The 72,089-nt window shown below is 44.7% G+C and overlaps 1 protein-coding gene across 1 annotated transcript; it reads right to left on the reverse strand.

Moving 5' to 3' along the window:
• Positions 1-25,702: 25,702 nt before the first annotated feature.
• LOC115144961 (mucin-2-like) lies at positions 25,703-35,579 on the reverse strand. Its single transcript, XM_065023712.1, has 15 exons — positions 35,380-35,579; positions 32,093-34,792; positions 31,867-31,976; positions 31,153-31,296; positions 30,948-31,033; positions 30,705-30,838; positions 30,405-30,518; positions 29,787-29,956; positions 29,099-29,251; positions 28,842-28,954; positions 27,743-28,074; positions 27,440-27,521; positions 26,793-26,951; positions 26,388-26,547; positions 25,703-26,142 (listed from the first exon to the last, which is right to left on the reverse strand). Exons 1-15 carry the CDS (start codon positions 35,414-35,416, stop codon positions 25,930-25,932), a joined length of 4,707 nt encoding a protein of 1,568 aa, XP_064879784.1. The 5' UTR covers positions 35,417-35,579; the 3' UTR covers positions 25,703-25,929.
• Positions 35,580-72,089: the final 36,510 nt, after the last annotated feature.

The following is a 72,089-nucleotide window of genomic DNA, read 5'->3' on the forward strand; positions in this document are numbered from 1 at the left end:
TTTAAACAAAAGTTCTTAGTTACAATATGCGCTGATCTGAAGTTAGGACGCTAATGGAATTATGATCATCTTTTGTAACGCAACCTGCTTTATCCACCTCCTAGTGGAAAGGTGTAGGAGTACCAATATCACATGGCAGACCTCGCCAGACCAATTCTTGCCAAAGATCAGTTTAGAGCTCACGGTCAATAAATCTCACCGCAGCCTAGAGCTGCAGGGCCAAACACCAGGGGGATCGATGTCTTCTGAACCTCTCCATTAGGAAATACTTGGATTTCTCTCCCTCTAAAATCAGTCATTCTCACAGTCATGGATCTGGGTCAGTTTCCTTCACCCCGTGGATAGCATCTCCATTTCACCACCTCCTCTCTCTTTACCTGGCTGTTCATAACTGCTCTTACATAACCTGCACTTTAAGGTTATGAAAACATAACAGCTAAAAGAAGGCAGAGAAGTGCGTCATACTGTAAGTTCCACGTTTATAGACCCGTCATCACACTAGGGGCTCTGGACCGGGAAGTGCCGCCTGCGCGGAGGAGAGCTGGGGTGTTTTTCCACCTGAGGGGGATTGGGGTCTATTTTAAAAACACTAGTTTCCCACACGGCTCTGTAAATGAAAGGTGAAGTGCAGTGGGTTGGAGAGCGTAGATCGAAGAAAGCACTGGAAGGTGTCCATGGAGAAGGTTTCATCTGTGAACCTTTGCCACTTAGCAGTAAACTCTCCAGGTGACTGACTGGGTTTAAGTCTCAGAGAGTGAACCAAAGGCCTGTAGAGTGAAGCAAAAGCCTGAAGGTTAGCAGTCTGCTAACACCTACTTGGTCAAAATGGAGTGACTGATAGAGGGGGCGAATAGGGCCTGTGGTCAATCAACATGGACAACCTGCTCAAACTTCTGGGTGTCCAAAAAACATACATATTCACATGGTATCGACATAGCAACAGTGTTATTACAGTGCAGGTACGCAATGTTACATAATACCTCTTTGTGCCAAGCACAATAAACAGATCACTTCCTCCTACAGTGCCTGGGGTGACATAAAACCATCAGGTAGGTGATTAGTAGCCATTTTAACAGTAACTACAACTGGGCACTTAGTCTGCTGAGTAATTTACAAGGAGTAAGTATTGAGAGCTCATTTCAGGTGCATAGTTACTAAGTATTTACATGGTTAAAAAAGGTATTGCAAAAAGATGCAATACCAAAAAAAACGTTGACTTTAACAGGCTTTTCAATGTCCGTTCAGCAATGATGATGTTGCCTAGCTCTAGCTTATACTGCAATGAAGCTTTTACATAATTCCCTCATAAGTGGAAGATGTGTTTGCAGCAAGCTGAATAGTCTTCTTCTGATGAGCAATTTGTCATGTTTAAATGTGCTTTTTATACATGATACAGGGCACTTGAGAAAGACCCTTTTTCTCATCTAAAACTGTCCTCCTAAGGGAGTATTAGACTAGACAAAGCCAGCCCATGGCCTCACTACATTTTCCTCTCCTCATTCCCACTTTACTCCAGCTGCCAAGCCCTCCTCTTCCTTCTCTTCTTCACGTCTTCGGTGAAGAGGAGACAGTAGACGTAACCAATCTGTGACTTTCAGTAAATGGATTAAAGTCAGAGACAGACATGGTGTCTTCAATCTGACACACGTTGTTGATTGATGTCCGTCTAAGACGATTGGTTAATGATTTTTGTGGTTTGCATGTTGCAACACAATACATCTGTTTGTCACGCCCGGATCTGTTTCACTTGTTCCTGTGATTGTCTCCACCCCCTCCAGGTGTGGCTTATTTTCCAGTGTATTTATCCCCGTGTTTCCTGTCTCTCTGTGCCAGTTCCTCTTGTATGTTTAAGTCAAGTTCACCAGCGTGTTTTTTTCCATACTTCTTTTGCTATTCTCCTTTTTCTAGTCCTCCCAGTTTTTGACCCATGCCTGTTTCTGGACTTTGTACCCGCCTGCCTGACCATTCTGCCTGCCTTGACCACGAGCCTGTCTGCCACTCTGTACCTCCTGGACTCTGATCTGGTTTTGACCTTTTGCCTGTCCACAACCATTTTCTTGCCTAACCCTTTGGGTAAACACTGAAAACCTGAATGACCCTAGAAAGTTTTGGAAGGCTATTAAGTCTATGTCTGGTAACAGTAATGTTAATGAATTACCGTCATGTGTTTTGAAGGACTCTGTTGCTGTATATGACAAAACTGAAATGCTGAATTGTTTCAATGAGCACTTTGTATCAAACGTTTAGCTTTTTGCCATTCTCAGTGCAGGTGGTACATAAAGCCCTGAAATCCTTAGATCAGAGAAAGCCTGCAGGTCCTGATCTTTTGGATCCCTGCTTTTTAAATCTGGAAGCTGATTTCATAGCTGAACCACTTACATATCTGTCCAATCTAACCCTGGAATGTAATGAAATTCCAAAGATCTGGTAATCCGCATTTGTCCTACCACTTTTAAAAGGGGGAGATCCAACTCTTTTAAATAATTATAAGCCAATCTCAAAGCTGTCAGCTGAGACTAAAGCGGACAAAGACTATGGTGTAGTGGGGTCGTCCTGCGCCAGAGCCGCCACCGCGGACAGATGCCCACCCAGACCCTCCCCTATAGGTTCAGGTTTCGCGGCCGGAGTCCGCACCTTGGGGGGGGGGGGGGGGTACTGTCACGTTCTGACCATAGTTCTTTTGTGTTTTCTTTGTTTTAGTGTTGGTCAGGACGTGAGCTGAGTGGACATTCTATGTTAGTCAGGTGTTAGTCATTGTCTCGGATTGGGAACCATATTTAGGTAGCCTGTTTTGTGTTGGATTTTGTGGGTGGTTGTCTTTGTGTCTATGCACCAGATAGGACTGTTTCGGTTTTTCACTTTTGTTGTTTTGGTATTTTATAGTGTTCACGTTTATGGTCTTTATTAAACATGTTGAACACTATAAACGCTGCGCTTTGGTCCGATCCTTCGTCCACAGAAGAAAACTGTTACACCTTCTGGAAACAGAAGATACTCTACAGGAATGACAGAGTCCATCCAAATCATCTTGGCGCCTGGACTCTGTCCACGCATTTCAAGGCTGCGTTGAAACAATGACTGGTAAATTAATCAAGACTAGCTCAGTTAATCCCTACCATTGTGACAATGAGTCGTCTTAATGCTGCACACAATGTAAGTCATTTAATTGATGTACCCCTAATTGCACCAAATACATCTGTTTATCCTACAGCTATTGTAAGCAGTAATCATGAGCTTATAAACCAGAGTTACACTGTTAGCACTGAGGCGGTGTGCAATAGTAGGAAGACAACGTGCAGGTCGCCCTGCACTATCAGCTCCAATGTAAATAACATCAGTACGTCTACCTCTGTTAAGCTTCCCAGTAAAGCATTAAAAACAACTGATATTGCTAACTACTTTAATTAATTTTTCATTGGCAAGATAAGCAAACTTAGAGATGACATGCCAGCAACAAACACGGACACTACACATCCAAGTATATTGGACCAAATTTATGAAATACAAGAATTGTACATTTGAATTCAGAAAGTTAGTGTGGAAGAGGTGAAGAAGTTATTGTTGCCTATCAACAATGACAAGCCACCGGGGTCCGGCAATCTGGATGGAAAATTACTGAGGATAATATCAGACGATATTTCCACATCTTCAATTTAAGCCTACTAGAGAGCGTGTGCCCTCAGGCCTGGAGGGAAGCTAAAGTCATTCTACCCAAGAATAGTAAAGCCTGGAGGGAAGCTAAAGTCATTCTACCCAAGAATAGTAAAGCCCCCTTTACTGGCTCAAATAGCCGACCAATCAGCCTGTTACCAACCCGTAGTAAATTTCTGGAAAAAATGGTGTTTGACCAGATACAATGCTATTTCACAGTAAACAAATTGACAACAGAATTTCAGCTTATAGGGAAGGACACTCAACAAGCACTTACACAAATGACTGATGATAGGCTGAGAGAAATTGATGATACAATTATTGTGGATTATAATGAATGGACATTTTTATAGGGGTTGATATATTGTTGTAACGGGGGAAAAAAAAATCAGGCATGAAATTTCAACGTGGAAATTACAAATGTCAGAAACCTTTTTAAACCTCAAATAAACTACAAGTTCTCCGCCGAAAGGGTGATCAAATTAAGATCCTACTTCTGTATAAAACAGTAGGCCCCAGACTACAGGGGGATGCCGGCGGCTGTAACCATTGTGGACACACTTTGGTGAAACCACTGTTCTCAAACAATTACAGTAGAACCAAACAGAGGGCAGAGACAACTTTGCTGAGAAAAGAAAAGGTCTGGCTTCTATCAGTCAACAAGTGAAAATACTTTATCGCTCAATTAACATCTCCTGGTTTATTCATTCACTCACTGAGCCAGGAACAGAATAGGCCTGAACAGCATCAAAGTAGTCACAACCTCCCTCTAATCTGGAGTCATTGATCAACGTGAGGGGATTGTTACCCTTAGAAAAACCTTTACTGACCATCTGGCCCTGATATGTTTCCTCAGAAAAGACCCAAGTCCTCCACCTGTCATCTGAAAGGCTCTGCATAGAGGAAGGTGGTACATCTGTTCCAGAACCTTGACAGGATGCTCCATCATCTTGACTTGAAGTTCAGCATGTAAAGTAGCTACATGTACAGTGGGACATAAGAGAGACCTTACCAAGGTCTGCTCCTAGTTAAAGCTGAAATTTGTAACTTTTGGGGCTACCTGACCAAATTCACATAGAAATGTGGGTTATAGATCTGTTATTCTCATTGAAAGCAAGTCTAAGAAGTGGTAGATCTGCTCTATGTGCGTTATTTATATTCTTCCCATTCTTAAGTTTAGTTTTTGCATTTTACTTTCAGCTGAAAATACTATATTTTTGGTTATGGAAAATATATTTCACAGCAGTTTAGATAATCATTGTACCTACACTATACTTGCTTGTTTTGTCACATAAACTGAAGTTAGGCGAACTAATAGAATTTTATCAACCTGTAAATGGCAGAAAGAGATTTCTGCATAGTGCATCTTTAACATTTCAGAATATGGATTAATGATGAAAATAACTGATTGAATCAACGTTGTCATTTCAACCAAAAAAATGAAATGTGATGACGTTGAATCAACGTGGAAAACTGATTGGATTTGAAAAAAGTAATTTCATATTTTTTCACCCAACTTTTAACCTTAATCCAATGACATGGTTAAATGTTTTGTTGATTTCACATTGAATTCACATTAGTTGACAACTCAACCAAATGTAAATCAAAATTAGACGTTGAACTGACGTTTGTGCCTAGTAGGAAGGGTTTCAATCATAAGTGAAAACATTTATTTGAAAATACACACTGGTACGACATAATTTATTTAAATACCAGACAAAACTGTAAATAAAGTGTGGTAGCCCTAACCATAATATAACCATTGTCTCATAACTGTCTGAAGATGACAACACACCAAGACAAATTCCCGCCCTCCCAGGAGTTCCTTGGCTAGGACAGTCCCTCCTCCGGGGTTAGGAGAGACAGACTCAGTCCTGGTGCCAAACCACAGGTTGCCGGCACACAGTCTTGCCAGAGAGCATGGTGATTGATCCTGGAGGGTTGAGCTAGCATTCTAATTGGTGGATAGTACCGCGCCAGGCCAGACAGCAGCAACGATGGGGGACGGACACACATGAAGTATTTAGGACCACACGGTGACAAACAGACTGGAAAGTAATAATGGTAGCAGCACAACACCTTGGTCTGCACTGGGCTGCATCTCCGTGGAAAGATGACTTCAGAGGGCTGAGTTCCACTAAGCCAGCCAGCACAGGAAATACAGCTAAGTACTTCTATATGAGGATAGCTCTCCCTGAAAAGTCATCAGGATTAAACCTCCAACTGGGTGTCATTGGCATAGTCTCTGCTACAGTTCTGCTCTCTCATCCTTAAGAAAATACTGTAGATCAGGCCTGGGCAATTATTTTCCATGGAGGGCCACATTAGAATATATTTTGTGCCATCGCAGGACAGAATCATATTACAGGATTATACATCATGTGTATGACTGTGTTGACAGATATATCTTCTGTAAATCACATCCAGATATGCTACTTATTTTACTGGTTTAACATGCACAGAAATAAACCACGTCCATGTTCTCCTTTTGGTAGGTATTTTCATTATTAAACATGCAATGAACTACATGGAGGGAAAAGTACACTGTGCAGTCAGCACCACGGACAGAACTCTTAACGGGTATGCACAAAAACACAAGAAAAGAGAGAGAGTGCAACATTACATTTAAATGACTGAAATCAGTGTGAGGAGTGAAGTCTCTGAGGGGCATTGACTAGAGCAGTGAAGTCAGGTATAGTTTCTGACGTCGCTATGTGCAGGATTGCTGAGAGGTGAGAGTCAGTAAGAGATGATCTGTGCCTTGACTTGTTATATTTCATCACTGAAAATGTCTGTTCACATACATAGGTTGACCCAAACAGGACAAACATCTTCTGAGAAGGACTCCTAATCTTTGGAAAGTTTTGTTCATGGAGAGATGCATAGAACCTTGTCAGTGACATTGTTTTGAATGGTTCTCCAATCATTGCATCCGACTGAATATCGATAAGCTCAAGTTGGAGGTCAGTGGGAGAGTTATCCACATTGAAGGTGAAAGGAGAGGAAACTAACAGCATGTCATTTTCCAACACTTTGAAATCCTCAAAACGATGAGAAAACTCACTGTTCAAAGCACGCAGCAGCGATGTATACTTCTCCTGCTGGTCATCTGATAGGGAACAGACTAGCAGTGTCATCTGATAGGGAACAGACTAGTAGTGTCATCTGATAGGGAACAGACTAGTAGTGTCATCTGATAGGGAACAGACTAGTAGTGTCATCTGATAGGGAACAGACTAGTAGTGTAGGAAGGTGGGTGAGATTGTTGTCATCTGATAGGGAACAGACTAGTAGTGTAGGAAGGTGGGTGAGATTGTTGTCATCTGATAGGGAACAGACTAGTAGTGTAGGAAGGTGGGTGAGATTGTTGTCATCTGATAGGGAACAGACTAGTAGTGTAGGAAGGTGGGTGAGATTGTTGTCATCTGATAGGGAACAGACTAGTAGTGTAGGAAGGTGGGTGAGATTGTTGTCATCTGATAGGGAACAGACTAGTAGTGTAGGAAGGTGGGTGAGATTGTTGTCATCTGATAGGGAACAGACTAGTAGTGTAGGAAGGTGGGTGAGATTGTTGTCATCTGATAGGGAACAGACTAGTAGTGTCATCTGATAGGGAACAGACTAGTAGTGTAGGAAGGTGGGTGAGATTGTTGTCATCTGATAGGGAACAGACTAGTAGTGTAGGAAGGTGGGTGAGATTGTTGTCATCTGATAGGGAACAGACTAGTAGTGTAGGAAGGTGGGTGAGATTGTTGTCATCTGATAGGGAACAGACTAGTAGTGTAGGAAGGTGGGTGAGATTGTTGTCATCTGATAGGGAACAGACTAGTAGTGTCATCTGATAGGGAACAGACTAGTAGTGTAGGAAGGTGGGTGAGATTGTTGTCATCTGATAGGGAACAGACTAGTAGTGTAGGAAGTTGGGTGAGATTGTTGTCATCTGATAGGGAACAGACTAGTAGTGTAGGAAGGTGGGTGAGATTGTTGTCATCTGATAGGGAACAGACTAGTAGTGTAGGAAGGTGGGTGAGATTGTTGTCATCTGATAGGGAACAGACTAGTAGTGTAGGAAGGTGGGTGAGATTGTTGTCATCTGATAGGGAACAGACTAGTAGTGTAGGAAGGTGGGTGAGATTGTTGTCATCTGATAGGGAACAGACTAGTAGTGTAGGAAGGTGGGTGAGATTGTTGTCATCTGATAGGGAACAGACTAGTAGTGTCATCTGATAGGGAACAGACTAGTAGTGTAGGAAGGTGGGTGAGATTGTTGTCATCTGATAGGGAACAGACTAGTAGTGTAGGAAGGTGGGTGAGATTGTTGTCATCTGATAGGGAACAGACTAGTAGTGTAGGAAGGTGGGTGAGATTGTTGTCATCTGATAGGGAACAGACTAGTAGTGTAGGAAGGTGGGTGAGATTGTTGTCATCTGATAGGGAACAGACTAGTAGTGTAGGAAGGTGGGTGAGATTGTTGTCATCTGATAGGGAACAGACTAGTAGTGTAGGAAGGTGGGTGAGATTGTTGTCATCTGATAGGGAACAGACTAGTAGTGTAGGAAGTCATTTTCTCTTGAAGGCTTTGACAAAGCTGTACATCTGATGGGCAAAAAGGCCCTTCCCTTGTAGTTTGGAATTCAGTTCATTCATGAGGTCCATGATGTCCACGTTGAAGGCACAAACAGCCAACCATTCTGTATCTTGCAGTTGAGGGAAATCCACATATGTTCCTTTAATTTGCAAAAACTCAGCAATCTCCAACTCCAGGTCCCACACCTTTTTAAGCACCTTCCCCAAACTCAGCCATCTCACGTTTGTGTGGTAGGGGAGATCTGCATGACCCGAATGTCTCTTCCAACAGTGAGACAAACTGGTTTAAAGATTTTGCTCTTATGAAGTGTACCACTTTAGTGACTGTATCCACAACATGGCTCATTTTCAGAACACATTGACAGAGCACCTCCTGGTGAATAATGCAATGCAGGAAAAAAAAATTCTGATCTGGGTTCAGCTCAGCTACTTGATCTTGTCTCCTTTTCAAAAGGGGGTGCACCCGTCAGCAGTCACACTGGATAACTTTCAAAACTCAGTCCCAACTTTTGACAAAAATTTATCATGGTTTATATGGGTGCCGAATTCCTCCAGAAGGGGCAGTATTCTTGGGTAGATAAATAACTTCTTTATCTTTCATTTGAGCCATTTTTCAAGCGATTCTGTGGGGGTTAAATATTTTTAGGATTATTTCTTGCGTTCCCTGCGCCACATTACAGCTCAGGGGGGGTGGGGGGAGTTCCCAAAGGGGAACTAGTAGCTCTAACAGGTTATTAACCTCCTCCAATAAATCTTTCCCTGTGGTTGTGCTCTTCACATGCATCACTGCTCTCATCCAGGGCCAAGGAGAACTAGGTGAAATCCTGTACCTTGTCTTTCAACTGTTGTTCCATATTTTCTGCGATGTCCTCAACATGGCGTGTCACTCTTCGTCTTGACAGGGAAACATTTTCAAACAGCTCTTTCTTGTCGGGGCAAAGTATTGCTGCAGTGTCAATAAAAAATTATTTAATGAATTCACGCTCAGCGAATGGGGTGAGTACATAGCAATTTAGCAATTTTGTGGGACAGTAAATAGCTAGCTCTTGCAATCTCGTTGTTTGCTGAATGCAGTTTTGTGAAAAGTCCTTGCTGCTTTTGCAACTAAGAAAGCAACTCTTTCGATGCACTTGCCCTCTGCCCAGAAGACATATTCCTACATTTCTCTGCATGCTTCATCTAGAGTGTAGGGACAAGTTGTAGTCTTTCAAGACAACGATGCTCTCTTTGCACACTAAACACACAGCTTTCCCTGATACCTCAATAAAGACATATTATATGTCCACTCTTGCTGGAACACCCTACATTCATTGTCTACTTTCCTTTTCTTTGAAATCTTTAAAGAACTCATTTTTGCGCAATTTCTAGCTAGCTACTATTTGTAACTGTGACGTGTGTGTCCGTCACTGTCTGTCCTCGGCACGTATAAATAACAACTGCACTTCAAAATAAATGTCCCCCAAGCGGTGGGAGTTAAATCGTTACACAAAGGCGAGTATTCATTGGGCTTTTAATTTGTGTAACAAATACTTTTTTCAAAACTTTACTATCACAAAATCTTTGTGATCTGAGCATGATTCTGCTGGCCGTATTGAATCAGGTCGAGGGCTCTTTGCCCAGGCCTGCTGTAAAATCATTACCGTGTCACGGTGCTGACTTTTGCCCAATACCTGCAGCAAAAGCCTCATTTAGTTACTTCGTTGTAACAACCCTTCTATTTATTCGTAATGGCCCTTCGCGTGAGTTGGGTTTGTTCCTTCGTTCACGTTGTCACTCCCTTATTTTCCGATCTAGTATGAGGTCTTAGATAGATATACTCCTATTTAAATATTCTAAGTGTTATGCATTCCTCCTATATTGCCTTACTTTCAAGTTTCTTTACCTATGTATATATCAATACCTAATAACTTCTTCTATGAGTTATTATGCTCGTCAGCTAGTAGTCACTTGGAAACTAGTATTGGTATATGTTTTGACTCTCCTAAAAATATATTATTGTCCACACAATGAAACATTCTTTAGTGCAATCACTTTAACCTATAACCAGGGTCACTTTCTGTTCAGTGAGAGTGTCAAAGGCATTTGCTCTCCAGATCGTTAATCTGGCCTAGTTGTCAAAGTTTCAAGCTTTCATTAAGTCACTGTTTTTTGTCTTATACACATTATTACAATTCAATGGTTATACAGTCTCTTAACACAACAATAATGCTTAATCAATCCTCAAAGCTTTAAGCTATGCCAGATAATATTGCAAAACTTTAAATGCGTTAACACTTCTAACAATACTGACTAAATAGCAAAAATAGTTAAATTACCTTAAATGCTCAGCCCCTTGGTCACTTTCCTGTAATCGGTATTCTCACAGCACTAACGCTAGATTCCGAATTCCAATATCTTAATACACTTCCAACTCTGTGTATAGACTCAATATATTGTAACTGGTATTTGGCTGTTTCCTTGTATTGCTAATCACTTCTGGTCCTGATGTCTCACTGTGTGAATGCCACTTTGTCTGTGATCAAGAGGTGTTTAGACCTCTGTGTTTCAGAGACTCAGTTTCGGGTTCACAAAGTTCAACCAGGTCGCTTCAGATAGTGATCCAATAAGTACTTAGGCAAAATTATCCAGTTCTCAAATATTGTTCTAGTCTAACAAAAAGCGTATAGTGCAATAGTAAATGTACCTATGATGATTCTCCATATGAAGTCTGTCTCATATGTCAGTGAGGATCATGCCTCTCTTATGATCTCTGTTCTCTTTATATACCTTTTTACAGGGGAAGTTCGCAAGTTTCTGGAGCTGTGTCTAAACCACACTGGCACACTGACACTGCTTACACCGGCTGCTTACACCGGCACTGTAGATTGCTTACACCGGCACTGTAGACTGCTTACACCGGCACTGTAGACTGCTTACACCGGCTGCTTACACCGGCACTGTAGACTGCTTACACCGGCACTGTAGATTGCTTACACCGGCACTGTAGACTGCTTACACCGGCACTGTAGACTGCTTACACCGGCACTGTAGACTGCTTACACCGGCACTGTAGACTGCTTACACCGGCACTGTAGACTGCTTACACCGGCACTGTAGACTGCTTACACCGGCACTGTAGACTGCTTACACCGGCACTGTAGACTGCTTACACCGGCACTGTAGACTGCTTACACCGGCCCTGTAGACTGCTTACACCGGCACAGTAGACTGCTTACACCGGCACTATAGGTCGCTTATTACGTAATCTTAGACCTGTGTCTAAACGGAAGCTTCCTATTCTAAATCTAGGTCATGCACTACTAACTCCCACATTGCTGCTTCTGTGTTACTGTTGGCTGATTCTACTTGATGATACCAGCTGGTTGTTTCTACCACTGGAGGTGGCGTAGGTGGCATGTCAAGTGTCAGCTGGGAGAAGTCTATGATAGGTATCTCCTCTGCTTCCCCCTGTTGTCCAGTTTCTGCAGGTGTGGTCCATGGCTCCATGAGGTCCCGTGGATGCCCTGTGTTGTTGTCCCCATTGCTTGATGGAGTGGGAAGATTCTTTTTGGCTCTTGTCACAACCGATTTCCACTCTGTCGCCAATAAGACTTAAATACATTACAACACTGCATGGCAAATAATTGCGCAGAAGTACCAGAGAGAGCCCAAAATAGAAATGACAGAAAGAAATGACAGAAATATTCCTATATGTCATTGATAGGGTTGATCATTCTGCCTCAGACTGTAAACAAACCAATTGGACAACTCAACAGTATCTTCATTTGTGGGAAAAGGGACATTTGGTGTATTCTCTTCCCCTGTATGGTGAGTTCACCCATTTCACCGGCAGTAAGGGCTAACTGCCTCTACCACAAGGATTACCACAGCAACCCATCTTTGGTATAACTGTAGCATAACATTGATGGGCCTCACCACATCAATGTGTCTTTGGGATAACTGTAGCATAACATTGATGGGCCTCACCACATCAATGTGTCTTTGAGTGTATCAAACTCCAGTAGCAGAGCAGCTGAGGATCAACAAGATGAAAGACGGTACCACAGAATCACCACTGGAACATCCTAAAATGGTTCTGTATCTGACAGAGACTACTGTGGCTGTGTTTGGGTTCGTGGTTGAGATGGGCGATGATCTAATGTTGTGAGCTCAGAGAGAGAGAGACTGGCATGGACTTACTGCTGTCTCAGCCTCTCTCCTCTGCTCTCTCCTCTGTCTCCTCTCAGTCACCTCTTTCCTCTCCTCCCCTTGCAGTCTTCTCTCAGTCTTCTCTCCTCTCCTCTCCGCTGTCCTTTCTCCTCTCCCTCCCTCCTTTCATTTCCTCTCCCCTCAGTCTCCTCTGTCTCCTCTTTTCTCTTCTCCTGTCCGGTCCTCTGCTTTGCTCTCTTTACTTCTCTTCTTTTCTCCTCCTCTCCTCCCCACGGTCGGCCTCGATAAAATTCCCTGCAGCCTCCCGTGAGGCCTACTCAAAGTCATCGGGAGAAGTTTGACGACCAGACCGCGCTTTAAAACCCAGCAGACGAAGGGAGGATGATGCTCCTGTTGCAATTGAGGAGTGAAATACCACCCTCTTCAGCGAACGTCCTGATAAACGATCTGTCGACACACTGGGATCCTGGAAGCGTGCGGTGGACTGCTTGCCCGGGGGACTATTCCTAAAAACAAACGCATCCTTCCAGATCCCTCCACCGCCCTCGTAAAATAGGTCTCCTTCTTTCAGACACTCATTGGTGGAGAGGTAGCTAGGCCAGTTGCCAGGTAACAGGAAGCCAGTTGCCAGGTAACAGGAAGCCAGTTTCCTGGTAAAGAGTACAAGTGTAACCCAAGAGCCATTGGGACCCCTGGCATAAAAATAAGATAATATAGGCCCTATTCAAATGTCTAGAAACGGAGAGGTAGAAATGGAACCCGCTCGTAAATCTCCTGAACAGCCTGGAAAATGGCGCAGAACCTCACAGAGAAAGACCTGGAGCAGCGGGGGGAGAGAGTGGTTGAATCAGTCCAAACCACCTGTAAACAAGTTTTCTCCAACCCTCGAGTCACAACAATGGACCGGTCCGCTGCCAAACCAGATCTTAAATGAGCCACACATAAACAAGAGTTATTAGCAAGAGCCTTGGGGAGGTAGAAACAGTGATTCCAAACAGTACTGAAATCATTAAGACTACTCTTGTTCCAAAAGGGTTCATTGGCTGACCCCATAGAAGAACCCTTTTTGGTTCCAGGTAGAACTCTTTACACAGAGGGTTCTAGATGGAACCCAAAAGTGTTCTACCTGGAACCAAAAAGGGTTCTTCAAAGGGTTCTCTATGGGGACAGCCGAATTATACTTTCTTTCCCTAAGAGCGTATATTAAACCTCTGAGACATGGTAGGGTCTGTAGTCCAAGTTCTGTAGTCCCAGGTCTGTAGGCCTAGGTCTGTAGTCCAAGAGAGGAATACATACAGTACATTCCAGGAACTCTACTTGTACAGTATATCTTAAAGGTTGAGTATATCCTGTGAATATGCCTTAAAGACCCTAAAGATCGATAAAGCTCAAGCTGTAAAACTTTAGAGACTCAATCGCTACTCTGCTCTGAGACTCCAATAAAAATGGATTTTGACATGACTGTCTTACACACTGATAAGAATATATATATATATATAATTGTGAGTTGAAGCAATTCCTTGTGAGAGCATAACTTGGCTGGGGTTGAGGACCCCGGAGGACGCCAGGAAATTAAACACCATCACTTGTCAGAATGTTTTCTATTTCTTCGAGGAGAAGGAATCCGTTTCCACAGTCATGTGTGCTGAAGAGGGCTTAACTTCTTGGATATAGGGGGCGCTCTTTTAATTTATGGATAAAAAAACGTACCCGTTTTAAACAAGATATTTTGTCACGAAAAGATGCTTGACTATGCATATAATTGACAGCTTTGGAAAGAAAACACTCTGACGTTTCCAAAACTGCAAAGATATTATCTGTGAGTGCCACAGAACTGATGCTACAGGCGAAACCAAGATGAAATTTCAAACAGGAAATGCCCCAGATTTTGAAAGCGCTGTGTTCCAATGTCTCCTTATATGGCTGTGAATGCGCAAGGAATGAGCCTACACTTTGTCGTTTCCCCAAGGTGTCTGCAGCATTGTGACGTATTTGTAGGCATATCATTGGAAGTTTGACCATAAGAGACTACATTTACCAGGTGCTCGCTTGGTGTCCTCCGTTGCAATTATTGCGTAATCTCCAGCTGCGTGTATTTTTCCATTTGCATCAGAGGAGAAACCCAAATGCCACGAATGACTTATCATCGAATAGATATGTGAAAAACACCTTGAGGATTGATTCTAAACAACGTTTGCCATGTTTCTGTCGATATTATGATATTATGTTCATTTGGAAAAAAGTTTGGCATTGTAATGACTGAATTTTCGGGGGGTTTTCTTAGCCAAACGTGATGAACAAAACGGAGCGATTTCTCCTACACAAATAATCTTTTTGGAAAAACTGAACATTTGCTATCTAACTGAGAGTCTCCTCATTGAAAACATCCGAAGTTCTTCAAAGGTAAATGATTTTATTTGAATGCTTTTCTTGTTTTGGGGAAATGTTGCCTGCTGAATGCTAGGCTTAATGCTATGCTAGCTATCAATACTCTTACACAAATGCTTGTGTAGCTATGGTTGAAAAGCATATTTTGAAAATCTGAGATGACAGTGTTGTTAACAAAAAGTTAAGCTTGTGAGCCAATATATTTATTTCATTTGCGATTTTCATGAATAGTTAACTTTGCATTATGGTAATGAGCTTGAGGCTATGATTACGCTCCCGGATACGGGATTGCTCGACGCAAGAAGTTAAGCTCAATGTGATGGACAATCATGGGAATGGCGCATTTCAGGAAACAAACCCACTCAAAGGTTTAATTCACCCAGAGTGAGTAGCAATAGTAAATTACTTAGTAGACACAGGAAGTCACCTAAGTGGAGCGTTTGAACAACAAAAAAGTTAACTTAATTACTGCACACTAAGTGCATGGATTGTAGCAAATTCTTAAATCCATATTTTTTAAAATGTTTGTTCAACTTCAATGGCAGTGATAGAGAGTATAATTGAGTGCAACACCTTTCAGTCTATCTGCTGTTGTTCGAAAAATGAGTGTGGAAAACCCTTATCCCCTCTCAGCTAGAATGTTCCTTCTGAGCCGGATATCATACAAATAACAGCCTTGTTCGAATTTGATCATTGAGACACTCTGGACCCCTCATGTGTCTCGTCTGAACACAAGACCTAAACCAGTTCAGACAGAAAACCAAAGAGCAGAGGAGTAAAACAGAAACCGGACATAATCCAACCTGTTGTATAATTACAATGATTCTCTGAACGCATCAGAGAGAGACGTCTGTCTGCCGTTATCATGTCACGATGCAGTAACCCCTCAACTATTTCAACCATCGCAGCTGTGAGCAATTATGAAAATGATATTTGATGTTTAGATTATTTCTACAGACAGAGCACTGCTAATCCTCTCCTGACTGTTCCAAGAACTGCTGCTCCAGTGGTCCGTCACAAGCAAAACATGTTTGCTCCAAGAAAAGTCCCCGACCTCTCGACTCCCACGCTAAACGGGTGTATAAACGAACCTCTGCGGACGGAGTAACCTCCTGTTCAACCCAGCGGGGGAAGCACAGGCTGGTGCTGACCGCATCTCCAAGAGGAAAAACTGAAGAAAAGATACAGTGGGTCTTAGGTTGATAGAGTAGTAAATGAACAACTTGATTCCCACTGTCAAAGAAGACCACCGCATCTGACATCTGACGTTTACAAGGCATCTGAAAGTCTTTACATGGTCTGAAAACAGAGTCAGCAGCAGTAATTGCAGTGTTACAGTACCTCAAAACTAGTGTAATATCATTTTGCAGTTACCCCGATGTAACGGCTTTCTTCTGTGGACGAAGGAGAGGACCAAAGCGCAGCATGGTTAGTGTTCATCATGTTTAATATAGACGATAAACGTGAACACTACAAAATAGCAAATGTGGAAAAACCGAAACAGTTCTGTCTGGTGCAGACACATGAAGACAGACAACCACCCACAAAAACCCAACACAAAACAGGCTACCTAAATTTGGTTCCCAATAAGAGACAATGACTAACACCTGCCTCTGATTGAGAACCATATCAGGCCAAACATAGAAACGGGAAAACTAGACTCACAACATAGAATGCCCACTCAGCTCACATCCTGACCAACACTAAAACAAAGAAAACACAAAATAACTATGGACACCCGGAATAATGTCTATGTAATATGGTTGCATATCTATATGGTTGCATACGGTTCTATGTAATATGGTTGCATACCTTTGCACCCCAGTATCTCTACTTGCACATTCATCTTCTGCACTTCTATCACTCCAGTGTTTAATTGCTATATTGTCATCATTTCGCCACTACGGCCTATTTATTGCCGTACCTCCCTTATCCTACCTCATTTGCACACACTGTATATAGACTTTTCTATTGTGTTATTGAATGTATGTTTGGTTACTCCATGTGTAACTCTGTGTTGTTGTTTGTGTCACACTGCTTTGCTTTATCTTGGCCAGGTCGCAGTTGTAAATGAGAACTTGTTCTCAACTGGCCTACCTGGTTAAATAAAGGTGTTCTCAACTGGCCTACCTGGTTAAATAAAGGTGTTCTCAACTGGCCTACCTGGTTAAATAAAGGTGTTCTCAACTGGCCTACTTGGTTAAATAAAGGTGTTCTCAACTGGCCTACCTGGTTAAATAAAGGTGTTCTCAACTGGCCTACCTGGTTAAATAAAGGTGTTCTCAACTGGCCTACCTGGTTAAATAAAGGTGTTCTCAACTGGCCTACCTGGTTAAATAAAGGTGTTCTCAACTGGCCTACCTGGTTAAATAAAGGTGTTCTCAACTGGCCTACCTGGTTAAATAAAGGTGTTCTCAACTGGCCTACCTGGTTAAATAAAGGTGTTCTCAACTGGCCTACCTGGTTAAATAAAGGTGTTCTCAACTGGCCTACCTGGTTAAATAAAGGTGTTCTCAACTGGCCTACCTGGTTAAATAAAGGTGTTCTCAACTGGCCTACCTGGTTAAATAAAGGTGTTCTCAACTGGCCTACCTGGTTAAATAAAGGTGTTCTCAACTGGCCTACCTGGTTAAATAAAGGTGATATAAAAAATAAAATAAAAATAAATCTATGAGCGCTTGGCGTCTACATCACAACTATTATAGAGATACTCTAAGACCACATCAGCAGTATAAAGGCTATAAAACAAGTCTCAGTTCCAGGCACCATAAACATGGTTATTGGAACCACCAGTGAGGTGTGGCAGAGACCTTACATATGGCTCATGGCTGTTAAATACATTATGCTCTTGATCATGAGTTTAAGGCATTAGACACACAGGGGATTAATAACTAGCAAAAATGCCATAAAGAGTAATTCCACCTGTTGTCTGTCTTTTGGATGGTGGCCAACGACAGACGTTGTGCTTTCAGTGTACATGATCTAAAGCAACAGTTCTCAATGCCAGTCCTGAAGCGTCTGCAGGTTTTGTTGAAGAAATGCGTTCAAATCTGTAGTGCAACAACAATGCTTGTGACTTTGATGGCATCACCCGTAAACCTGGTTACTGTGCAACTGCATAGGCTTCCAGGTTGGATGGGCATTGTGTCAAGAAGCAGTGCGGCTTGGTTGGGCCTCTCCCGAGTCCGTACGGGAGTTGCACCGATGAGACAAGACTGTAACTACCAATTGGATACCACGAAATTGGGTAGAAAAAAATGGGGTAAACAAACATATTTAAAAAATCTGTATAAGACCCTAAAAGGTTGTCAACAGTGTATGTTTGTGATGACTCGCACCCCTAAAGGCCTTATCAATGTGTGTGTTTGTGATGATGTCATAGAAATATAGAATTCTGAGAATCAAAGGCATGGATAGTCAGTTCACACTCCCCTAATCACACATGATCACTGCCTTTTCATTCCTCTTCTCACAGTGAAACATTCTAGAGACTCGACACATCACCTGACATTCAGCTGTATTTAAGGAGAACAAAGCTGAGGGAACCTCCCTCCCCACTCTAAACAAACACCATATGTGTCTGTGGTGCTCACTGCTTTATCCAGCCCTGTAGCATAATGCAGTACCACCACTCACTCACTCACTCACTCACTCACTCACTCACTCACTCACTCACACAACCAGGCCTCTTAAAGAAAAAGTGTTTCATTTTCCAGAACAGGAAAACACATGTTTTGACATCAACACTGTGGAGTAGGGCTATGGTGTATTTTGGAGTGATATTTTGGTGACAACTTAATTATGAGGAATCAATCATCAATGTTCTCCTTAAAATCACACACACAACATTCTGTAAATGTAATCACTATTCCAGCTGTCTCACTTCAGAGGTGATTTCTCTACTCTATTGAGGTGGCTGAAAAAGCTGTCGTGTGTCTGCCCCATGTTTGACTGACAGAAATCCTATACCAGGGAAGCATTCTCATAAAATCCTTTGAATACTAGAGTCCTATGAAACTTGATTACCTTAGACTCTGGAAAGAGAAACACTTCTATTTCAGTTTTATCAGAATGGAGAACTCACCTGTCCACTCAAGCAGTTCCAGCTCCACCACATTCACTAGCTAACTCAAGATATCCTCACTATAGCCCATGCCCTGCTGTAGGAGTGGTTATTGTTGTTAGATCACGCACATACTGTATAGTTCAGACCATATCACAGGTCCACCAGTTGAGTGTTTATATGGCTCTGAGGTCAACATGGAGAGATGGCTGTAGCTGAAAAGGAAAGTCATTAAAGCACAAACCAGTTGTAGAGACCAAAAGTGGTTAACTAACTGAAATGAAGTGTGTCGATGAAACACAAAGATACTGTGTATAGTTTAATGCCGTAGTTCCCAGCCACCTGATACAGAATGTATAGATAACAGGAGGCTGCTGAGGGGAGAACGACTCATAATAATGACCGGAACAGAGCAAATGGAATGACATCAAACACATGGAAACCATGGAAACCGTGTGTTTGATGTATTTCATACCATTCCACCTATTCCGCTCCCACCATTACCACAAGCCCGTTCTCCCAATTAAGGTGCCACCAACCTCCTGTGGTATAGATTATACTGCTATGTGACAATAGCCTCAGATACTCCCACGATCTACTATCGCTATGGCAACACACTGCTTGCCAGCCTCCCGAATCAAAGGGAAGTCTTTTGCATTGCTGCTTTTGTTGACACATGCCTGAAGTGAAAACACAGGCAAGGAAAAATCAGACTGGCCAGGCAGTCATCCATCTTTGTGATTTAACGCTAGCTGCTTGTTCGCCAAATACCCAGGAATTCCTCTCTTTAAAAGACACAGAGAAGAGAGGAGACCAAATTCACGGGGAGAGAGCTAATTTACGAGTTGAGTCTTCATCCGCACAATATCAATCACTTCACAAGGGCTTTTTCTTAAACCCAGTTCAGCTCAGCTCAGCATGAGTCCTGCAGGACAATAAAAGGGAGGCATCTTTTCAATTAGCCTCTTCACAGGTAGTTGATGTTGACAGCCGCCAGAGTGGTGACCTGACATCACAGAGGGTGTGGATGAGAAGAGAACACCTTCCAGAAAGGTACTTGAGTATGCAGCAGAGTCAAATATAATTTTAGTCATTCAGCATATGCTCTTCTCCAGAGCAACGTACAGTAGTGAGTGCATACATTTTCATACTTTTCTGTGTACTGGTCCCCTATGGGAATCGAACCCACAACCCTGGCACTGAAAGCACCACACTCTACCAACTGAGTTACACAGGAGGGCAGAGTGAGACGCAGACCCTCACTGAGTGTTCCGATTCTTTACCAAGAGCCAGTGATGGGAGAGGAGGGGAGGTGGAGGGGACATGTTTATGAGCTTCAGTTCCTCTGTGAGATTCCACAGGTCTGACTGCTGTTTCCGGGTCTCTCTCTCTCCCCTCAGCAGCATAGCGTGGTCGGGTAACAGGACGGGGGACAGCTTCAATATAGCAGTAAGGATCAGGGGCACATCTGTGGTAAGCCCCACACCACTTCCAACACAGCAGGGTCTTCATAGGGGAGAAATCTTATAGAATGCACTCAGACGTATTAAAATGACTATGGCCACTTTGATGGTAAACCCCAGTTCAGACTGAAAACAGGACATGCCTCCATATGGTCCATAACACCACAGGAATATTCTATCAGCCATTCCGCTGTTCTTTCACATGCTAACTAACACTCAAGTTCTTCCATGTTCGCAAAGAAGACACCAGACCAGACTATTCATGTGTCCTCTCCCTTCCCTTTTATTGCCAACTGGTGATGTTGTATGTTAATAAATGGTTGGAAATAGCTGTACACTTTAACCATAAAAGTGTGCACAGGTGCTTGATGAAATATCAATGTATCTCTTGGTACAAACGAGATTTCCAAACCACAACAACAGCAATTAATAATGGCTTAGCTAACACTTAGCATTTTATTGCTTAGCATTTCTTCTTTATTTCTTCAACTTCATGAAACCATGTGTGATGTCATTTCTACTGCTCCTTTCCCAGTCCTTGGCATCTTCAGGTATGAACTGGGAAAGGATTACTGATGCAGCACCCATCAATCCTCCTCAATGGCTCACAATTAAACCCCACAATGGCTTTAAATAAAAGCTGACATATGAAAACAGGCAGAGGCCGGGATCCTCATCATCAGAAGCATTATTCTCTAATGTTTCCACCCTGGGCTGGTTTTAAATCATCACAGACCATTTTGTAATGGAGATGATTCTCTTTATTGAGAAGGGCAAGAGCAGAACCCCTGTGGCTCTGTTCAGAGGAGTCACCTTTTCCATTAAAGAAAGAGATAGACGTTGCTGATGGGCAGTGGGTCTGGAGCTCAGCGAGAGAGGAGGAGAGAGTGAGAGAGAGAGCGAGAGGGGGAGCTAGAGAGACAGAGAGAGAAGCTACAAGCTCAGAACTACAGTAAGAAACAAGTTGGCATGGTAGATATCACTAATCACATGATCTCTCTTTCTCTACCCTTAAAGCCAGTCATATTTCTTCCACAGATGCTATTCGTCACTGGTCTTGGGATATGTCCAATAGGAACAAATTGACAAAGGCCTGCAACAACTACCTTATACACACAAGTGTAAAGGGATGAAGAATATGTACATACAAATATATGAATGAGTGTGGTACAGAACGGCATAGGCAAGATGCAGTAGATGGTATCGAGTACAGTATATACATATGAGATGAATAATGTAGGGTATGTAAACATTATATTAAGTGGCATTGTTTAAAGTGGCTAGTGATACATTTTTACATAAATTTTCCATTATTAAAGTGGCTGGAGTTGAGGTAGTATGTTGGCAGCAGCCACTCAATGTTGGTGGTGGCTGTTAAACAGTCTGATGGCCTTGCGATAGAAGTTTTTCAGTCTCTCTGTCTCTGCTTTGATGCACCTGTACTGACCTCGCCTTCTGGATGATAGTGGGGTGAACAGGCAGTGGCTCGGGTGGTTGTTGTCCTTGATGATCTTTATGGCCTTCCTGTGACATCGGGTGGTGTAGGTGTCCTGGAGGGCAGGTAGTTTGCCCCCGGTGATGCATTGTGCAGACCTCACTACCCTCTGGAGAGCCTTATGGTTGTGGGCGGAGCAGTTGCCGTATCTGGCGGTGATACAGGGTTTCTAGCTTGATGATGAGTTTGGAGGGTACTATGGTGTTAAATGCTGAGCTATCGTCGATGAACAGCATTCTCACATAGGTATTCCTCTTGTCCAGATGGGTTAGGGCAGTGTGCAGTGTGGTTGCGATTGCGTTGTCTGTGAACCTATTGGGGCGGTAAGCAAATTGGAGTGGGTCTAGGGTGTCAGGTAGGGTGGAGGTGATATGGTCCTTGAATAGTCTCTTAAAGCACTTCATGATGACGGAAGTGAGTAATACGGGGCGGTAGTCGTTTAGCTCAGTTACCTTAGCTTTCTTGGGAACAGGAACAATGGTGGCCCTCTTGAAGCATGTGCGGACAGCAGACTGGGATAAGGATTGATTGAATATGTCCGTAAACACAACAGCCAGCTGGTCTGCACATGCTCTGAGGACGCGGCTGGGGATGCTGTCTGGGCCTGCAGCCTTGCGAGGGTTAACACGTTTAAATGTTTTACTCACGTCGGCTGTAGTGAAGGAGAGTCCGCAGGTTTTGGTAGTGGGCCGTGTCAGTGGCACTGTATTGTCCTCAAAGCGAGCAAAGAAGTTGTTTAGTCTGTCTGGGATCAAGCCATCCTGGTCCGCGACGGGGCTGGTTTTCTTTTTGTAATCCGTGATTGACTGACGACCCTGCAACATACCTCTTGTGTCTGAGTCATTGAATTGCGACTCTACTTTGTCTCTATACTGACACTTAGCTTGTTTGATTGCCTTGCGGTGGGAATAGCTACACAGTTTGTATTCGGTCATGTTTCAAGTCACCTTGCCCTGGTTAATTAAACCTAGAGAACTGATTTGTTATAAATAATAGTCCAGACACGACATCCCACATATGCTGAGCACTTGTCGGTTGCTTTTCCTTCACTCTGCAGTCCAACTCATCCCAAATCATCTCAATCGGGTTGAGGTCGGGAGGCCAGATCATCTAATGCAGCACTCCATCACTCTCCTTAGTCAAATAGCCCTTACAAAGGCTGGAGGTGTGTTGCGTCATTGTCCTGTTGAAAAACAAATGATAATCCCACTAAGCGGAAATCAGATGGGATGGCGTATCGCTGCAGAATGCTGTGGTAGCCATGATGGATAACTGTCTGATAGGTGAGAATTGTCTGTTAATTGAATGATTAGAATATTCCACCCTGAAACATTTAATTGTATGGAATTAATTAGAATGTATGAAATCATAATCAATAAATGTGTAGTCAGAGTCAGAATTAGGGTAAAACAATATGCCTTTATGGTATTTTAAACACAGACTGTCTGAGCTTGGTGCCGACCTGACTGGAGATTTGGGAGAGAACGTCTTGTGGAGTACGTCTTAAGGACAAAGTCACTATCTCTGTCGGCTGGGAAGTGAGACAGACAGTGTTTGCGTAGCAGGACATGTGTGTGCGTATGTTTGTGTGTGTGTGCGTATGTTTGTGTGTATGTGTGGGCGTGAGAAGTCAGTATAAAATGAATTCTATTCTTGACTTCAGAACTTTTTGACCATTTAGCTGGGCCTCCGTCTGTTTCATTCGACCAGGATCTTACAAATTCTGGTTTGCAGACTGAGAGTAAAATAATTAAATTGGGTGATGTACCTGGAGAACATAATTCTCTTATGAATTGAATTATAAGTAAATCACAGACAGTGTCACCAGCAAAGTACGCAAACACCATCACACCGTTCCCCCAACATGTCCAGCATGTCCCCCAGCATGTCCCCCAGCATGTCCCCCAGCATGTCCAGCATGTCCCCCAGCATGTCCCCCAGCATGTCCCCCAGCATGTCCAGCATGTCCCCCAGCATGTCCAGCATGTCCAGTATGTCCCCCAGCATGTCCAGCATGTCCAGCATGTCCAGCATGTCCCCCAGCATGTCCAGCATGTCCCCCAGCATGTCCAGCATGTCCAGTATGTCCCCCAGCATGTCCAGCATGTCCAACATGTCCCCCAGCATGTCCAGCATGTCCAACATGTCCCCCAGCATGTCCAGCATGTCCAACATGTCCCCCAGCATGTCCAGCATGTCCAGCATGTCCCCCAGCATGTCCAACATGTCCCCCAGCATGTCCAGCATGTCCCCCAGCATGTCCAACATGTCCCCCAGCATGTCCAGCATGTCCCCCAGCATGTCCAGCATGTCCCCCAGCATGTCCCCCAGCATGTCCAGAATGTACCCCAGCATGTCCAGCATGTCCCCCAGCATGTCCAGCATGTCCCCCAGCATGTCCAGCATATCCCCCAGCATGTCCAGCATGTCCCCGAGCATGTCCAGCATGTCCAGCATGTCCAGTATGTCCCCCAGCATGTCCAGCATGTCCAACATGTCCCCCAGCATGTCCAGCATGTCCAGCATGTCCAGCATGTCCCCCAGCATGTCCAGCATGTCCCCCAGAATGTCCCTCAGCATGTCCAGCATGTCCCCCAGCATGTCCCCCAGCATGTCCAGCATGTCCCCCAGCATGTCCAGTATGTCCAGCATGTCCCCCAGCATGTCCAGCATGTCCAGCATGTCCAGCATGTCCCCCAGCATGTCCAGCATGTCCCCCAGCATGTCCAGCATGTCCAGCATGTCCCCCAGCATGTCCAGCATGTCCACCAGCATGTCCCCCAGCATGTCCAGCATGTCCCCCAGCATGTCCAGCATATCCCCCAGCATGTCCAGCATGTCCCCGAGCATGTCCCCCAGCATGTCCAGCATGTCCCCCAGCATGTCCCCCAGCATGTCCAGCATGTCCCCCAGCATGTCCAGCATATCCCCCAGCATGTCCAGCATGTCCCCGAGCATGTCCCCCAGCATGTCCAGCATGTCCAGCATGTCCCCCAGCATGTCCCCCAGCATGTCCCCCAGCATGTCCAGCATGTCCCCCAGCATGTCCAGCATGTCCCCCAGCATGTCCAGCATGTCCCCCAGCATGTCCAGCATGTCCCCCAGCATGTCCCCCAGCATGTCCAGCATGTCCCCCAGCATGTCCAGCATGTCCCCCAGCATGTCCAGCATGTCCCTCAGCATGTCCCCCAGCATGTCCAGCATGTCCCCCAGCATGTCCAGCTGCTGTGTTCTTTCACGACTCTGACATGCCTGCTTTCTTCCTCAACCTTTCATATCTCCCTCTGACAAGCCTGCTTTCTTCCTCAGTCTTTCAGACCTTCCTCTGACATGCTTGCTTTCTTCCTCAGTGTTTCATACCTCCCTGCTTTCTTCCTCAGTGTTTCATACCTCCCTGCTTTCTTCCTCAGTGTTTCATACCTCCCTGCTTTCTTCCTCAGCCTTTCATATATCCCTCTGCACCACAGCACTCCTTTGGATCTGCTTTCTTCCAGCTTGACCAGGTTGTGCATCCCAGAACCAGTCTATATTGGTTTGCTGTTCCTCCACCCTCCTGAGTGCTCCGCTGGTTTATCACTTGCGACCACCGACCACAATCTCTGCCTGTCGAACCCTCTCATCCTTGCTGTCCCGCAGCATCATAGGCTGACGTGCTTTTGTTGCCTTGTAGTCCTCTACCACAGATGTAACTGGCAGCTGCAGCTTGCTTCCTGTGCTGTACAGGCCGATGGAGTAGAAGCTTCTTAATCAATTTTAAGTGCGTCCCATCTGACCTCGGTAATGACCAAATGTGGCCTGAGGGGAACATTTGTTTGACACCCCTGGGCTACACTGTCTAAATCTATTTTCGGAGATATTGTGTAAAATAGTGTTTTTTTCTCACTATGAATAACTACAAACATCCGCTTAAAAGAGAATGATTAAAGATTTATTTAAAACAGTAACATTTTATAAAGAACAAATGTTCAGGATATACGGTATTCATGCAAAAAATCATTGGACAACACAACTTCTGAGGGAATTCGCAGTGAATATACATTGATACAAAATGTTGTGTGTATTATACTGTATATTATAGGAAAATAGTGGAGGTATATGAGATATTTTACAACAGAGGTTGAACTTACAGCCCATCAGCTAGATGTCTGTGAGGACCAAGGTGGAAATGACAGGTCAGTGTCCAGATGTGTGTATGATTCTACTTTATCACTGTGCTCGCCTCGCCATAGACTGAACTTCCTAGTGTGAAGAGGGATCCCAGCGCCAGAGACAGTTTTCAAAGCACTTGACATCTTTTTCTTGAAAATTGCTGTTCTCGCTGTGAACAAAAAGAAAATCTGCAAGCCCTGTGGAGACAAAGCAAAAACACAAAGACGTTATCAAGTAATTTCAGAAACACACAAGGACAAACAAAAGGTAGTGTTTCCATAAAGACCAGCTCAATTTATTTATGTTTAGTTTGTGTCTAATTGTAAATCAAGCCTGGATTCTGTGGTACAATAGACACTAGTATTTCTAGTTTACATTTGAGTCATTTAGCAGACGCTCTTATCCAGAGGGACTTACAGTAGTGAGTGCATACATTTACTACCTGAGTGGTGGTGAGTACACAGAAGGAGATGTTGAGTATGGTGTACATGGTCTGGTTCTGTGGAATGAGCAACAGATAGCCCAGGATCCAGGAGAGACCGAGCACCACAGCCAGAGAAAAGCTACTGAGGAACTTCTTCTTCATCGATGTGTGTCTTGTACTGGGAAACATAACCAACATACTTAGATTGCTGTAATAGACTGCTGTAATAGACTGCTGTGGTAGAAGAACATTTGACTTCCAGTGGGTGAGTGGGTTAGAGCACAGTGCTAATTCAATTTGATGATTTGATTACTAATAACTAATAATAAATAAATAATATATAATAGGCTTGTTAGTAGGCATTTAAATCAAGACGGATCTTTGTGACTCCAACTTTCTACCTCATGCCCCCATTAATGTTACCTGGTTAAATGTGGGTTGGTCTTGCACGTTGTAACCGCAAAATATACCAACATCACTGTGTTGAACATAAGCATGAATGCCACAGGTATCAGGAACCCCCAAAACATTGGCAGCTTGAAATCAAAGTTCCCCTTTGGATCGAGGGCTGCAAGCCAGCAACTGAGAGGTCAAATGAATGAGTTAGACAGACAAAACATAATGCCTGTTATTTGAAGAAGGTGGTTTTAATCAAACCTGGTGGGTAGCATAAGTAAACAAGAAACTATGAAGAAAAATGTATCATTCATAATATACTATATATATATATATATATATAGTATATATCTATACTATATCTATATTTTTTACTTTTAATATTGCCAATTATTAACATGCATAGTAAACATGTATACAAAAACTGACAGGGATAATCAATTACCCCACTTTAATTCAAAATGAACCTATTATGTAATAACCACAGAGAAAGAAATTTGCTGTACAGCACAAAGCAGTACTCAGGTGTAGTTGTGGTAGTATAGTACAGTACAGTGAAGTAATACAGAAGTAGTATAGTACAGTTCAGTATAGTATAGTATAATACAGTATAGGATAGTACAATCCAGTACAGAGAAGTAGTACAGTAGTAGTGTAGTACACTATTGACTCACAATTCCTCCTGCCTGTAACCCAGTGGATCATCCACTCTGTAACTAATTCCTAAGGTGATGGCCACCACAACTGCAGGCAGTCCTAAAAGACAGAGAATGATGTTGTTTTTCCTGGTAGATTTGCATGCAGAAATATACACTACACATACATCCTCTGTACAAGTTGTTTTTAAGTTCTATTTCAGGCTAACTAGAGCCTGAAAATATCACCTAACATTAGTTTTGGTTCAAGGAGCCCAGGTATAATGTCAGCCAAAGCTTCTGAAACAACAAAATAATGTATTTTTCTCCATGCTGTCCTACCCCATCCGATGGCCACGGTATAGGCTGTGAAGTGTGACGGGCTGGTGGCCAGGCTGTTTCTGATCATCAGGAAGACGTGTGTGGCGTACAGCGTGTTCCAGGTGAACGTCCCCAACAGGAAGTACTGCAGCAGGACTGCCACTGCAGTACAGGGCCCTCTGTCCTGCTCCGTGTGTGTGTCGGACGGGGGGAGAATGTTGTCCTCCTGTATTTCAGGTTTGTCCAGCTGTTTATGAGGGTTGTCCACTCCCAACATGAAGAGGAGGGTGAAGATCAGGAGACACACGCAGACGCTCACTAAGAGGACTGTTGGGTTGGTTTTGCGTGATTTCCTGGGGACAGGTGATAGACAACACTATGTTAGGGAAGTTATATGTGTAGCTATGGATGTGTTGGTTCATAAATAGTGGGTTTTAAAATGGTTTCACCTATCAAGTCCTGTTGGATCAGACAAAGGGCTTCTTTACACTGTTGAGAAGCACCGAATATTTTGAATTGGTTCTGGAACCCTGTAGGATCTTACCTGGTTTCGATCTGGAATGTTACTGTATATTTTGAATTGGTTCTGGAACCCTGTAGGATCTTACCTGGTTTCGATCTGGAATGTTACTGTATATTTTTAATTGGTTCTGGAACCCTGTAGGATCTTACCTGTTTGCGATCTGGAATGTTACTGTATATTTTTAATTGGTTCTGGAACCCTGTAGGATCTTACCTGGTTGCGATCTGGAATGTTACTGTATATTTTTAATTGGTTCTGGAACCCTGTAGGATCTTACCTGGTTGCGATCTGGAATGTTACTGTATATTTTGAATTGGTTCTGGAACCCTGTAGGATCTCACCTGGTTGCGATCTGGAATGTTACTGTATATTTTGAATTGGTTCTGGAACCCTGTAGGATCTTACCTGGTTGCGATCTGGAATGTTACTGTATATTTTGAATTGGTTCTGGAACCCTGTAGGATCTCACCTGGTTGCGATCTGGAATGTTACTGTATATTTTTAATTGGTTCTGGAACCCTGTAGGATCTCACCTGGTTGCGATCTGGAATGTTACTGTATATTTTGAATTGGTTCTGGAACCCTGTAGGATCTTACCTGGTCACCATCTGGAATGTTATTGTTAAACTCAACCCTATGATGGACATGGAACATCCCAATATGGTGATCCAGTTTAGCGCTTCAGCGTATTTAAAATCCCTCCTGAACGACTGTAGAAAGAACATAAAAAAATATGTTTCTGTCACAGTCATATAGAAAGTCATTGCCCTCATGTGTCTGGATCCTGCTTATGATGTATAAGATATGTCAGAGTGTGGTTAGTAAAAGGGAGATGAAGGCAGCTAGCTACTCACCATCAGCACAGCAAAGTTAGTGGTGTGATTACAGAAACAACGCAGGCCGTCTTCTGAGTGGTTGACTTTGGAGCAGCCAAAGGTGCTCCAGTCTTTCAACGTGTAGTTCCATGACACACAGGCAAAGTCATAGAAGGAGGTGTTGGGAACAGCCTGAGAAGTGAGAACAGAAACAAACTCACTGTAAATCCTTCAGAAAAACACATGCATTCACAGTATTCTTAATTTAAAAATAATAATCATAAAGGAAATTGTGAAGTATAACAGGTTATTAAGCACATGTGAGATTTTTTTTAAAGATATTTTATACATCATATTATATACAATACAACATGTGCTTCCTTGTTCACTGGCCAAAATATGCTTCCTTGTTCCTTATGGCTGATAAGCGTCAATGGATATCTTAGATCAAGGGTAGGCAACCCTGGTCCTGGAGGGCCACAGGCACATCCTGTTTTGATTTAAACGACCTGGAAGACCAGGTGTGCTGACTTTAGGCAATCACTGAACTGAACAAATAGCTCAGTTGGTCAGATGAAGTGCCTAGTTGGAACAACATCCTGTAATACCTGCGGCACTCCAGGAACTGTGCTGCCTACCCCCTGACTTAGATAATGGATAACCTCCCATTATGTGTCCCAGAGAATTTGGACCACTATGTGTTTACTGATTCCAAGATAAATCTTACTGTGGGCTTGAAGAGCATCTCAACATGTAACCCAGACACTTGTCCCAGGTTAGCAGAGATGACCCTTCTGCTGGTTCCTGAAGAAGCTCTGAAAGCCCTGGACCTGAAGAACCCGTCGTTTTGGTAGAGCACAAAACCAATGGAGTGGTTTGTGTTTTTACTACGTAAAACTGAGTGGAGAGAGAGAGAGACATCGTTAAAACACTACATAGCCATAATATTACATTTGAAATGTCTCTATTCCATTGAAACTTTTGTGAATGTAATGTTTACAGTTCATTTTTTCACCTTTGTTTATTATCTATTTCACTAGCTTTGGCAATGTAAATATTTGTTTCCCATGCCAATAAAACCCTTTGAATTTAATTGAGCGTGTTTTAGAGAGAGAGAATGTTTTTCATATCAGGACTTTATATACATGAGTAGCTTGACCTTGCCTTGTAGGCTTATCGTGAAAGCCAAATTACTGATCATTAGTTTACTTATCCATATCTCATCTGACACTGCTTACCTGATTTCCACGACCACAAAGAGCAGTTAAGCTCTCTCAGTGAAACCTAAACAAGGAAATTGAAGCTTGAGTTTATACACTATGTTTGTATACCAACATTGGCTCACCTGGAGGGAATTTCATGACAATCTGGACATCGGTAGAACCTCCTTTGTCAGCTATCAGTTCAGAGGTATTGATGTTGAGATGAATTCTTTTGGCCACAAAATTGCCAGAACTTCCTGGAGAAGGAGATTAATTTGATTTAGCAATTTAAAGCAGAGCAATATAGTGTTACTTCTGTATTTGTCTGTAATCCATACCAAACCTTACTTACCAACATTGAGAAGTTTTACCCAGTCTGTCAATACAGATATAAACCATCACTTTAAATGCCAGTGTGTAGGTTCACTAGCAGTCTCACTCACCAGTCAGAGCAGTAAACTGGATCCCTACTGAGTCACTTGGTACTTGGACAGACTGGACAGCCAGGTTGGGCTGAACCACCAAGGACACATTATTGTGCTGGTCCAGGGAAAACTTCTCCAGGGTCTCTGTGAGGCTGGGAGAGAAACACAGAAAAACATTAGTTTACATGCACATGCAGACACGCACTAAGGCACACGTACACACATAAAATCAAACGTATGCAGAAACACAAACACACACACCTCTGGACAGCGTCTCTCTCCTGTGTACTCTCCTTATTGGCATTGAGCAGCTGACTGATGATAGTTATAGCTGCCACTGCGATGTCCTGCAGCATGATCAAAACCAGGGGATGAACCTCAAGTGTTCAAATCACTGCAGTAACAACCTCACGTTTCTCTCCAGAACATGTCATAGTTCACGACTTGATTTCAAAACATGTTATACCTCTGTGATTTTTGCAGACTTAAGCAGTGTGTTAGCGATCTGCGCTGCTGTGGTGATGTTGTCAGCTGACAGCTGATGTTTTTGGTAGGTCAGGATCTGAGTACTGAAGGCTAACTGTAGTAAATCACCTGAACTGCTAGAGATCTGAATAGGAACAGAGAAGGATTTTTATTCATTTGATTTTACTAGAGCAAGGCACTTGCAATGCCAGGGTTGTGGGTTCAATTCCAAACAGGGGACAGTACAAAAAAGTACAAAAATATATGCAAATGCATGTAAATTCAATGTAATGTAAAACACAAGAAATAAAACAATTATGTTCATCAACTGTTAAGCAGAGTAAAAGAACAGAATACATGAGTTGAAGATGAAAGCCAGGTGTTCAAAATGTAAGATGGACTCCTCATGATAATAACTGTAAATCAAATTTGATTTGTCACAGGGGCCAAATACAGCAGATGTAGACTTTACTGTGAAATGCTCACTTACGACCCAATAATGTAGAGGTAAAAAGTATCAAAATTAGCAACTGAGGAAATAGTAACACAATAAAATAACAATAACGAAGCTATATACAGGGAGTACCAGTATCGAGTCAATGCATTGAGGTATGAGGTAGTTGAGTTGGTTTAGGTAATTGACCCAAAGAAAGAAGAACACTAAATCAAGACGGGTCATAAATCAGGATCATAAAAAATATGCCTATTGACGTACATTTCCTTGAATGTCACTGAGGGTAAATTCACACTGCAGAATGTGAGGAGGACCAAACATTGGAGAGCCAGTGTCATTCAAACATCTTGCTGAGGCTTTTGGTAAACCGGCTGGAGGAACCAAGACAAAAAGAGAGTCAAGGTTTTGTTTTACCTAATACAACATTAATTAGGATTGTAACAGATTAATAAAATGGTTTCATTTTAGGTGAATAAAAGTAACATACCACTGGTTGTCTTCTCATCACATGACTCTTCTGAATAAGCAGACCAGCCAGCCGGTGTTCTTAGGAAGGAAAAATCACCAATGATGATGGAATTGCAGAAATTCCCTATAGAAGCAAAATACATTTCAACATGCAAACATGAAATATACATTCTGAATGTGAGATCCAGGGTTAGGTATAGTAGTGTAGTGGTGTGTACTGTGAAAGTGCGATCCAGGGTTAGGTATAGTAGTGTAGTGGTGTGTACTGTGAATATGAGATCCAGGGTTAGGTATAGTAGTGTAGTGGTGTGTACTGTGAATATGAGATCCAGGGTTAGGTATAGTAGTGTAGTGGTGTGTACTGTGAATGTACCATCTGAACAGGTCTCTCCAGTCCACTCATCAGGACAGATACAAACTTGACTCTGTAGCTTACCACCGTTGATACAGACCAGAGGAGGGGTGGTGGTCGAGGAGGTGGTGGGAGAGATGGTGGTGGGAGAGATGGTGGTGGGAGAGATGGTGGTGGTGGGAGAGGTGGTGGTGGGGATTGTAGGAGAGGTGGTGGTGGGCATTGTGGGAAAGGTTGTGGTGGGAGAGGTGGTGGTTGGGATTGTGGGAGAGGTGGTGGTGGTGGTGGGAGAGATGATGTTGGGGGTGGTGGTAGAGGTGGTGGGAGAGTTGGTGGTGGGAATTGTGGGAGAGGTGGTGGTGGGAGAGGTGGTGGTGGGAAAGGAGATGGTGGGGGTGGTGGTGGAGGTGGTGGGAGAGTGTGTGGTAGAGGTGGTGGTGGGAGAGCTGGTGGTGGGGGTGGTGGGAGAGATGGTGGTGGGAGAGGGTCTGGTGGGAGAGGTGATGGTGGGGGTGGTGGTGGTGGGGGTGGTGGTAGAAGTTGTGGGAGAGTTGGTGGTGGGAAAAGTGGTGGTGGGAGAGGTGATGGGGGGAGTGGTAATTGGTCCACACACTATTGTGTATGGAAGTGAAGTATGTTCAGTAGTTGAAATGTCGGTAGTTGGAATGTCAGTTGTTGGCGTCTCGGTTGTTGGCATGTCGGTTGTTGGCGTGTCAGATGTTGATAGCGTGCCGGTATTTGGAGTGTCGGTAGTTGTGAAGTCGGTAGTTGGACAGTCAGTAGTTGGACAGCCAGTAGTTGGAGTGTCAGTAGTTGGACAGCCAGTAGTTGGAGTGTCAGTAGTTGGAATGTCCGTTGCTGGAGTGTTGGTTGCTGTAGTGTCAGATGTTGACGCGTCGGTTGTTGGCGTGCCGGTTGATAGCGTGCCTGTAGTTGGAGTGTCGGTAGTTGGAGTGTCGGTAGTTGAACTGTCGGTAGTTGGACAGTCGGTAGTTGGAATGTCGGTAGTTGGAATGTCGGTAGTTGGACGGTCGGTAGTTGGACGGTCGGTAGTTGGACGGTCGGTAGTTGGACGGTTGATAGTTTTAGTGACTGTAGTTGGACAGTCGGTGGTTGGACAGTCGGTAGTTGGACAGTTGATAGTTTTAGTGACTGTAGTTGGACAGTCGGTGGTTGGACAGTCGGTAGTTGGATAGTCGGTAGTTGGAGAGTTGATAGTTTTAGTGACTGTAGTTGGAGTGTTGGTAGTTGGAAAGTCGGTAATTGGAGTGTCAGTAGTTGGGCATTCGGTAGTTGGAGTGTTGGCAGTTGGCGTTTCGGTAGTTGGAGTGTCGGTTGCTTGTGTGTCGGTTGCTGGAGTGTCAGTTGTTGGAAAGTTGGTAGTTGGACATTCGGTAGTTGGACAGTTGGTAGTTTTAGTGACTGTAGCGTCGGTAGTTGGAGAGTCGATAATTGGAGTGTCAGTAGGTGGACATTCAGTACTTGGAGTGTCGATAGTTGGCGTTTCGGTTGCTGGAGTGTCGGTTGCTGGAGTGTCGGCTGCTGGAGTGTTGGTAGCTGTAGCATCGGAAGTTGGAAAGTCTGTTGCTGGAAGGTCGGTTGCTTGTAGGTCGGTTGCTGGAGTGTCGGTTTCTGAAGTGTCCGTTGTTGGAAAGTCGGTAGTTAGATAGTGGGTAGTTGGTAAGTTGGTATTTGGAGTGTAGTTTAATGATATTTCGGAAGCTGGAGGGTCGGTAGCGAGAAGGTCGGTAGTTGGATGGTTGGTAGTTGGAGGATCAGCAGTTTTAGTGTCGGGTGCTGGAGTTTCAGTAGCTGTAGTGTCAGATGTTGATGTGTAGGTTGTTGGACAGTCAGTAGTTGGACAGTCGGTAGTTGGACAGTCGGTAGTTTTAGTGACTGTAGCTTGAGTTTCGGTAGTTGGCGTGCCGGTAGTTGGTGTGTCGGTTGTTGGAGAGTCGGTAGTTGGAGTATCGATAGTTGGAGTGTCGGTAGTTGGAAAGTCGGTAGTTGGAGGATCAGTAGTTTTAGGGTCGGTTGGTGGAGTGTCGGTTGCTGGAGTGTCAGTAGTTGGATTCTCGGTAGTTGGAGGGTATGTAATTGGAGTGCCGGTTGCTGGACTGTCGGTTGCTGGATTGTCGGCTGCTGGAGTGTCGGTAGCTGGAGAGTCAGTAGTTGGAGGGTCAGGTGTTAAAGGGGCAGCAGTAGTTGGAGTGTAAGTAGTTGGCGTGTCGGTAGTTGGAGTGTAGGTAGTTTGTGGGGGACTAGCTGGAGGGTCAGGGTTAAAAAGGACATCAGTAGTTGGGGTAGTTATGTCAATGGTGGTTGGAATGGCAGATGATATGGTGAGATTCCCCTGTGATAAAGAGACTTAAAAAAAGAGAATTAACTCAGTAAACCACATAAACAAGGGAACATAGTGTCAGTTCCTACAATCAGAGCAGATGATCCATGATGTTCCAGTTTCATTGTGCCTTCAGCAGTGTAGAAATGTTTTCTACTGTAGTTTATGAGAGAAAGAAGTCATTATCACTGCCAATAAACGGTTGATAGCAAAGGCTACTCTGTTATCAACTGTATCTGAGACCTGACAGTAGTCTATCCACAGTCTGTAAACAATGGCTTAGCGATACATCTAAATAGTGTTTGGATAAAAATTAAGTCTGAAACAATGTCTTTATTGATGCTATTGTATCCCTAGCAGCAAACAGACAAAACATCAATCAATCATTGATTATAAAACAAACTTTAACATTCATTAACCACCATGTAAAAACAGTAAGGTCATATATTGGTAATAATCCATTGACAAGTTAAATGAATCATACATTTTTGAACTTCTGGACAGTGACAGCAATTGTGTTACTCAATTCTCAATCATACAACAAACTTAACAGCATCATACATCTGAACATCTTAAATCACCCTGAATAAATCAAATATATAGCAAGTCTTACCTGTAGCAAAGACAACCATAACCCATAGCTCCTTCATCTCTGCTGTTTCCAGTCATCCAGTGTCAGCAGACTGCACATTATTAGGACGTCTGTTGGTCTTATGCTGCGCTCCACCTATTACAGAGTCCGCATTGACGTACAGGTACCAGTTAATGATTTAGTGTTGAAATTAAGGGAAAAGTACTGTACATTGGCTCCAACACAATCAATGTTGTCAACAGGATCAGTTAAGACAATGACACAAATTCTTTGAAAATAGATCAAATCAAATCAAATGTATTTGTCACATACACATGGTTAGCAGATGTTAATGTGAGTGTAGCGAAATGCTTGTGCTTCTAGTTCCGACAATGCAGTAATAACCAACGACTAATCTAACCTAACAATTCCAAAACTACTACCTTATACACAGTGTAAGGGGATAAAGAATATGTACATAAGGATATATGAATGAGTGATGGTACAGGGCAGCATACAGTAGATAGTATCGAGTACAGTATATACATATGAGATGAGTATGTAAACAAAGTAAACAAAGTGGCATAGTTAAAGTGGCTAGTGATACATGTATTACATAAGGATGCAGTCGATGATATAGAGTACAGTATATACGTATGCATATGAGATGAATAAATGTAGGGTAAGTAACATTATATAAGGTAGCATTGTTTAAAGTGGCTAGTGATATATTTACATCATTTCCCATCAATTCCCATTATTAAAGTGGCTGGAGTTGAGTCAGTGTCAATGTCAGTGTGTTGGCAGCAGCCACTCAATGTTAGTGGTGGCTGTTTAACAGTCTGATGGCCTTGAGATAGAAGCTGTTTTTCAGTCTCTCGGTCCCAGCTTTGATGCACCTGTACTGACCTCGCCTTCTGGATGATAGCGGGGTGAACAGGCAGTGGCTCGGGTGGTTGATGTCCTTGATGATCTTTATGGCCTTCCTGTAACATCGGGTGGTGTAGGTGTCCTGGAGGGCAGGTAGTTTGCCCCCGATGATGCGTTGTGCAGACCTCACTACCCTCTGGAGAGCCTTACGGTTGAGGGCGGAGCAGTTGCCATACCAGGCGGTGATACAGCCCGCCAGGATGCTCTCGATTGTGCATCTGTAGAAGTTTGTGAGTGCTTTTGGTGACAGCCGAATTTCTTCAGCCTCCTGAGGTTGAAGAGGCGCTGCTGCGCCTTCTTCACGATGCTGTCTGTGTGAGTGGACCAATTCAGTTTGTCTGTGATGTGTATGCCGAGGAACTTAAAACTTGCTACCCTCTCCACTACTGTTCCATCGATGTGGATAGGGGGGTGTTCCCTCTGCTGTTTCCTGAAGTCCACAATCATCTCCTTAGTTTTGTTGACGTTGAGTGTGAGGTTATTTTCCTGACACCACACTCCGAGGGCCCTCACCTCCTCCCTGTAGGCCGTCTCGTCGTTGTTGGTAATCAAGCCTACCACTGTTGTGTCGTCCGCAAACTTGATGATTGAGTTGGAGGCGTGCGTGGCCACGCAGTCGTGGGTGAACAGGGAGTACAGGAGAGGGCTCAGAACGCACCCTTGTGTGGCCCCCGTGTTGAGGATCAGCGGGGAGGAGATGTTGTTGCCTACCCTCACCACCTGGGGGCGGCCCGTCAGGAAGTCCAGTACCCAGTTGCACAGGGTGGGGTTGAGACCCAGGGTCTCGAGCTTAATGACGAGCTTGGAGGGTACTATGGTGTTGAATGCCGAGCTGTAGTCGATGAACAGCATTCTCACGTAGGTATTCCTCTTGTCCAGATGGGTTAGGGCAGTGTGCAGTGTGGTTGAGATTGCATCGTCTGTGGACCTATTTGGGCGGTAAGCAAATTGGAGTGGGTCTAGGGTGTCAGGTAGGGTGGAGGTGATATGGTCCTTGACTAGTCTCTCAAAGCACTTCATGATGACGGAAGTGAGTGCTACGGGGCGGTAGTCGTTTAGCTCAGTTACCTTAGCTTTCTTGGGAACAGGAACAATGGTGGCCCTCTTGAAGCATGTGGGAACAGCAGACTGGTATAGGGATTGATTGAATATGTCCGTAAACACACCGGCCAGCTGGTCTGCGCATGCTCTGAGGGCGCGGCTGGGGATGCCGTCTGGGCCTGCAGCCTTGCGAGGGTTAACACGTTTAAATGTCTTACTCACCTCGGCTCCAGTGAAGGAGAGACCGCATGTTTTCGTTGCAGGCCGTGTCAGTGGCACTGTATTGTCCTCAAAGCGGGCAAAAAAGTTATTTAGTCTGCCTGGGAGCAAGACATCCTGGTCCGTGACTGGGCTGGGTTTCTTCTTGTAGTCCGTGATTGACTGTAGACCCTGCCACATGCCTCTTGTGTCTGAGCCGTTGAATTGAGATTCTACTTTGTCTCTGTACTGACGCTTAGCTTGTTTGATAGCCTTGCGGAGGGAATAGCTGCACTGTTTGTATTCGGTCATGTTACCAGACACCTTGCCCTGATTAAAAGCAGTGGTTCGCGCTTTCAGTTTCACGCGAATGCTGCCATCAATCCACGGTTTCTGGTTAGGGAATGTTTTAATCGTTGCTATGGGAACGACATCTTCAACGCACGTTCTAATGAACTCGCACACCGAATCAGCGTGTTCGTCAATATTGTTATCTGACGCAATACGAAACATGTCCCAGTCCACGTGATGGAAGCAGTCTTGGAGTGTGGAGTCAGCTTGGTCGGACCAGCGTTGGACAGACCTCAGCGTGGGAGCCTCTTGTTTAAGTTTCTGTCTGTAGGCAGGGATCAACAAAATGGAGTCGTGTTCAGCTTTTCCGAAAGGGGGGCGGGGCAGGGCCTTATATGCGTCGCGGAAGTTAGAGTAACAATGATCCAAGGTTTTACCACCCCTGGTTGCGCAATCGATATGCTGATAAAATTCAGGGAGTCTTGTTTTCAGATTAGCTTTGTTAAAATCCCCAGCTACAATGAATGCAGCCTCCGGATAAATGGTTTCCAGTTTGCAAAGAGTTAAATAAAGTTCGTTCAGAGCCATCGATGTGTCTGCTTGGGGGGGATATATACGGCTGTGATTATAATCGAAGAGAATTCTCTTGGTAGATAATGCGGTCTACATTTGATTGTGAGGAATTCTAAATCAGGTGAACAGAAGGATTTGAGTTCCTGTATGACTGGATAAATAAATTAGATAGACATGGATGGATACTGTGAGGACCAGTCAACCAATAGCACTACCCTTCTCTATGCAAAACATTCTTGGTTGCAGCTGGGAGGTAAAGTATATGTTTTGGTAAACAGAACTTTTTTCCATTAGAGCAGGTGTAATTCGATCTCCTGATTAGAGGGGAAGAATAAAACAAAGTAATGGAAGTGTCTTGGAGGTCTGGATTAGCATGTGAGGACACTAGAAGGTATACTTCTTTAGAACAGGGTTTCCCAAACTCAGTCCTGCCCCTCAGTTCTGGATGGCTCCTCTCATTAGGCCACATCATGCCCTGACCTAGTCATGGGTATGTCCCAAAAATATCTCCTTCGTCCTGAAGTGTACACTCGTTCACAATTTCATCCACAAATCTAAAAACATTGGATTCGCAGAGGCATTGTCCAACTCAGAGATGGGCAACTGCTGGCCCAGTGTAGACCCGCGGATACATTTTAAAAAATGAAAGAAAAAAATTAGGGTTTCAACTTACTTTTGAGAGTTAGAATAGTAGAATACACAAAGTGCAATTTCAATATTTGGTTGTGCATCAGCAGTTTTTCTCTTGTTATGATAGTCTCTGATAGTCACTCAATTAGCCCATGTCAGCTAACACTTGTTTAGATTGGTAAGATAGTCTAGCCAGCGATCTAAACTTGTAGTAATCGTGGTCGACACTCTCACTCAGATATCATTTAAAAAACTGAAAACATTTCTCTCCATCCAATAGTAAAGCGTAAAATTTCAGGAAATTAGCTGGAAAACTGTAAATTTCTCTCCGCCCCATGTCAAAATGTGTAGAACATCAGGGACACACACAAAATTCCACTTAGGGCCCCAAAAGGCTAGGGCCGGCTCTGACTGCATGTGTGGGTATGGATGAGGTTACGTAGACCCGCGAGGCACTGCAGCCCCCTCATGATGAGTTCAGATGTTTTGTGGTCCCCACCCCATCAATGCTGCATGTCCCTGGTCTAGTGGGAGTTTCTACCATATTTATTATTCCAGTCATTTCCTTTCAAATCAGTGAACAAGTGTGTTCAGTTATTTTGTAATCAATGTTCATAAATTCCAATTATCTTTATCTGTCTGATTACCAGAGGTTGTAAAGTTCTGGTCTTAAATGAAACAGACAGAATTCCCAGCTCACAATTGATCAGATCCCAATTTATTTGCGAGAGCTCTCTCGTGCACACACAAATACATTCCTTTTATGCCATCCTAACCTATGCAGATACATACACACTAACATTTGGATTCTCTCTTTTTCTACTGAAGTCTCACCACAGTTTTTTACCACTCAGCTGACAGTTCCAGTCCCCCTCAGATACGGGAAACCTGGAGGGGCTCTCCCTGTCCTATCTTATCTCCCCAGAGTTATAGCTGGGTCGGTTCAAACATAGGTTAAGGAGCCTCTTTGTTTTCGTTAGGCACACACATGCATTCCTTTCTTCCTAGATCTATGCTACATAACACCTTCCTAATGAACAAACATTATTTAACACTATTAGAAAGACAGGGTAGAATTCTTGCCAGTTATAGTTCTGTATACATCATTTAGTCAATATTCATAAAAATCCCATAACAATCCACACTTTGACTAAATATTATACTCACAAGCACACATCTATTTTTATTAGAAATATCTATTGTTATCCAAAAGCAAAGTAACAGCTACCAATATATGTAATTACATTGACTGTTCTAGGCCTATTTCAGAATCATAACTCTTCATATCAGGGTTTTCGTTATAATCTTCATCAAATAAACAGTCTAAACATCAAAACAAGGAAACATATATATCAAAAATGGTCTCATCAAACATAGGCTCCTCGTAATTAAAAGACACAGAGCCCTCTCCTAGGCCTGGAAGTCTGTATTCTTCATCCCACTGGTCAGAGCTTTGAATTGTTCCGTATCTCACGATCTGTTGAGTCATCAATCTCTCCAGAGTCCTGGAAATGAGAACTTTCACTCACGGAATCAAACCACATCCGCACAAAACTAACACAGTCACACAGTTGAAAGTTGCCCACAACACCGTGATCATGACATTTTGTCCTTTCCCAAACACACTATCAAACCAATTTGTTTAGATTTTTTTGTTTAAATGGAGTAGCATTATCTACTCCAGTTCTCTGCCAGTGCCTTGGTTACTGATCCGTCTGGAGCTGTGTTATCGGGGATGAAAGTACAACATTCTGCTCCGAACTTCATACACCCCCCTTCTCTTTTCAGCCAGTAACATATCCAAGGCTATTCTATTCTGTCATCCCATCAACCTAGTTGCAGCTGTTAACACCAGAAGATGCTTGATTCCAATCCAGAACTCATCAGGTAACCCACTTGGAACTCCAATGCTATCAATGTAAACTCTATTGTCAAAAGATCCTGACGGAGCACTCCTTCTCTCTCTTTTACCTGGCTCTGGGTAAGGGTGAAGGGCATGCCTAGCTGCACTAGTGCACAACTACCGGTCCGATTGATGGGCAGGTTAGGCCACAGCTTCATACCTCCACACTCTAAGCCTTTTCATCTGCCAGTCAGGTCCCTCATTGCATGTTCTATGTTCGTACTTCCACTACGTCCCTTCCGTGTGTGATGTATCGAGCCATGCAATAATAATGTCCTCCTGTAACTCTGAAAGGGGGAAATCTGGATGTAATGGGCACATGGGGATACAGATAATGCAGATCAATGCAACTGTCATTGTCTGGTTTCCCTGCCTTCATGAACAGCTTTACCATACAGGCCATTCCCCTGGGTGAATTAATTCCATCGAATGGAAAGGGAATGGTTGTCGACTGAGGTTTTGCTGTGGCGCAGGCATAACATTCTTCTTTCGCTACTGATCTGGCTGTATACTGAATCCATTCTAACCACAGGTTAGAATTCCCATAACCAGTTTCCACCTCAATCACTTCCTTAAGATATTTTGTCTGAACTATCCACACCGGCCCTTGGTTCTGGACAACTCCACTGTCAGTATCTGTTTTGTCCGGGGCTCTACTTGCATTCTGGCTGACTATAGAGCTATCATCTGCCCTAAATTATTCTACCCGGAATGGCACTAGGTTATCAACTGAAACCCTCACTTTCACTACACTCCATCTTCTTCCATACTGGGTATGTGGATTTATGTAGCCCTCTCTCTCGGTGTGAGCTATAACCTGTTTCCATGAACTACACAGGGACTTGCACAGATATCTTCCATAATGCCAAGGATTCAGAGACCCTATTTGGTCTACATAGAACCCCACTGAGACATCCTTCCCAATCACTACACTCACTTCCTTTTTATCCAGATCAAGTGATCTCTTATGCTTGGTTAATACAAAATCCTCATTGTCTATGTGTCAAGTTACCACCTTCTGAATTCTCGGATGGGTCTTGTTGTATTTAGGAATATTGCTCCCACAATAAAACAGCTCAGACCAATCAGCACTCATGTAAAGCCCCATTCTTTCCCGGAGAACATATCCTCAGCTAGAGGCCAGCCCACACTTTCACTTCTATGAACGCCCACAGTGGGAAAAAGACTGGGTCAGGGAATCTTCATTAGAGAGATGACCCCCGAACCCTGTTGGCTTCGGTTCTCCTCTCTAACACTGTGATTGTTCGACACTGTCAGTGTGTTGTACCCATTTGCAGTGTGTGATATGAACCCAGGTTGCTCTTTCAGCTTTTCTCACCGCGACGGCTGTCATCAGGAGTACTTGACTTGGTATGGCGCCTCCCAACGGGGCTGCTTCCCGTCTATTCCCCTCAGGGACTGGATTGAGTGAATCACCTTCAACAAGTATTTGATACATTGCCGATTTTGCAGGTTTTCCTACTTACAAAGCATGTAGAGGTCTGTAATTTTTTATCATAGGTACACTTCAACTGTGAGAGACGGAATCTAAAACAAAAACCCAGAAAATCACATTGTATGATTCTTAAGTAATTCATTTGCATTTTATTGCATGACATAAGTATTTGATCACCTACCAACCAGTAAGAATTCCGGGACTCACAGACCTGTTAGTTTTTCTTTAAGAAGCCCTCCTGTTCTCCACTCATTACCTGTATTAACTGCACCTGTTTGAACTCGTTACTTGTATAAAAGACACCTGTCCACACACTCAATCAAACAGACTCCAACCTCTCCACAATGGCCAAGACCAGAGAGCTGTGTAAGAACATCAGGGATAAAATTGTAGACCTGCACAAGGCTGCGATGGGCTAAAGGACAATAGGCAAGCAGCTTGGTGAGAAGGCAACAACTGTTGGTGCAATTATTTAAAAAATGGAAGAAGTTCAAGATGACGGTCAATCACCTTCGGTCTGGGGCTCCATGCAAGATCTCACCTCGTGGGGCATCAATGATCATGAGGAAGGTGAAGGATCAGCCCAGAACTACACGGCAGGACCTGGTCAATGTCCTGAAGAGAGCTGGGACGACGGTCTCAAAGAAAACCATTAGTAACACACTACGCCGTCATGGATTAAAATCCTGCAGCGCACGCAAGGTCCCCCTGCTCAAGCCAGCGCATGTCCAGGCCCGTCTGAAGTCTACCAATGACCATCTGGATGATCCAGAGGAGGAATGGGAGAAGGTCATGTGGTCTGATGAGACAGAAATATAGCTTTTTGGTCAAAACTCCACTCACCGTGTTTGGAGGAAGAAGGATGAGTACAACCCCAAGAACACCATCCCAACCGTGAAGCATGGAGGTGGAAACATCATTCTTTGGGGATGCTTTTCTGCAAAGGGGACAGGACGACTGCACCGTATTGAGGAGAGGATGGATGGGGCCATGTATCGCGAGACCAACAACCTCCTTCCCTCAGTAAGAGCATTGAAGATGGGTCGTGGCTGGGTCTTCCAGCATGACAACGACCCAAAACACACAGCCAGGGCAACGGAGGAGTGGCTCCGTAAGAAGAATCTCAAGGTCCTGGAGTGGCCTAGCCAGTCTCCAGACCTGAACCCAATAGAAAATCTTTGGAGGGAGCTGAAAGTCTGTTTTGCCCAGGGACAGCCCGAAACCTGAAGGATCTGGAGAAGGTCTGTATGGAGGAGTGGGCCAACATCCCTGCTGCAGTGTGTGCAAACCTGGTCAAGAACTACAGGAAACGTATGATCTCTGTAATTGCAAACAAAGGTTTCTGTACCAAATATTAAGTTCTGCTTTTCTGATGTATCAAATACTTATGTCATGCAATAAAATGCAAAATAATTACTTAAAAATCATACAATGTGATTTTCTGGATTTTTGTTTTAGATTCCGTCTCTCACAGTTGAAGTGTACCTATGATAAAAATTACAGACCTCTACATGCTTTGTAAGTAGGAAAACCTGCAAAATTGGCAGTGTATCATATACTTGTTCTCCCCACTGTATATCTTTAACTTCCATACCTACTTGTTAGCTAGAATTTTTAAATTTTATTTATTAGTTTATTATCCAATAGGCCACAAAGTGTCCTATCCTAGGCCCCCCTAGACCCCGCCCTATCCTAGACCACAACTTACCCACCCCCCCTTTGATACCTGGCTCTGCCCAGGTAACAACCTTGCCTACTCTAAACACTGACTTAGGTAAGATTAGTAAATTATCCTTTTGTCTGACATTATCATTTAGGCAGTCTCTATGGGGGTGCCACAGGGTTCAAGCCTCGGGCCGACTCTTTTTTCTGTATATATCAATGATGTTGCTCTTGCTGCGGGCGATTCCCTGATCCACCTCTACGCAGACGACACCATTCTATATACTTCCGGCCCGTCCTTGGACACTGTGCTATCTAACCTCCAAACGAGCTTCAATGCCATACAACACTCCTTCCGTGGCCTCCAACTGCTCTTAAACGCTAGTAAAACCAAATGCATGCTTTTCAACCGTTCGCTGCCTGCACCCGCACGCCTGACCAGCATCACCACCCTGGATGGTTCCAACCTTGAATATGTGGACATCTATAAGTACCTAGGTGTCTGGCTAGACTGTAAACTCTCCTTCCAGACTCATATCAAACATCTCCAATCGAAAATCAAATCAAGAGTCGGCTTTCTATTCCGCAACAAAGCCTCCTTCACTCACGCCTCCAAACTTACCCTAGTAAAACTGACTATCCTACCGATCCTCGACTTCGGCGATGTCATCTACAAAATTGCTTCAAACACTCTACTCAGCAAACTGGATGCAGTTTATCACAGTGCCATCCGTTTTGTCACTAAAGCACCTTATACCACCCACCACTGCGACTTGTACGCTCTAGTCGGCTGGCCCTCGCTACATATTCGTCGCCAGACCCACTGGCTCCAGGTCATCTACAAGTCCATGCTAGGTAAAGCTCCGCCTTATCTCAGCTCACTGGTCACGATGGCAACACCCATCCGTAGCACGCGCTCCAGCAGGTGTATCTCACTGATCATCCCTAAAGCCAACACCTCATTTGGCCGCCTTTCGTTCCAGTTCTCTGCTGCCTGTGACTGGAACGAATTGCAAAAATCGCTGAAGTCGGAGACTTTTATCTCCCTCACCAACTTCAAACATCTGCTATCTGAGCAGCTAACCGATCGCTGCAGCTGTACATAGTCTATTGGCAAATAGCCCACCCATTTTTACCTACCTCATCCCCATACTGTTTTTATTTATTTTACTTTTCTGCTCTTTTGCACACCAATATCTCTACCTGTACATGACCATCTGATAATTTATCACTCCAGTGTTAATCTGCAAAATTTTAATTATTCGCCTACCTCATGCCTTTTGCACACAATGTATATAGACTCCCCTTTTTTTTCCTACTGTGTTATTGACTTGTTAATTGTTTACTCCATGTGTAACTCTGTGTTGTCTGCTCACACTGCTATGCTTTATCTTGGCCAGGTCGCAGTTGCAAATGAGAACTTGTTCTCAACTAGCCTACCTGGTTAAATAAAGGTGAAATAAAAAATATATATATTTTTTTTAAATGCTACTATTTCGGCCTGCTGTGCCGAATAATTTCTGGGCATTGTTTCCGTGTTGTACACCTTAGTTCCTGAAACCAACTAAACATTCATTCTCCTTTTGACTCCACTCAGCAACTGTTTATGTACCCATTCTGTGTCACTCCTATCTTGCTCATTTCCTGGCCCCCCTTCTAAACCTTCTCCTCTCTGCTCTCAAACCTTCAAGGTCTCAGCAGTGCGGGGAGGGCTCCTTCGTCTGCCCTTCCTCCTATCTGTCTTTCGCTCTTTCTCATAGCAGTCAGTATCAAATATGGGTCGTTACCAACTATTGACTAAGTGTCTCACTGTTTGGCATTATCTGAACACACAGTGGCAATCTCTAAAGTCCTTACATAACCTTAATCAACCTATCTCCATCCTATCAATAATCCTAAATCACCACAGATGTCATATATCCCTGTCAATTTTAATACTATTTAAATGTAAAAAATTCTACTGATCAAATAAAGCCGAAACGAATGCTTACCATATAATATGCTTTCTGTACTAATGAAATCCCTCTATCGGGAGTCCACTGTGTTTTATCTAACAATAACATGGGTTAACCTTAAAATCAGTCTCATCAATCATTTAATATATGTTGCATAGTGTGAGATACATTATCTACAGTAATTTACCATCCCTAATAACAGAAACATATTTTTTTTCATAATTAATTTTAATGCTTATAAAATCACTATTTTTATATCTCAATCTATTTTCCTGCCTTATTTGCTTAAACTATGTTCTGTCCAAACCTCAAAGGACCATATCCTCCCCCATTTATTATTGATGATAAATAGGATTTCTGTTCCAATCAATAGTGGCTAGTTCGAAACCTTCAGTCAGTGTTTACAACAGAATCCTGAACCTCCTCCTCCTCCTCAACAGAGTATATTCCCCCCGCTCCCCATAACTTGTCCTGCCACAATTCCACTTTCTCCTCTGAGTCTTGCTGCTCCTAGTGAACTGCTTATCTCTCCACCTCTCCTAGCTCGGCTCGCCCCCACCCTACTAAGTTCTGTTTAATGGTATGGCTTATCTCTCCACCTCTCCTAGCTCGGCTCCCCCCCCACCCTACTAAGTTCTGTTTAATGGTATGGCTTATCTCTCCACCTCTCCTAGCTCGGCTCCCCCCCACCCTACTAAGTTCTGTTTAATGGTATGGCTTATCTCTCCACCTCTCCTAGCTCGGCTCCCCCCCACCCTACTAAGTTCTGTTTAATGGTATGGCTTATCTCTCCACCTCTCCTAGCTCGGCTCGCCCCCACCCTACTAAGTTCTGTTTAATGGTATGGCTTATCTCCCCACCTCTCCTAGCTCGGCTCCCCCCACCCTACTAAGTTCTGTTTAATGGTATGGCTTATCTCTCCACCTCTCCTAGCTCGGCTCCCCCACCCTACTAAGTTCTGTTTAATGGTATGGCTTATCTCTCCACCTCTCCTAGCACGGCTCCCCCCACCCTACTAAGTTCTGTTTAATGGTATGGCTTATCTCTCCACCTCTCCTAGCTCGGCTCCCCCCACCCTACTAAGTTCTGTTTAATGGTATGGCTTATCTCTCCACCTCCTAGCTCGGCTCCCCCACCCTACTAAGTTCTGTTTAATGGTATGGCTTATCTCTCCACCTCTCCTAGCTCGGCTCCCCCCACCCTACTAAGTTCTGTTTAATGGTATGGCTTATCTCTCCACCTCTCCTAGCTCGCCCCCACCCTACTAAGTTCTGTTTAATGGTATGGCTTATCTCTCCACCTCTCCTAGCTCGGCTCCCCCCACCCTACTAAGTTCTGTTTAATGGTATGGCTTATCTCTCCACCTCTCCTAGCTCGGCTCCCCCCACCCTACTAAGTTCTGTTTAATGGTATGGCTTATCTCTCCACCTCTCCTAGCTCGGCTCCCCCCACCCTACTAAGTTCTGTTTAATGGTATGGCTTATCTCTCCACCTCTCCTAGCTCGGCTCCCCCCCACCCTACTAAGTTCTGTTTAATGGTATGGCTTATCTCTCCACCTCTCCTAGCTCGGCTCGCCCCCACCCTACTAAGTTCTGTTTAATGGTATGGCTTATCTCTCCACCTCTCCTAGCTCGGCTGCTCGCCCCCACCCTACTAAGTTCTGTTTAATGGTATGGCTTATCTCTCCACCTCTCCTAGCTCGGCTGCTCGCCCCCACCCTACTAAGTTCTGGTTAATGGTATGGCTTATCTCTCCACCTCTCCTAGCTCGGCTGCTCGCCCCCACCCTACTAAGTTCTGTTTAATGGTATGGCTTATCTCTCCACCTCTCCTAGCTCGGCTGCTCCCCCACCCTACTAAGTTCTGGTTAATGGTATGGCTTATCTCTCCACCTCTCCTAGCTCGGCTCGCCCCCACCCTACTAAGTTCTGTTTAATGGTATGGCTTATCTCTCCACCTCTCCTAGCTCGGCTCCCCCCCCACCCTACTAAGTTATGTTTAATGGTATGGCTTATCTCTCCACCTCTCCTAGCTCGGCTCCCCCCCACCCTACTAAGTTCTGTTTAATGGTATGGCTTATCTCTCCACCTCTCCTAGCTCGGCTCGCCCCCACCCTACTAAGTTCTGTTTAATGGTATGGCTTATCTCCCCACCTCTCCTAGCTCGGCTCCCCCCACCCTACTAAGTTCTGTTTAATGGTATGGCTTATCTCTCCACCTCTCCTAGCTCGGCTCCCCCCACCCTACTAAGTTCTGTTTAATGGTATGGCTTATCTCTCCACCTCTCCTAGCTCGGCTCCCCCCACCCTACTAAGTTCTGTTTAATGGTATGGCTTATCTCTCCACCTCTCCTAGCTCGGCTCCCCCCACCCTACTAAGTTCTGTTTAATGGTATGGCTTATCTCTCCACCTCTCCTAGCTCGGCTCCCCCCACCCTACTAAGTTCTGTTTAATGGTATGGCTTATCTCTCCACCTCTCCTAGCTCGGCTCCCCCCACCCTACTAAGTTCTGTTTAATGGTATGGCTTATCTCTCCACCTCTCCTAGCTCGCCCCCACCCTACTAAGTTCTGTTTAATGGTATGGCTTATCTCTCCACCTCTCCTAGCTCGGCCCCCCACCCTACTAAGTTCTGTTTAATGGTATGGCTTATCTCTCCACCTCTCCTAGCTCGGCTCCCCCCACCCTACTAAGTTCTGTTTAATGGTATGGCTTATCTCTCCACCTCTCCTAGCTCGGCTCCCCCCACCCTACTAAGTTCTGTTTAATGGTATGGCTTATCTCTCCACCTCTCCTAGCTCGGCTCCCCCCACCCTACTAAGTTCTGTTTAATGGTATGGCTTATCTCTCCACCTCTCCTAGCTCGGCCCCCACCCTACTAAGTTCTGTTTAATGGTATGGCTTATCTCTCCACCTCTCCTAGCTCGCCCCCACCCTACTAAGTTCTGTTTAATGGTATGGCTTATCTCTCCACCTCTCCTAGCTCGGCTCCCCCCACCCTACTAAGTTCTGTTTAATGGTATGGCTTATCTCTCCACCTCTCCTAGCTCGGCTCCCCCCACCCTACTAAGTTCTGTTTAATGGTATGGCTTATCTCTCCACCTCTCCTAGCTCGGCTGCTCCCCACCCTACTAAGTTCTGTTTAATGGTATGGCTTATCTCTCCACCTCTCCTAGCTCGGCTCCCCCCACCCTACTAAGTTCTGTTTAATGGTATGGCTTATCTCTCCACCTCTCCTAGCTCGGCTCCCCCCCACCCTACTAAGTTCTGTTTAATGGTATGGCTTATCTCTCCACCTCTCCTAGCTCGCCCACACCCTACTAAGTTCTATTTAATGGTATGGCTTATCTCTCCACCTCTCCTAGCTCGCCCCCACCCTACTAAGTTCTGTTTAATGGTATGGCTTATCTCTCCACCTCTCCTAGCTCGGCTCGCCCCCACCCTACTAAGTTCTGGTTAATGGTATGGCTTATCTCTCCACCTCTCCTAGCTCGGCTGCTCCCCACCCTACTAAGTTCTGTTTAATGGTATGGCTTATCTCTCCACCTCTCCTAGCTCGGCTGCTCCCCCACCCTACTAAGTTCTGTTTAATGGTATGGCTTATCTCTCCACCTCTCCTAGCTCGGCTGCTCCCCCACCCTACTAAGTTCTGGTTAATGGTATGGCTTATCTCTCCACCTCTCCTAGCTCGGCTGCTCCCCACCCTACTAAGTTCTGTTTAATGGTATGGCTTATCTCTCCACCTCTCCTAGCTCGGCTCGCCCCCACCCTACTAAGTTCTGTTTAATGGTATGGCTTATCTCTCCACCTCTCCTAGCTCGGCTGCTCGCCCCCACCCTACTAAGTTCTGTTTAATGGTATGGCTTATCTCTCCACCTCTCCTAGCTCGGCTCGCCCCCACCCTACTAAGTTCTGTTTAATGGTATGGCTTATCTCTCCACCACTCCTAGCTCGCCCCCACCCTACTAAGTTCTGTTTAATGGTATGGCTTATCTCTCCACCTCTCCTAGCTCGGCTCGCCCCCACCCTACTAAATTCTGTTTAATGGTATGGCTTATCTCTCCACCTCTCCTAGCTCGGCTGCTCGCCCCCACCCTACTAAGTTCTGTTTAATGGTATGGCTTATCTCTCCACCTCTCCTAGCTCGGCTGCTCGCCCCCACCCTACTAAGTTCTGTTTAATGGTATGGCTTATCTCTCCACCTCTCCTAGCTCGACTCGCCCCCACCCTACTAAGTTCTGTTTAATGGTATGGCTTATCTCTCCACCTCTCCTAGCTCGCCCCACCCTACTAAGTTCTGTTTAATGGTATGGCTTATCTCTCCACCTCTCCTAGCTCGCCCCCACCCTACTAAGTTCTGTTTAATGGTATGGCTTATCTCTCCACCTCTCCTAGCTCGGCTCGCGGGCCCCCACCCTACTAAGTTCTGGTTAATGGTATGGCTTATCTCTCCACCTCTCCTAGCTCGGCTGCTCCCCACCCTACTAAGTTCTGTTTAATGGTATGGCTTATCTCTCCACCTCTCCTAGCTCGGCTGCTCCCCCACCCTACTAAGTTCTGTTTAATGGTATGGCTTATCTCTCCACCTCTCCTAGCTCGGCTGCTCCCCCACCCTACTAAGTTCTGGTTAATGGTATGGCTTATCTCTCCACCTCTCCTAGCTCGGCTGCTCCCCACCCTACTAAGTTCTGTTTAATGGTATGGCTTATCTCTCCACCTCTCCTAGCTCGGGCTCGCCCCCACCCTACTAAGTTCTGTTTAATGGTATGGCTTATCTCTCCACCTCTCCTAGCTCGGCTGCTCGCCCCCACCCTACTAAGTTCTGTTTAATGGTATGGCTTATCTCTCCACCTCTCCTAGCTCGGCTGCTCCCCACCCTACTAAGTTCTGTTTAATGGTATGGCTTATCTCTCCACCTCTCCTAGCTCGGCTCGCCCCCACCCTACTAAGTTCTGTTTAATGGTATGGCTTATCTCTCCACCTCTCCTAGCTCTGCTCGCCCCCACCCTACTAAGTTCTGGCTTATCTCTCCACCTCTCCTAGCTCCCCACCCTACTAAGTTCTGTTTAATGGTATGGCTTATCTCTCCACCACTCCTAGCTCGCCCCCACCCTACTAAGTTCTGTTTAATGGTATGGCTTATCTCTCCACCTCTCCTAGCTCGGCTCGCCCCCACCCTACTAAATTCTGTTTAATGGTATGGCTTATCTCTCCACCTCTCCTAGCTCGGCTGCTCGCCCCCACCCTACTAAGTTCTGTTTAATGGTATGGCTTATCTCTCCACCTCTCCTAGCTCGGCTGCTCGCCCCCACCCTACTAAGTTCTGTTTAATGGTATGGCTTATCTCTCCACCTCTCCTAGCTCGACTCGCCCCCACCCTACTAAGTTCTGTTTAATGGTATGGCTTATCTCTCCACCTCTCCTAGCTCGCCCCACCCTACTAAGTTCTGTTTAATGGTATGGCTTATCTCTCCACCTCTCCTAGCTCGCCCCCACCCTACTAAGTTCTGTTTAATGGTATGGCTTATCTCTCCACCTCTCCTAGCTCGGCTCGCCACCACCCTACTAAGTTCTGGTTAATGGTATGGCTTATCTCTCCACCTCTCCTAGCTCGGCTGCTCCCCACCCTACTAAGTTCTGTTTAATGGTATGGCTTATCTCTCCACCTCTCCTAGCTCGGCTGCTCCCCCACCCTACTAAGTTCTGTTTAATGGTATGGCTTATCTCTCCACCTCTCCTAGCTCGGCTGCTCCCCACCCTACTAAGTTCTGGTTAATGGTATGGCTTATCTCTCCACCTCTCCTAGCTCGGCTGCTCCCCACCCTACTAAGTTCTGTTTAATGGTATGGCTTATCTCTCCACCTCTCCTAGCTCGGCTCGCCCCCACCCTACTAAGTTCTGTTTAATGGTATGGCTTATCTCTCCACCTCTCCTAGCTCGGCTGCTCGCCCCCACCCTACTAAGTTCTGTTTAATGGTATGGCTTATCTCTCCACCTCTCCTAGCTCGGCTCGCCCCCACCCTACTAAGTTCTGTTTAATGGTATGGCTTATCTCTCCACCACTCCTAGCTCGCCCCCACCCTACTAAGTTCTGTTTAATGGTATGGCTTATCTCTCCACCTCTCCTAGCTCGGCTCGCCCCCACCCTACTAAATTCTGTTTAATGGTATGGCTTATCTCTCCACCTCTCCTAGCTCGGCTGCTCGCCCCCACCCTACTAAGTTCTGTTTAATGGTATGGCTTATCTCTCCACCTCTCCTAGCTCGGCTGCTCGCCCCCACCCTACTAAGTTCTGTTTAATGGTATGGCTTATCTCTCCACCTCTCCTAGCTCGACTCGCCCCCACCCTACTAAGTTCTGTTTAATGGTATGGCTTATCTCTCCACCTCTCCTAGCTCGCCCCACCCTACTAAGTTCTGTTTAATGGTATGGCTTATCTCTCCACCTCTCCTAGCTCGCCCCCCACCCTACTAAGTTCTGTTTAATGGTATGGCTTATCTCTCCACCTCTCCTAGCTCGGCTCGCCCCCCACCCTACTAAGTTCTGGTTAATGGTATGGCTTATCTCTCCACCTCTCCTAGCTCGGCTGCTCCCCACCCTACTAAGTTCTGTTTAATGGTATGGCTTATCTCTCCACCTCTCCTAGCTCGGCTGCTCCCCACCCTACTAAGTTCTGTTTAATGGTATGGCTTATCTCTCCACCTCTCCTAGCTCGGCTGCTCCCCACCCTACTAAGTTCTGGTTAATGGTATGGCTTATCTCTCCACCTCTCCTAGCTCGGCTGCTCCCCACCCTACTAAGTTCTGTTTAATGGTATGGCTTATCTCTCCACCTCTCCTAGCTCGGCTCGCCCCCACCCTACTAAGTTCTGTTTAATGGTATGGCTTATCTCTCCACCTCTCCTAGCTCGGCTGCTCGCCCCCACCCTACTAAGTTCTGTTTAATGGTATGGCTTATCTCTCCACCTCTCCTAGCTCGGCTCGCCACCACCCTACTAAGTTCTGTTTAATGGTATGGCTTATCTCTCCACCTCTCCTAGCTCGGCTCGCCCCCACCCTACTAAGTTCTGTTTAATGGTATGGCTTATCTCTCCACCTCTCCTAGCTCGGCTGCTCCCCCACCCTACTAAGTTCTGTTTAATGGTATGGCTTATCTCTCCACCACTCCTAGCTCGCCCCCACCCTACTAAGTTCTGTTTAATGGTATGGCTTATCTCTCCACCTCCTAGCTCGGCTCGCCCCACCCTACTAAGTTCTGTTTAATGGTATGGCTTATCTCTCCACCTCTCCTAGCTCGGCTGCTCGCCCCCACCCTACTAAGTTCTGTTTAATGGTATGGCTTATCTCTCCACCTCTCCTAGCTCGGCTGCTCGCCCCCACCCTACTAAGTTCTGTTTAATGGTATGGCTTATCTCTCCACCTCTCCTAGCTCGACTCGCCCCCACCCTACTAAGTTCTGTTTAATGGTATGGCTTATCTCTCCACCTCTCCTAGCTCGCCCCCACCCTACTAAGTTCTGTTTAATGGTATGGCTTATCTCTCCACCTCTCCTAGCTCGCCCCCACCCTACTAAGTTCTGTTTAATGGTATGGCTTATCTCTCCACCTCTCCTAGCTCGGCTGCTCGCCCCCACCCTACTAAGTTCTGTTTAATGGTATGGCTTATCTCTCCACCTCTCCTAGCTCGCCCCCACCCTACTAAGTTCTGTTTAATGGTATGGCTTATCTCTCCACCTCTCCTAGCTCGGCTCGCCCCCACCCTACTAAGTTCTGTTTAATGGTATGGCTTATCTCTCCACCTCTCCTAGCTCGGCTGCTCACCCCACCCTACTAAGTTCTGTTTAATGGTACGGCTTATCTCTCCACCTCTCCTAGCTCGGCTGCTCCCCACCCTACTAAGTTCTGTTTAATGGTATGGCTTATCTCTCCACCTCTCCTAGCTCGGCTCGCCCCCACCCTACTAAGTTCTGTTTAATGGTATGGCTTATCTCTCCACCTCCTAGCTCGGCTCCCCCCCACCCTACTAAGTTCTGTTTAATGGTATGGCTTATCTCTCCACCTCTCCTAGCTCGGCTCCCCCCCACCCTACTAAGTTCTGTTTAATGGTATGGCTTATCTCTCCACTTCTCCTAGCTCGGCTCGCCCCCACCCTACTAAGTTCTGGTTAATGGTATGGCTTATCTCTCCACCTCTCCTAGCTCGGCTGCTCCCCACCCTACTAAGTTCTGTTTAGTGGTATGGCTTATCTCTCCACCTCTCCTAGCTCGGCTGCTCCCCCACCCTACTAAGTTCTGTTTAATGGTATTGCTTATCTCTCCACCTCTCCTAGCTCGGCTCGCCCCAACCTACTAAGTTCTGTTTAATGGTATGGCTTATCTCTCCACCTCTCCTAGCTCGCCCCCACCCTACTAAGTTCTGTTTAATGGTATGGCTTATCTCTCCACCTCTCCTAGCTCGGCTCGCCCCCACCCTACTAAGTTCTGTTTAATGGTATGGCTTATCTCTCCACCTCTCCTAGCTCGGCTCGCCCCCACCCTACTAAGTTCTGTTTAATGGTATGGCTTATCTCTCCACCTCTCCTAGCTCGGCTGCTCGCCCCCACCCTACTAAGTTCTGTTTAATGGTATGGCTTATCTCTCCACCTCTCCTAGCTCGCCCCCACCCTACTAAGTTCTGTTTAATGGTATGGCTTATCTCTCCACCTCTCCTAGCTCGGCTGCTCGCCCCCACCCTACTAAGTTCTGTTTAATGGTATGGCTTATCTCTCCACCTCTCCTAGCTCGGCTCGCCCCCACCCTACTAAGTTCTGTTTAATGGTATGGCTTATCTCTCCACCTCTCCTAGCTCGGCTGCTCCCCACCCTACTAAGTTCTGTTTAATGGTACGTCTTATCTCTCCACCTCTCCTAGCTCGGCTGCTCCCCCACCCTACTAAGTTCTGTTTAATGGTATGGCTTATCTCTCCACCTCTCCTAGCTCGGCTCGCCCCCACCCTACTAAGTTCTGTTTAATGGTATGGCTTATCTCTCCACCTCTCCTAGCTCGGCTGCTCGCCCCCACCCTACTAAGTTCTGTTTAATGGTATGGCTTATCTCTCCACCTCTCCTAGCTCGGCTCCCCCCCACCCTACTAAGTTCTGTTTAATGGTACGTCTTATCTCTCCACCTCTCCTAGCTCGGCTGCTCCCCCACCCTACTAAGTTCTGTTTAATGGTATGGCTTATCTCTCCACCTCTCCTAGCTCGCCCCCACCCTACTAAGTTCTGTTTAATGGTATGGCTTATCTCTCCACCTCTCCTAGCTCGGCCCCCCACCCTACTAAGTTCTGTTTAATGGTACGTCTTATCTCTCCACCTCTCCTAGCTCGGCTCCCCCCCACCCTACTAAGTTCTGTTTAATGGTATGGCTTATCTCTCCACCTCTCCTAGCTCGGCTCGCCCCCACCCTACTAAGTTCTGTTTAATGGTATGGCTTATCTCTCCACCTCTCCTAGCTCGCCCCCACCCTACTAAGTTCTGTTTAATGGTACGGCTTATCTCTCCACCTCTCCTAGCTCGGCTCGCCCCCACCCTACTAAGTTCTGTTTAATGGTATGGCTTATCTCTCCACCTCTCCTAGCTCGGCTCGCCCCCACCCTACTAAGTTCTGTTTAATGGTATGGCTTATCTCTCCACCTCTCCTAGCTTGGCTGCTCCCCCACCCTACTAAGTTCTGTTTAATGGTAAGGCTTATCTCTCCACCTCTCCTAGCTCGGCTGCTCCCCCACCCTACTAAGTTCTGTTTAATGGTACGGCTTATCTCTCCACCTCTCCTAGCTCGGCTCACCCCCACCCTACTAAGTTCTGTTTAATGGTATGGCTTATCTCTCCACCTCTCCTAGCTCGGCTCCCCCCCACCCTACTAAGTTCTGTTTAATGGTATGGCGTATCTCTCCACCTCTCCTAGCTCGGCTGCTCGCCCCCACCCTACTAAGTTCTGTTTAATGGTATGGCTTATCTCTCCACCTCTCCTAGCTCGGCCCCCCCCCACCCTACTAAGTTCTGTTTAATGGTACGTCTTATCTCTCCACCTCTCCTAGCTCGGCTCCCCCCCACCCTACTAAGTTCTGTTTAATGGTATGGCTTATCTCTCCACCTCTCCTAGCTCGGCTCGCCCCCACCCTACTAAGTTCTGTTTAATGGTATGGCTTATCTCTCCACCTCTCCTAGCTCGCCCCACCCTACTAAGTTCTGTTTAATGGTACGGCTTATCTCTCCACCTCTCCTAGCTCGGCTCGCCCCCACCCTACTAAGTTCTGTTTAATGGTATGGCTTATCTCTCCACCTCTCCTAGCTCGGCTCGCCCCCACCCTACTAAGTTCTGTTTAATGGTATGGCTTATCTCTCCACCTCTCCTAGCTCGGCTGCTCCCCCACCCTACTAAGTTCTGTTTAATGGTAAGGCTTATCTCTCCACCTCTCCTAGCTCGGCTGCTCCCCCACCCTACTAAGTTCTGTTTAATGGTACGGCTTATCTCTCCACCTCTCCTAGCTCGGCTGCTCGCCCCCACCCTACTAAGTTCTGTTTAATGGTATGGCTTATCTCTCCACCTCTCCTAGCTCGGCTCGCCCCCACCCTACTAAGTTCTGTTTAATGGTATGGCTTATCTCTCCACCTCTCCTAGCTCGGCTCCCCCCCACCCTACTAAGTTCTGTTTAATGGTATGGCTTATCTCTACCTCTCCTAGCTCGGCTGCTCCCCCACCCTACTAAGTTCTGTTTAATGGTATGGCTTATCTCTCCACCTCTCCTAGCTCGCCCCACCCTACTAAGTTCTGGTTAACGGTATGGCTTATCTCTCCACCTCTCCTAGCTCGGCTCGCCCCCACCCTACTAAGTTCTGTTTAATGGTATGGCTTATCTCTCCACCTCTCCTAGCTCGCCCCCACCCTACTAAGTTCTGTTTAATGGTATGGCTTATCTCTCCACCTCTCCTAGCTCGGCCCCCCCCCACCCTACTAAGTTCTGTTTAATGGTACGTCTTATCTCTCCACCTCTCCTAGCTCGGCTCCCCCCCACCCTACTAAGTTCTGTTTAATGGTATGGCTTATCTCTCCACCTCTCCTAGCTCGGCTCGCCCCCACCCTACTAAGTTCTGTTTAATGGTATGGCTTATCTCTCCACCTCTCCTAGCTCGCCCCCACCCTACTAAGTTCTGTTTAATGGTACGGCTTATCTCTCCACCTCTCCTAGCTCGGCTCGCCCCCACCCTACTAAGTTCTGTTTAATGGTATGGCTTATCTCTCCACCTCTCCTAGCTCGGCTCGCCCCCACCCTACTAAGTTCTGTTTAATGGTATGGCTTATCTCTCCACCTCTCCTAGCTTGGCTGCTCCCCACCCTACTAAGTTCTGTTTAATGGTAAGGCTTATCTCTCCACCTCTCCTAGCTCGGCTGCTCCCCCACCCTACTAAGTTCTGTTTAATGGTACGGCTTATCTCTCCACCTCTCCTAGCTCGGCTCACCCCCACCCTACTAAGTTCTGTTTAATGGTATGGCTTATCTCTCCACCTCTCCTAGCTCGGCTCCCCCCCACCCTACTAAGTTCTGTTTAATGGTATGGCGTATCTCTCCACCTCTCCTAGCTCGGCTGCTCGCCCCCACCCTACTAAGTTCTGTTTAATGGTATGGCTTATCTCTCCACCTCTCCTAGCTCGGCCCCCCCACCCTACTAAGTTCTGTTTAATGGTACGTCTTATCTCTCCACCTCTCCTAGCTCGGCTCCCCCCCACCCTACTAAGTTCTGTTTAATGGTATGGCTTATCTCTCCACCTCTCCTAGCTCGGCTCGCCCCCACCCTACTAAGTTCTGTTTAATGGTATGGCTTATCTCTCCACCTCTCCTAGCTCGCCCCCACCCTACTAAGTTCTGTTTAATGGTACGGCTTATCTCTCCACCTCTCCTAGCTCGGCTCGCCCCCACCCTACTAAGTTCTGTTTAATGGTATGGCTTATCTCTCCACCTCTCCTAGCTCGGCTCGCCCCCACCCTACTAAGTTCTGTTTAATGGTATGGCTTATCTCTCCACCTCTCCTAGCTCGGCTGCTCCCCCACCCTACTAAGTTCTGTTTAATGGTAAGGCTTATCTCTCCACCTCTCCTAGCTCGGCTGCTCCCCCACCCTACTAAGTTCTGTTTAATGGTACGGCTTATCTCTCCACCTCTCCTAGCTCGGCTCACCCCCACCCTACTAAGTTCTGTTTAATGGTATGGCTTATCTCTCCACCTCTCCTAGCTCGGCTCGCCCCCACCCTACTAAGTTCTGTTTAATGGTATGGCTTATCTCTCCACCTCTCCTAGCTCGGCTCCCCCCCACCCTACTAAGTTCTGTTTAATGGTATGGCTTATCTCTACCTCTCCTAGCTCGGCTGCTCCCCCACCCTACTAAGTTCTGTTTAATGGTATGGCTTATCTCTCCACCTCTCCTAGCTCGCCCCCACCCTACTAAGTTCTGGTTAACGGTATGGCTTATCTCTCCACCTCTCCTAGCTCGGCTCGCCCCCACCCTACTAAGTTCTGTTTAATGGTATGGCTTATCTCTCCACCTCTCCTAGCTCGGCTCCCCCCCACCCTACTAAGTTCTGTTTAATGGTATGGCTTATCTCTCCACCTCTCCTAGCTCGGCTGCTCGCCCCCACCCTACTAAGTTCTGGTTAATGGTATGGCTTATCTCTCCACCTCTCCTAGCTCGGCTCGCCCCCACCCTACTAAGTTCTGTTTAATGGTATGGCTTATCTCTCCACCTCTCCTAGCTCGGCTGCTCCCCCACCCTACTAAGTTCTGTTTAATGGTATGGCTTATCTCTCCACCTCTCCTAGCTCGGCTCGCCCCCACCCTACTAAGTTCTGTTTAATGGTATGGCTTATCTCTCCACCTCTCCTAGCTCGACTCGCCCCCACCTTACTAAGTTCTGTTTAATGGTATGGCTTATCTCTCCACCTCTCCTAGCTCGACTCGCCCGCACCCTACTAAGTTCTGTTTAATGGTATGGCTTATCTCTCCACCTCTCCTAGCTCGGCTCGCCCCCACCCTACTAAGTTCTGTTTAATGGTATGGCTTCTCTCTCCACCTCTCCTAGCTCGGCTCCCCCCCACCCTACTAAGTTCTGTTTAATGGTATGGCTTATCTCTCCACCTCTCCTAGCTCGGCTGCTCGCCCCCACCCTACTAAGTTCTGTTTAATGGTATGGCTTATCTCTCCACCTCTCCTAGCTCGGCTGCTCGCCCCCACCCTACTAAGTTCTGTTTAATGGTATGGCTTATCTCTCCACCTCTCCTAGCTCGACTCGCCCCCAACCTACTAAGTTCTGTTTAATGGTATGGCTTATCTCTCCACCTCTCCTAGCTCGCCCCCACCCTACTAAGTTCTGTTTAATGGTACGGCTTATCTCTCCACCTCTCCTAGCTCGGCTCGCCCCCACCCTACTAAGTTCTGTTTAATGGTATGGCTTATCTCTCCACCTCTCCTAGCTCGGCTCGCCCCCACCCTACTAAGTTCTGTTTAATGGTATGGCTTATCTCTCCACCTCTCCTAGCTCGGCTCCCCCCCACCCTACTAAGTTCTGTTTAATGGTATGGCTTATCTCTCCACCTCTCCTAGCTCGGCTGCTCCCCCACCCTACTAAGTTCTGTTTAATGGTATGGCTTATCTCTCCACCTCTCCTAGCTCGGCTGCTCCCCCACCCTACTAAGTTCTGTTTAATGGTACGGCTTATCTCTCCACCTCTCCTAGCTCGGCTGCTCCCCCACCCTACTAAGTTCTGTTTAATGGTATGGCTTATCTCTCCACCTCTCCTAGCTCGGCTCACCCCCACCCTACTAAGTTCTGTTTAATGGTATGGCTTATCTCTCCACCTCTCCTAGCTCGGCTCGCCCCCACCCTACTAAGTTCTGTTTAATGGTATGGCTTATCTCTCCACCTCTCCTAGCTCGCCCCCACCCTACTAAGTTCTGTTTAATGGTATGGCTTATCTCTCCACCTCTCCTAGCTCGGCTCGCCCCCACCCTACTAAGTTCTGTTTAATGGTATGGCTTATCTCTCCACCTCTCCTAGCTCAGCTCCCCCCCACCCTACTAAGTTCTGTTTAATGGTATGGCTTATCTCTCCACCTCTCCTAGCTCTGCTCGCCCCCACCCTACTAAGTTCTGTTTAATGGTATGGCTTATCTCTCCACCTCTCCTAGCTCGGCTGCTCGCCCCCACCCTACTAAGTTTTGTTTAATGGTATGGCTTATCTCTCCACCTCTCCTAGCTCGGCTCCCCCCCACCCTACTAAGTTCTGTTTAATGGTATGGCTTATCTCTCCACCTCTCCTAGCTCGGCTCGCCCCCACCCTACTAAGTTCTGTTTAATGGTATGGCTTATCTCTCCACCTCTCCTAGCTCGGCTGCTCGCCCCCACCCTACTAAGTTCTGTTTAATGGTATGGCTTATCTCAGAACGCATTCCACTGAGGAAAGCAATTTTGAATTATTGACTATGCGGGGCATTGAGTCCCTCCACTGCCGGGGATTCTTTTAACCCACTATTCTCCCGGAGCATCGTATATATATAAAAAAATACTACTACCGGTCAAAAGATAAAACAAAGTTTCAAATAACATGATCAGATCAGCGTTACTACTCTGGAACCCTCCACAAAGAGAAATTATTGTACCCTTATGGCCATCGGAAGAGAGACTCAAGAAAGTCTGCCCTTAGTCCAAGTCTAGGCCATTTCATTCGTCTTATTGGTTCAAATTTCAACTATGTCAAAGAACTATATACTCATTCATAATTATCAGTTACTCAATTTACCTTAAAATCAGTATCACAAATGACCTTAAATTCCTTCTCCAAACGGCCCTCCCATGAGGCTGATCAGACCACAAGGGAAAGCCATGATAGAGGTCAGGAGTCATACCACCCTTTTACCGTCGTGTTCCCTACTATATTAGACAAATTGAAGATCCCTTTATCTAAAGAATTTGCATGTTTAATTCAAACTCAGAAAAACAAAACTTCTAATATTCCATATGTGAGTGTACCCCTTTAAGATATGTCTCTTGGAAAATGGAAATGTACTCCCTCCAATCATAATTTTTTACATTTCCACAATGTTTCATGTAACCCATTCAGTCCTTCTCCAAATAGTCTCCCCAAAATGCTTGATAGGAATACCCTGCCATTAGACACACACAACTGTGATAAACATGCCCTGTCCATTTAAAATAAAATAAACTCAGCCTGCAATCCACTTTGCGGACCTTTTATTGTTCCCCGTAATGAAAACAGATTATAATGTTAGTATACCTTAACTGCCTGATAAATTTCACTGGTGTTACCTGAACACTCAAACCAAAATCAATAACCAGAAACTATTACAAAACTTTTAAGATACAACTATTCAGACCTCCCTCTCTTATAGCCAAATACAGCCCGGTGAACGCCACCAATCAGTGATGCCCACCTAACAATTTTGTTGCTAAATTTAGCCTCTTTTCAGACTACCCCGACAAATGTAGCTACTTTTAAAAATGTGTTTGGAACTTTTTGCAAAAAAGTTTTTTGAAAAGTGACTCAAAGCTATAATGCATGCATTTTCCATCTAAATGACAAACAATTTTCTCTGTCACCCTCAGTCACAACATCATTGCCTGGCTGCAAAAGTGCATTGTGAGTGACGTCAGCAGCAGGCGCTCAGCGCGTGCCCAGACAGCAGCAACTTCAGCGAATTGAAAATAATTGTTTGAATATAGTTGGTCACATATGTTTGATCTTGAACAGAACTTTCAACATCAATCAACATTTCTCCATCTCTCCATTGGGGTGGCAGGGTAGCCTAGTGGTTAGAGCGTTGGACTAGTAACTGGAAGATTGCAAGTTCAAATCCCCGAGCTGACAAGGTACAAATCTGTCATTCTACCCCCAAACAGGCAGTTAACCCACTGTTCCTAGGCTGTCATTGAAAATAAGATTTGGTTCTTAACTGACTTGCCTAGCAAAATAAAAGATTCAAAATTGTAAAGAGTGGGAGTCTGTAACTGTCAAATCCATTTGAGTAATGTTAGTGTATATTCTATGTAATGATGCAGTTTTACGTTATCAAGCAATGATATCACAATGTCATTTAGCAACAAATCAACCTTCCTCCAGCAATTTACCCTGAAAATTAGTTGACAACTGTCGTGGAAATTTCCTCTATTTACCAAATCATGGGAGCAAACCACACACACACGTCAGAGTTAGTTATAAAAGTCCATCTTTAATTATATGAGCTCTTATCACAATCCCGTGACTCTCAAATAAATTCAGTGTCTCCCAGTGAATTCTCTCTGAGAGCCCCCTTACAATGCAACTCAGTTCCTTTAATAGCAAAGACACCCATAGTCAGACAGCATAGACATAATTCATCGTTCAGCTTTGTCTCCTTTCATAAACCAAATCCTCCATATCAACAGGCATATATCAAATTGTCATTGATATACAACCCACTCTAAACACAAACTCACGGATAGGAGAGTGACCCTACAGGTCAACAAAGAGGGAGCATAGAATGATTCCAGACACTGCAACCCCTCCTTTCCCCACTGGGAAAGTTAGGGAGTATAAGATATGTTTACACATGATGACACTTTGACCTCTCCCCTCTCATGTGGCCCATGCAACTTAGTCCTGACATAGAACAGATAACTGCCAATGGCCACCACTATAGTACAACAAAATACATTCTTATGAGAAGTAACTTACACACATTTGATGAATATTAAACATTTTACAAATGTTACCAACATATTCTGATAATTCCACGACACAACACTGCAAGCAACCCTCTTGTTCCTGCCTCTAGGCAAAAATATACCCCCTACTCCAACTGAGTTCTGCTTTAATTCTATCGTAAGAGTAAATCCAAACTTTCCAACTTTCTCTACTCCAAAATGTAAAAGTACCATGTACTTCGCTAAATTTATAATGTATGTCAGTCAATCCATAACAATAAAAAACATTTGATGGGCACAACTATCGTAATTATCTCTCCGTTATTATTTAGAATTCATTAGATTTAGGTAACTGTCTCTTCTATGATTCAGTAATTTAAATACGACTCAATTCTCAATACATTATTTCAGCAGATTATTTAGGCAACAGACACTGTCTTTCATCGAAATTCGCTTCGCTATTATTTTGAATGAATTAGTCTCTCAATTTAACCTAGACAATCTATTAAAAAGTTCAATTTATCTTATACAAACACTAGCGACCGTATCTTTCCAGGCAAAACATACAAATAGTTTAATTCCAATCAACAACTCAGATTGTAGTCAGAGCATTTACCAGGAACCAAACTCAGATCTAAAGCTTGGAAGGCAGCTATTTAAACATCGAACCACCATCACGAATGATGGAGCCTCCCCGACAACAACCCTATTATTATAATTATCGGTAGTCGCAAACTCCGGCACCGAGACAATTCCCCCCAAAATAACCCTAACTTTTAGGGATAGGGGGGCAGCATTTTCACTTTGGATGAATTGCGTGCCCATAGTGAACTGCCTCCTACTCTGTCCCAGATGCTAATATGCATATTATTATCACTACTGGATATAAAAAACTCTGAAGTTTCTAAAACTGTTTGAATTATGTCTGTGAGTATAACAGAACTTATAGGGCAGGCAAACTTCCAAACAGCAAGTGGAAATTCTGGGGCTGGTTGATTTTCAACTCATCCCCTATTCCCATCCCAGTAAGATATGGAACTGTTCGCACTTCCTACGCCTTCCACTAGATGTCAACAGTCAGTAGAACGTGGAATGAAGCCTCGATTGTGATGTGGGACCGGATGAGAGGGGAATGAGTCAGTGGTCTGGCAGAATGCCAGTTCCTGGTTGCGCACATGACTCTTGATATTGTCTTGCGTTCCATTACTCTGTAGACAAAAACGAATGCTCCGGTTGGAACGTTATTGGATATATATGATAATAACATCCTGAAGATGTTATGATTCTCTACTTAGTTTGACCAGTTTATTCAACCTGGAATATAACTTTTTGAAGTTTTTGTCCGAGTTTGCCTCGACCAGCGCCAGCTTTTGGACATGTGAACTAAACATGCTAGGAAAAGTAGCTAATTGGACACTAGTAATGGACATTATCAAACAAAACAACAATTTATTGCGGAACTAGGATTCCTTGCACTGCATTCTGATGAAAGATCATCAAAGGTAAGGGAATATTTGATGTAATTTCGTATTTCTGTTGACTCCAACATGGCGGAGAAATATATTTACATCTGAACGCCGTCTCAGATTATTGCATGGTATGCTTTTTTCGTAAAGTTTTTAAAAATTCTGACACAGCGATTGTATTAAGAACCAGTGTATGTTTAATTATATGTAAAACATGTATCTTTCGTCAAAGTTTATGATGAGTATTTCTGTTATATGACCTGGCTCTCTGTAATTACTCCAGATATTTTGGAGGCATTTCTGAACATGGCGCCAATGTAAACCGAGATTTGTGGATATAAATATGCATATTATCGAACAAAACATAAATGTATTGTGTAACATGATGTCATATGAGTGTCATCTGATGAAGATTATCAAAGGGTAGTGATGAATTTTATCTCTAATTCTGCTTTTGTGACTCTATCTTTGGCTGGGAAAAATGGCTGTGTGTTTTTTTGGATTTGGTGGTGATCTAACATAAATATATGTTGTGTTTTTGCTGTAAAACATTTAAAAAATCAGACACGATGGGTAGATTAACAAGATGTTAATCTTTCATTTGCTGTATTGGACTTGTTAATGTGTGAAAGTTAAATATTTCTAAAAAATATATTTTTGAATTTCCCGCGCTGCCTTTTCAGCGGAATGTTGGGGTGGTTCCGCTAGTAGAACCTGTGTCCTAGACAGGTTAAAGGTCAAGGCATATCTCTGGCGATGATTCTTCTTACTCTCTCTCTCTCTCTCTCTTCTATCAGAATTTAGGAATAGTTACTATTGTGACTTTTGAGTTATTAGGTCTCACACGTGAGCGAATTATCGTTTTTGCGACTCTCGACTGATTAATATATCTATCGGCACTTTTCATAGTCTCAGACTAAATCCCATACACAATAGACTATTTAGGTCTCACACATACAGTGGGGGAAAAAATGATTTAGTCAGCCACCAATTGTGCAAGTTCTCCCACTTAAAAAGATGAGCGAGGCCTGTAATTTCCATCATAGGTACACTTCAACTATGACAGACAAAATGAGGGAAAAAAATCCAGAAAATCACATTGTAGGATTTTTTATGAATTTATTTGCAAATGATGGTGGAAAATAAGTATTTGGTCACCTACAAACAAGCAAGATTTCTGGCTCTCACAGACCTGTAACTTCTTCTTTAAGAGGCTCTTCTGTCCTCCACTCGTTACCTGTTTTAATGGCACCTGTTTGAACTTGTTATCAGTATAAAAGACACCTGTCCACAACCTCAAACAGTCACACTCCAAACTCCACTATGGCCAAGACCAAAGAGCTGTCAAAGGACACCAGAAACAAAATTGTAGACCTGCACCAGGCTGGGAAGACTGAATCTGCAATAGGTGAGCAGCTTGGTTTGAAGAAATCAACTGTGGGAGCAATTATTAGGAAATGGAAGACATACAAGACCACTGATAATCTCCCTCGATCTGGGGCTCCACGCAAGATCTCACCCCGTGGGGTCAAAATGATCACAAGAACGGTGAGCAAAAATCCCAGAACCACACGGGGGGGACCTAGTGAATGACCTGCAGAGAGCTGGGACCAAAGTAATAAAGCCTACCATCAGTAACACACTACGCCGCCAGGGACTCAAATCCTGCAGTGCCAGACCTATCCCCCTGCTTAAGTCAGTACATGTCCAGGCCCATCTGAAGGTTGCTAGAGAGCGTTTGGATGATCCAGAAGAAGATTGGGAGAATGCCATATGGTCAGATGAAACCAAAATGTAACTTTTTGGTAAAAACTCAACTCGTCATGTTTGGAGGACAAAGAATGCTGAGTTGCATCCAAAGAACACCATACCTACTGTGAAACATAGGGGTGGAAACATCATGCTTTGAGGCTGTTTTTCTGCAAAGGGACCAGGACGACTGATTGGTGTATAGGAAAGAATGAATGGGGCCATGTATCGTGAGATTTTGAGTGAAAACCTCCTTCCATCAGCAATGGCATTGAAGATGAAACGTGGCTGGGTCTTTCAGCATGACAATGATCCCAAACACACCGCCCGGGCAACGGAGTGGCCTAGCCAGTCTCCAGATCTCAACCCCATAGAAAATCTTTGGAGGGAGTTGAAAGTCTGTGTTGCCCAGCAACAGCCCCAAAACATCACTGCTCTAGAGGAGATCTGCATGGAGGAATGGGCCAAAATACCAGCAACAGTGTGTGAAAACCTTGTGAAGACTTACAGAAAACGTTTGACCTCTGTCATTGCCAACAAAGGGTATATAACAAAGTATTGAGATAAACTTTTGATATTGACCAAATACTTATTTTCCATCATCATTTGCAAATAAATTCATTAAAAATCCCTTGCTGATATCCTTCTTTAAACTTACTCTCACCCTTTCTCTACTCAGTAATTTTGGTGGTTGTCTCCTACTCGGTCACAATGTTTACAGGGAGCCTTACACTCCCGGGCGACATGTCCTGTCTCATCGCAATTAAAACATTTTCTATCTATCTATTTTTTTCTTCTCTCTTAGGTCCCTTCCTCACTTCAGCTAACCACATAGGAGCGGTGTCGAGCCCTTCTGTCCGTTGCTTCTCTACCTTGTCCCCACAAACCCTATTTATTTGTTTTTCGTTGATCCCAGTTTTTCTATATTTAAAAGTCTGTCAAATTCATACTTACTCCTCCATGTCGGGCCAACATAGGTGTTCCTCTTATCTTTTCCCTGCATAATATCTCATGTCCCGTTAATTCTGGGACCTTGTCGCGATACGAAACCTTCAGCCCCGCCCCTTGGCCGGCAGCGGGGTGCTAGAGGTGGTTAGCGTCCCGTTCCCTGGATTGGACAGGGCACTATAGATACTTCAGGTTATCTCGGTATAACCAGGACCGCTCAGGTTATCTCGGTATAACCAGGACCGCTCGCGTAGCCCTGCCTCTCTTTCTTTGTCGATACGTTGTCCTCGTAGAGAGGTCTTTTGCCTTGTCACTCTCAACGGTCTAGCTCTAGCTGGGATGTGTGAACCCCACGTTTATCCTCTAGACTCCTTTTACACCACTAATGGATCCTTGAGTTGTTATTAAGCCTTCTTCCTACCAGTCTCTATATGATTTCCCTCAGGTTGAGTATTTCCCTTCTGTGATGTATCTAGTTTAAAGTGTGAAGACCTTTAGTCAACTTAGTCTCACTACTCTGCCCGTCGGCTATGTATCACTTGGATAATAAAACTTAGATAGATCGATAAGACAATTAATGAATCACTACTAGACACACCTTCCTCTTTGTCTTTTAATGGTAACTCACTTTGTCATGGAGTATTGGTCTCCGTTTCCAGTGTCCCGGTAGAGGGGGTGTCAGAGTTGTTATCTCCTGTGCCGTTAACTGTCTTGGGAGGGCGTTTTACTCGAGACAAAATAAGACTACTGTTTATTTTTGGAAACACTCTGTTTTTTGTCTTTTACAATCAAACACACTTCAAATTACACAATTTGTTACTTGGTTACACACAGCGTTAATCAAAAACACGCAAATGCCTTAATGTTCTACAATGCCTGGTACAATTATAACACTTATCTCTAATAAAATATAATCCTTCAACTTAATTACCTTTAAAAGATGACAGGGAGATCCACGAGATCAGGAGTGGTGTTTCAATCGGTCAGAGTTCTTTAAGAATTTAGTTAGGTAGCGACTCCCCTCTACTGGCTGAGAGGTTAAATTGGAGTCGGTGGTTTACTAAATTTAGAGATTCAAGTTTGGACTGGATGAGAGAACCCGCTGATGATTCCCTGCCCCAATGGAATATCAAAGAGTCTGTGGCACGTGACGAGGGCGAGGTACTGAGCTCAATCGAGAGGTTAAGTTACTGAGACTTTCTCTGGATGTAATTTGCATCAGTATACACGCACCTGGTCAGTAGGCGACAGAACAGCTGTTCAATAGTTAAACGGTATATCGGAGAGTCATTTCTCAGATCCAACAAGTTAGACTCTTTAAGTAATTTGAGTCAGGTGCCAATTACCCGAAGTCAAATGGTTGTCTAAATGAATTCAGAATTCAAGAAGTCAGCGCCGAAGTATCGGCAGTTTCTCTATATATACCTTTTTATCCCTCACTCGAGGTCACGTGAGTGTCCTCCCCTCTACAAACTTGGAGGACACACAGCTGATTTACCACACATTAACAACAGTTCATATATGGGCATCCGTTTTTGACAGTGCCTTTACTCTATCAGCAATGAGTCTAACAGCTGTTCCCATTCAGAGGTGTCACTTGAGGCAGAGGGTGGTTATTCCTGACACCAGTCTTGTTCAGTAGTTGGTTGGCTTGAGTCATCTTCTGGTGACGTTGCCCAATCCGGTATTTCAGTAGGCGTGGTCATCTCTGTCTCTACCATTGGTGGGTAAGGCAGGGGAAGAGGACCAGGAGGTAGATCCATTTGGCGTTTCACTACAACCTCCTTTGAGGATTTACTGCCCATTGCCAGTTAACTTTGTAGTTACTATGCTTATTCTCCCTATCTAGGTGTATGTGCTTCTATGATCTATGTGTGTGCTTTTTTTACTATAGTTTTGTCCTACGGTATATTCTCACAATCTACGTATATACCTCCTTTCCGTTAGTTTCGCTATGTTCACAAAGAGTTTACATTCATTTGTTATACCCCCCTATATCTCGTCTCTTTACCGACCCCCTAATATACTCTTGAACAGGTTCCAACTTAGATCTCAATATTAATTAGTTTACATTGGTAGTGCAGATACCCTTAGTCGTTTCGGACCTAAGTCGCTGACGACATTTGGCTTCTAAATCCAATTCCTGTCTTCCAATTGCATAGAATACTACCTATATCAGGGTTCTCTACACAAAATTCTAAAGAATGGTCACCAGATCAGAATGCCCCATGGATTTTAAAAATCAACGTCTAAACCACACAGGAGTCATTAAACATATTTCTCCAAATGTAGCCCGAACGTCAATTCCCCAAATCCACAAATAAAGTTTTACTGACCTTGTTTGTAGGCTGGGAAAAGCAATGTTTGTGAGATTCCGTCACCGTCTCTGTCGCCCTTAGATATATACCGGTCTGTTCTTTGAACCCCAATTTCAGGGGCCAGGTCTTTAATTTACGTGTCAACGACCCGCCCGTGCACGGTTTTCGGCGTGCTATCTTCGGACGACTGGGACAGATTTTGGAAATCCGCTCGAAGGACCAAATTGTTCAGTAATTTTGTAATCAATGTTCATAAATTCCAATTATCTTTATCTGTCTGATACCCAGAGGTTGTGAAGTTCTTAGTAACGTGGCGGTACAGCTGCGGGACCACCGGGAACATCTCCATGCCCCCGTAGATGAGCGGTGCTATGCAGAAGAGGCCAGCACTGATCATGGAGATCACCAGGTAGCTGATGTTGTTTTTGGGCAGGGTCACGAAGCTGAAGAGGGAGGGGATGATACTAAGCAGGTAGGGGTACTCCCACTGGTAGGGAGCAGCCACCACACTGTGGGACACTAGGTTCAGCTGGTTCACCGTCACCTGGGCAGCTAAGAGGAGCCAGATCATGTGCACATAAAAAATGGCTGATGCGCCATGTCACTGTTACCAGTCAGTGTACATCCTAAGAACCCTCCGCTAATGCCAAACATGAGGGATGGTTTGCACACAGCAGCTCACTGAGATGTGATGTGATGCAAAATAGATGTATACAGTCTGTCTCTATGTGCATTCCAACCAGGTGCATGGCACTAATGGAGGCTCAAAGGCTGAACTCATTGTTTTTATTAATAAAGAAGCACTTTTTATTGAACTGTCACTTTTTTCCCTAAAATAGTGGGCAAAATGTATAGCAGTTCTCTAAGAATGTACCCCTAAATTAACCTTATAAAACAAATGAACCTTGAATTATTGAAATTAGACATTCATAAGTGACAGTGAATATGCTCAAAGTGTTTTCATAAACATCTCTATTTATCTGCACAATAATGAGAAGACTGGTGAACAGTTTGGATGGAACGTTCCACAGCCATAATAAATCCCCATTTAGAGGAAGAGTTTGACGCCACCACATGGCAGTTGAAGGTAGAAACAGCGATGTTGGTGTCAACAGGTGTAGACTAACAGTGAAATGTTTACTTATGGATCCTTCTCCAACAATGCAGAGTTAAAGATCAATAATATAAATAGTGACAGAGTTAATAGACACACAGTGACATGCATACTTCAATGCATTGAGGCTTACTAACGGTGTGAATGTGCTACACCACTGGGTACCTAAGGAGGAGGGATGCAAAATTCTGGGAACTTTCAATAAATTCCCTGTTTTTCCAGATATCCTGGTTTGAGGATTCTGGATTTCCTGCTTATTCCTTCCTCATTCCTCCAACCAGGATTTCGAGAAAACAATGTAATTTATTGAAAGTTCCTGGGATTTTTCAACGCTACCAAGGAGATATCCTAACTGTCATATATAGTGACAATATCAGTGCCTGTTGAGGTAGAGAAAAACCAAATCATATGTAAATAAGAATTACTATAAACTGTACATCAGACTTTGTTGGAGGAGCACAACACAGATATACAGTACAGTTCGAGCATCATAATTCCTGGTGACATCAACATCACCCCTTTAGGTCACAGCTACATTACCATCAGCATCAACTCTCCATTATATAATACCACAGTCATCCTTTATGCAAAATATATTGAAATACAGCTATTGTAATCTTATTTTTCCCTTGTCTAGTTTAGGCCAATATCGATTGGATACATCACGACCCAGTGAGCCCATTCAATCTGGCCCAGATGCATACTCCACAATGCCACCAAAGGTCTCTTCATAATCACCTATTCCAAAACAGTCTATGGGAGGGATGCGCACAGTACTACATAGAGCCATGACTATGGAACTCGATTCCACAACAGGTAACTGATTGCCAGCTGTAGGGACCGACGCTGGAGGCGAGAAGCAGGAACGGGAGTTGACATTTAATTATGAACAGACAGAGCAAGACAAAAATACATGTAAAATCATCAGCACACGGATACACAATGACAAACAACAAGCAATGCAGCAGTGGGGAACATAGATAGGGAACTGACAAATATAGGGGAGGTAATAAACAGGTGATCGAGTCACGGTGAGTCCAATAATACGCTGATGTGCATGTCAGGGAAAGGCAGATGTGCGTACTGATGGTGCAGGAGTGGGTATTGCTGGGGAGCCTGGTGCCTTCGAGCGCCAGTGAAGGGGAGCAGGAGCAGGCGTGACAGCAAGCAATAGAATAAAATTGAAAAAAAAAACAGATACAAATAAACCTTATGGAACAGCTGGGACTGTGCAGAGACACACACACAGGTACAGACAAACGGACACACACACAAACTCTAGCTCACGCACTCTACACACACACGTACATTGTAATATTGTTGTATGGTGGTATTATACATTTTGCATTGTAGATATGTAGTGGTATAATAATGTTATATGATGTACTGTTTTATATGTTGTTTTATGGGTAATGTAAGTGTCTTAATGTGTTAGGATCTCAGGAAGAGGATAATGGGGATCCCTAATAAATACAAATATATTTATTTTTATCTTCTGGAGAAAAACAACAACATTGAAATGACTCAAACCAAATCTAAACTGTGTTGAAATGATAATGGACCTACGTTTATAGTCTCTTCACTCTGTCCAGCTTGATAAAAGTCAGACAAGAGCTAGACATTGAACATTCCAAAAGTGCTGAACAGAAGGCCATTTTTAGCAAATGTTGACTGCAAGGAAGTATAATATCTAAAATACAATGGGGGTCATCACTGTCGGCTCACCTGACAGGTACTCTCCATCCTGAGTATTCTGTGAGCCGGATGGCTCCGCAATCGCTACTCCTTCTTCCTCC

The sequence above is a fragment of the Oncorhynchus nerka genome, linkage group LG2 (assembly GCF_034236695.1).
Source record: "Oncorhynchus nerka isolate Pitt River linkage group LG2, Oner_Uvic_2.0, whole genome shotgun sequence".
Classification (NCBI taxonomy): domain Eukaryota; kingdom Metazoa; phylum Chordata; class Actinopteri; order Salmoniformes; family Salmonidae; genus Oncorhynchus; species Oncorhynchus nerka.

Bases quoted from the DNA above. Each gene is read 5' to 3' on its own strand.
- LOC115144961 (XM_065023712.1), bottom strand. From the start codon at position 35,416: ATGAAGGAGCTATGGGTTATGGTTGTCTTTGCTACAG. The intron at 31,034-31,152 runs GTATAACATGTT...ATCATGCTGCAG, and splicing joins AGTCTGCAAAAATCACAGAG to GACATCGCAGTGGCAGCTAT. The intron at 27,522-27,742 runs GTAGGACAGCAT...TCTGTCTTTTAG, and splicing joins TACCGTGGCCATCGGATGGG to GACTGCCTGCAGTTGTGGTG.